Here is a 72,089-nt window from a genome sequence, read left to right on the forward strand (position 1 = left end):
CCTCTCTATCCTCTCCACTCTGGCCACATGCTATCCATCGCACCTGAAGATGTCTCTGAGGTGTACTATCACCTTGTGATAGTGGTGACTCTCTATCCAGGTCAAGTGCTAGACATCGCACCTGAATATGTGTCTAAGGTGGATTACTACCTTGCGATAGAGGTGCCTCTCTCTCCTCTCTATCCTGGTCACATGATAGCCGTTGCACCTGAAGATGTGTCGAAGGTGTATTACTACCTTGCGATAGAGGTGCTTCTCTATCCTAGTAACGTGCTAGCCATCGCATATGAAAATGTGTCTAAGGTGTATTACCACCTTGTGATAGAGGTGCTTCTCTGTCCTGGCCACGTGCTAGCCATTGCACCTGAAGATGTGCCTAAGGTGTATTACCACCTTGCGATAGAGAAGTCTCTCTATTCTCTCTAACCTGGCCACATGCTAGCAGTCACACCTGAAGCTTTGTCTAAGGTGTATTACCACCATGTGATAGAGGTGCCTTTCTATACTAGCCACGTGCTAGCCTACGCACTTGAAGAGGTGTCTAAGGTGTATTACCACCTTGCAATAGAGGTGCCTCTCTATCCTCTCCACTCTGGTCACATACTGAACATCACACCTGAAGATGTGCCGAAGGTGTATTACCACCTTGCGATAGAGGTTCTTCTCTATCCTGGTCACGTGCTAGCCATCGCATATGACAATGTGTCTAAGGTCTATTACCACTTTTCGATAGAGGTGCCTCTCTATCCTCTCTATCCTGGTCATGTGCAAGACATTGCACATGAAGCTGTGTCTAAGTTGGATTACCACCTTGCGATAGAGGTGCCTCTCCATCCTGGTCACATGATAGTCATTGCACCTGATGATGTGTCTAAGGTCTATTACCACTTTGCGATAGAGGTGCCTCTCTATCCTGGTCATGTGCAAGACATTGCACCTGAAGCTGTGTCTAAGCTGGATTACCACCACGCGATAGAGGTGGCTCTCTATCCTGGCCATGTGCTAGCCATCACATCTTTAGCTGTGTCTAAGGTGTATTACCAGCTTGCGATAGAGATGCCTCTCTATTCTCTACATCCTGGCCACATGCTAGCCGTTGCACCTGAAGCTGTATCTAAGGTGTATTATCACCCTGCGAAAGACCTGCCTCTTTACCCTGGCCATGTGCTAGTCATCGCACCTGAAGCTGTGTCTAAAGTGTATTACCACCTTGCGATAGAGGTGCCTCTCTATCCTGGCCACGTGCTAACCGTCACACCTGAAGTTGTGTTTAAGGTGTATCACCACCTTTGCGAAAGAGCTACCTCTCTATACTGGCCAATGCTAGCTGTTGCACCTGAAGCTGTGTCTAATATGTATTACCACCTTGCGATACAGGTGCCTATCTATCCTGGCCATGTGCTAGCCATCGCACCTGAAGCTGTGTCTTAGGTGTACTGTCACCTTGCGATAGAGGTGCCTCTCTGTCCTGGCCATGTGCTTGCCGTCGCATCTGAAGCTGTGTCTAAGGTCTATTACGACTTTGCGATAGAGTTGCCTCTGTATCCTGGCCACGTGCTAGCCATCACAACTGAATATGTATCTAAGGTGTATTACCACCTTGCGATAAAGGTGCCGCTCTGTCTTGGCCGCGTGCTAGCCGTCGCACCTGACGATGTATCTAAGGTGCATTACCACCTTGCGATAAAGGTGCCTCTCTATCCTCTCTATTCTGGCCGCGTGCTAGCCGTCGCACCTGAAGCTGTGCGTAAGGGGTATTGCCACCTTGCTAAAGAGGTGGCTCTCTATACTGGGCTCATGCTAGGCATCGCACCTGAATCTGTGTCTAAAATGTATTACCACCTTGCAATGGAGGTGTCTCTCTATCCTCTCCATCCTGTTCACATGTTAGCCATCACACCTGACGATGTATCTAAGGTGTACTACCACGTTGTGACAGAGGTGCCTCTCTACCCTGGTCACGTGCTAGCCATCGCACCTGAAGATGTGTCTAAGGTGTATTACCACCTTGCGATAAAGGTGCCTCTCTATCCTCTCTATCCTGCTCACGTGCTAGCCATTGCACCTGAAGATGTGTCTAAGATCTATTACCACCTTGCGATAGAGGTGCCTCTTCATCCTGGTCACATGATAGTCATTGCATCTGATGATGTGTCTAAGATGTATTACCACCTCGCGATAGAGGTGCCTTTCTATCCTGGCCACGTGCGAGCCATCACACCTTTAGCTGTATCTAAGGTGTATTACCAACTTGCGATAGAGATGCCTATCTATTCTCTATATCCTGGCCACATGCTAGCCATCGCACATGAAGCTGTGTCTAACTTGTATTATCACCCTACAAAAGACCTGCCTCTCTATCCTGGCCACGTGCTAGCCGTCTCACGTGAATCTGTGTTTCATATGTATTACCACCTTGCGATAGAGCTACCTCTCTACCCTGGCCCCATGCTAGCTGTTGCACCTGAAGCTGTATCTAAGGTGTATTATCACCCTGTGAAAGGCCTGCCTCTCTATCCTGGCCATGTGCTAGCCATCACACCTTTAGCTGTGTCTAAGGTGTCTTACCACCTTGCTATAGAGATGCCTCTGTAGCCTCTCTATCTTGGCCACATGCTAGCCGTTGCACCTGAAGCTGTATCTAAGGTGTATTATCACCCTGTGAAAGGCCTGCCTCTCTATCCTGGCCATGTGCTAGCCATCTCACGTGAAGCTGTGTCTAAGGTGCATTAACACCTTGTGACAGAGGTGGCTCTCTATCCTGGTCACGTGCTAGCCATCGCACCTGTAGCTGTGTCTAAGGTGTATTACCAGCTTGCGATAGAGTTGCCTCTGTATCCTGGCCACGTGCTAGCCATCACAACTGGATATGTGTCTAAGGTGTATTACCACCTTGCAAATGTGCTGTCTCTCTATTCTCTCTATCCTGGCTGCATACTAGCCGTCGCACTTGAAGCTGTGTGTAAGGTGTATTACCACCTTGCGATAGAAGTGACTCTCTATCATCTCTATCCTGGCCACGTACTAGCCATCGCATCTGAATAGGTGTCTAAGGTTTATTAACACCTTGCGATAGAGGTGCCTATCTATCCTCTCTATCCTGGACATGTGCTATCCTTCGCACCTGAAGATGTGTCTGAGGTGTAGTACCACCTTGTTATAGTGGTGCCTCTCTATCCTGGTCAAGTGCTAGCCATTGCACTTGAAGATGTGTTGAAGGTGTATTACCATCTTGCAATAGAGGTGCCTCTCTATCCTCTCCACTCTGGCCACATGGTATCCACCGCACCTGAAGATGTGTCTGAGGTGTACTACCACCTTGTGATAGCGGTGCTTCTCTATCCTGGTCACGTTCTAGCCATTGCACCTGAAGATGTGCTGAAGGTGTATTACCCTTGCGATAGAGGTGCTTCTCTAATCTTGTCATGTGCTAGCCATCGCACCTGACAATGGGCCTCATTACACGGTAAGAGGTAAGGGTTTACCGGTACAGGTAGGGGCACTGGTACCGGTAAACCCTTACCGCCTTAGGAGGTCCCTTTGCGGGACCCGACCTTAACGGCTGGTGTAGACCAGCCGTTAAAGTTGGGACCCGCAAAGGGACCGACCTTGGTGCTAATTACGGTACCGCAATTTGCGGTACCGTAATTAGCCCCTTCCCCATTCCCATTGAGCCCTATCGGGCAAAAATGGGAATGGGGAAGGGCCATGGAGAAAGGGGGAATTACCGCCCGCCAACCTTGGAATGGGGTGGTAATTCCCCTTTTCTCCATGGTGGTACCGGTATGGTACCAGCGGCAACCATGGTGTTCATAGCACCATGGTTTACTGCATTCCGTGTAATGATGCCCAATGTGTGTAAGGTGTATTACCACCTTGCGATAGAGATGCCTCTCTACTCTCTCTACCCTGCTACATGCTAGCAGTCCCACCTGAATCTTTGTCTAAGGTGTATTAACACCTTGTGATAGAGGTGCCTCTCTATCCTGGCCACATGCTAGCATTCACACCTGAAGCTGTGTCTAAGGTGTATTACCACCTTGCAATAGTGGTGCCTCTCTATCCTCTCCACTCTGGTCACATGCTAGTCATCGCACCTGAAGAGTTGTCTAAGGTGTACTACCACCTTGTGACAGTGGTGCCTCTCTATCCTGGTCAAGTGCTAGACATCGCACCTGAATATGTGTCTAAGGTGTATTACCACCTTGAGATAGAGGTGCCTCTCTATCCTCTCTATACTGGTCACGTGCTAGCCATCGCACCTGAAGCTGTGTCTATGGTGTATTACCACCTTGCTATATAGGTTTTCTCTATGCTGGTCACATGCTAGACATGGCACCGAAAACTGCTTCTAAGGTGTATGACCACCTTGCTATAGAGGTGCCTCTCCATCCTGGTCACATGCTACCCGTCGCACCTGAAGATGTGTCTAAGGTGTATTACCACCTTGCCATAGAGGTGCCTCTCTATCCTGCTCTAATTGATTAAGCAGCACAAAGAGCACCTCCGATCTCCCACCCTTTAAAGGAACTGTAGTTCTACATAAAGTCCTACTCAAAACTCACTCTTCAGCATATACCTCCTCAAACTCTGAATTAAACACAATCATACCTCTACAGCACAACAAACTGCATGCACTTCACAACAACAAAACAAACCACATATAGGGCCTCTTTACGAGGTGGGAGGTAAGGGATTGATTAGACTTGTGAGTTGTAGAAGTTACAAGCACTTCCATGGTGAGAGGTAAGTTCTCTTAGGCTGGTTTTACAGTACCTTAGTAAAGAAGAAAAGATGCAGCTGAAGACTTCTGTTCCTGTGCAGCTCTACACATCTCACTGCTCCTGGGCCTCAGTCGTGGGGACAAGTGGGAGGACGTCGGGGTGCTCCTGCACTGAACTGGCACCGTCAAAACTGGCAAACGGAAACCTTTACTTTCAGTGGCTGGTTTGCATTTGAGCTCCTTGCGGTACAGCAAACAGCAATAAGCGCGGTTCCTGGCTGTCAAGGTGGACTTTCCTCACATCTGAGGTCCCGCACTCGACTGAGGGGGTCATTCTTGATCAGTGCTGCTTTGTGGGAGTCCGGAGGATCTTCCAAAAGCTTTAGGCTTGCTTACAAGCAACACACACAACCTGGTGTCCCTCTCCCTGGCTCTACAGTTTCCTGCAGCAATTCTGAGGAAATTCAACCAGCTCCAAGATGGGTGTCCAGGTGGCTTACTTGGGAGTTGATTGGTCCCACCAGCTTGTGGAGAAGGAGCCAAGTACCCCCACTTCACCGGCCCCAACTACATTACCTGAAACGTATGAACCCAATTATGTGACGTATACTGCACCAATAAGAAAGCAAGAAGAAGAGCAACGACTCTGTGAAGTGCCCAGAAGAATACCTATACCTAAGTGAATATGGGAAGTGTAGTACCCATTGAGGAAACCATACCTACATCTAAGACAATATGATGGTTATTTGAACGCGATTCCTGATGAAACAAAGAAACTGAATGACCAGGATGAATGGTGACATCATACAAAGCTGAACCGACACCCAGATAAAAATATAATCAGACCAGAGAGGCAGACGATTAATAAAGAATGAAGAAGTACTAAGGATAAGAAACGTCTTGGGACTAAGATGAAGAGACTTATGCCATAGTATGATGAAGATACTTAGTTTAAACGTGTACAGATGCAATGAAACGCAAGCAGCAAAGCAATCATGAAGCTAGCCAAATGCTCATAGTAAATAGATTGTGGCAGGCGCCAACATATACATATATACCTCATAGATACATATGGATTAAATAAACAATGAATGTTCCACTACGTATAAAGCAGTCTTGAGCAACGAGGAAGGCCTCAATTCAGTGTCACAGTTACAACAGCAATTGAATTAAACAAAATATATTTCAGCTAAGGAGTTGGATGAGTCAAGAAAGCCAAGGTCTTATCAGAACTAGAATTGGCTGACATTGGATACAATTAACGTGAAAGAACAGAAGCTCCTGTTCAAGAAGGTCAAGTGAAAACAAAAGACGTCATAGGACTATTGGAGAATAAAATCAAATACACAAAAAGGCTCAAATCGTTGTGTCCAGTCACGTGATGGAAGAAAGTTGGAAGCATGAGAAGATCACACCTACGCACGGAAGCCAGACAGTACCCATACTCCTTAAAAATTCTCAGAGAACAGTACAGACTCATGGCCAACTTCAAAGTGCTAATTGACACTGAACCATTGAGATGATTATGGATTAGAGTTTTAATTGGTGGGAAGGTGGTATCAAGACAAGCTTACTCGCACCTGGTTGTTCTGTCTGTGTGCTGCTCAAGTAGGTGGAAAGTTATTGATGGGGGTTAGTAGCCAACCAATTGTAGAGGACCACATAGTTGGGGGTCCTATAGTTTGTGTAGCCAATGGGTGTCGTACATTTAGTGACGTTCATAGTGGCCATTTTGCAGGGAGGGCTTAGTTGCCCCACCTGATGTTAAATATCCAATTATTTCTCTCTGTTACTCTATACAGATATAACACCTATGCTTAGTTATTCATTTAGAACCAATCCCGCTTCCCGATAGGTTTTAGTAGTTTGCCACGTAGGATGACGTTGGTAATGATGCAGGTCAGCAAGTCAGCTATGACCAATTTTGGGTTTAAGAACACATCTTTTTATGAAATGTAGAGAGAGTTGAGTATCGAGCGATTGCTGATGTTCGTTGTACTCCCTGTTTTAATTACTTGCATTAAAACAGACAAACATTTGCCAAGCTATTTGTGTCGTCTCAATTATTGATGTTTGATTAAAATCTGCACCCCCATCCATCTCCAGGGTATTGCTACTCACCTTAAAGGGCTGGAAGCCTCCAGTTCAAACTCAAAAGGAGAAGTCATCCTTGCAGGGGCTTCTCTGTCGATGCGAACTTGGCGATTCAGACCTACAGCACGGCTTCACCGGGCAAACCAATGGTCCAGGAGTTGCAGCAGTTGTACTCTTCAAGCTCTTCTTTGGTTCCTTCATCCAGTGGTCAATTCTGCCTTCCAAGCCAAAAGACTCGCCTTTTATTCAGTTCTCTCCATTCATTCCAGCCTATCTGTCACTCATCCAGCAGGGTGGCTGTCCTTGCCGGACAGTCAGCCAGCCAATCACAACAGAGTGCATTTCGGTCTCCTAGAAGACTAAGCACAGGGCGTTTCGGGCACCTCTCTCACCTCTAGATACTCTGGAGCCAGAGGCAGGTCTCACTCCTGAAGCTCGCCAAACACGAATGAACAAAGAGACCAAACCAGGTGTGGCACGCAGAGAAAAACTCTAGAAGGACCTTTCCACAAAGACATGGTGAAAAAAAGAAGACTGGGCACCATTTTAACGAGGATGGCTGGAGGCCATTTTGGAAAAGATGGCTCACGCGGTTAACGTTATCAGGTGCACGAACGGTCGTGGTAAATGCAAACCTTGGCAGTTCAAAACAAAACCAATGCCCCCAGCCAGTCAATTGGGGAAAGGGAAACATAAAAAATGTTACATGAGCATTTAGACATAGGGGATACTAAGTAACTCCTCCAGCACTCTATTGTAAAATAGGGTTTGCAGGGTCTAGCAAGTACAATGCTAAGTAAAGTCAATTTCACTTTACTGCTCTGGGAAACAGAAGTTGATCCCAGAGAAGGTATTTAAACCTTGGGAACTCTAAAAGACCTCCCCTGTGCCACTGCACTGAATGTGCTGGGTGACACAATGTAAAAGATGACGCCTATGGAGTTTGTCAGACTCCATAACCAAAGGAAATAAACACAAAAAACAAATAGAATTAAAAGTACAAAGTTCCAAAGTTCAGCAAAAGAGCTGGGGGTCTCTAAGGTTGAGAGGAATTAGCACATGTTTGAGAATTCTCCCTAACAGCCCTACTAACCTATCTGCCTCCCTCCTTGCTTTACCAATCCGCCAGAATCTCAAGAGAACACGCAGGTGGCAACAGTGTGCGGTATAAGAACCTTTAGCATAGCATAACATAATTTGCAGGGTTTCAGAAGTTTGCATTAGATGTAATACTCGAGTCGACTGGCCTCTGATCTTATTTTGGTGTGTTTGGTTACTTGCGCAGAAGTCTTTCCACCATTACCTTTGCTTAAGTAGGCAGACCTTTTATTCTCTACATACTCTACCACTCCAGCGAAGCGCAGCAGAGTGCAGCAGAGTGTCCGGGTGTCACTGGTGCGAGTTACTGCAGCGGAAGTCTTTCTAGCATTACCTTTGCTTGAGTAGGCGGACCTTTCATTCTCTGCATACTCTACCACTCCAACGAAGCGCAGGGGAGTGTAGCAGAGTGGCCAGGTGTCACTGGTACGAGTTACTGGAGCGGACGTCTTTCCACCATTACCTTTGCTTGAGGAGGCAGACTTTTCATTCTCTACATACTCTACCACTCCAGCAAAAGTGCAGCAGAGTGTAGCAGAGTGGCCTGGTATCACTGGTGCGGGTTACTGGAGGGCAAGTCTTTCCACCATTACCTTTGCTTGAGGAGGCAGACCTTTCATTCTCTACATACTCTACCACTGCAGCGAAAGTGCAGCAGAGTGTAGCAGAGTGTCATGGTATCACTCCTGCGAGTTACTGGAGGGGAAGTCTTTTCACGATTAACTTTGCTGGAGGAGGCGATCGATTCGTTCTCTACATACTATACCACTCCAGCGAGACGCAGCAGAGTGTAGAAGAGTTTACTGGTGTTCCTCGTTCGAGTTACTGGAGTGGGAATCTTTCCACCATTACCTTTGCTTGAGGAGGCAAACCTTTCCTTCTCTACATACTCTGCCACTCCAGCGAAGCGCAGCAGAGTGTAGCAGAGTTTCCTGGTGTCCCTGGTGCGAGTTACTGGAGCGGAAGTCTTTCCACCATTACCTTTGCTTGAGGAGGCAAACCTTTCATTCTCTACATACTCTACCGCTCCAGAGAAGCGCAGCAGAGCGTAGCAGAGTGTCCTGGTGTCCAGGGGTCGAGGAGAGAGGAACAAGGACCTGTCGATATTCTTGGAGAAAGGGAAGGTCAATTCTCCCGTATGGACCGCTGGATACATGGTAGCAGTCCCGAAATGGTAAGTGCCTCTGCCTGTGTGTGTTACTTACTCTCTTTTTATCCTCTATTGGGCTCTGGAAAATCTCCCATAGCACTGAAAGGAGCCTGCCATTCCTCATACATGTCTTGCCTTCGACACTGCACAGGGCAGAACATGCCGAAGCGCCAGTCCCCAACGGCCATTACAGCACTCACGGTGAAGTACATCATCCTGGGTCAGAGGCGTTCGGGCTTTAATTTGCCAACAACCCCACTACAGTGACCCACAACGAAGGAAACATCCTACAATAAGGATGGAGCTGTGGTACCCCCGGAAACCAATTAGTCAGTGTCAATTGGGGCTAAAAAAAAAGAAGCTGGATCTAGGGGCGAGGGTGCCCTCAATGCATGGTAATCCTTGATGATACAGTGGGGACTGCATTAGCTGTTACAAAAATGATGGACTACTTCTCCCCCCTTGGACATGAGGACAAGGGGCCTCATTACACGGTAGGCAGAGGGCCAAGGTGCTAATAGCACCTTGGTCCATACCGGTAAAATACTGGCACCGCCTTGGAGGAAAGGGGAATTACTGCCCTATTCCAAGGTTGGCGGGCGGTAATTCCCCCTTCCCCCATTGCCCTTCCCCATTCCCATTTTTGCCCCATAAGGCAAATTGTGGTACCATAATTAGCACCCTGGTCCCTTTGAGGGTTGGTTTACAATGCCTGCTAAACAGCAGGCGTTAAAGTACCAACCCGCAAAGGACCTCGTAGTAAGGCGGTAAGGGTTTACCGGTACTGGTGCCCTTACCGGTACCGGTAAACCCTTACCGCCGTCCGTGTAATGAGGCCCAAGGACTTGCTAATTGATTTGGCTACTAATCTAACCCTGCTTGGGAACTAAAACCATTGAGACCATAGTGCAAGTTTAATTCCACCGCTCCCACCACTACCAATAGAATCATTCATCACCTCACCCACTTCGAACGAAGCTATGCTGCAGCCTTTGGTTCATCCAAATGAGTGACAGAAACCAATGAGGTAGAAATCAATGATGCTCTATGGATTACCGTGGATTGAGCTTCACACAACACTAATCCCCTGGACATGAGCACCCAAGAGGAACATACATTATGGACAGAGGTCAGTGTGTCTAGTCCCTGCTTCTGCCCTTTAATTCCTCGATCCACTCCATCCCAGAATTGTTTAGATCTATTACATCTGGGGCAGTGGGTGAGGCGGAGGACGATTTAAGTACACAAACCCTGGCCGATGTGAGTAACCACTCTGCAGATCTGGACGACAGTGATTTTCCTACTGCAATCTTCACCATACTGGAATCACTGTTGGGACAACTGCTGTCGAAAACGACAGCTGTTGAATCCAAACTTAACCTACTTGATGACAGGGTAGATAAAATAGCTCATCCGGTTAACAAGCTCTTGAAAACCTCTTATTTACATACAAGGAGCATGGATAAACTCTCCAAGAGTCTGATCACCATCTCTGAAGCCATAGCGACTATTCCCAACAATATCTAAGACAAATCGAGGGGCAAATAATCGACCCAGGATGGACATTGCCACCTCCCCTGACCCAAACACCTGCTACCAAAGGAAGAAGAAGTAGGTAGCAAAACAAGCTGTTATGTATGTGGATCTGTCCACAAAGAAATGGAGCATCGTAATATCTATTAAAACCAAAGCTTCTCTGGACAAAACCCTGGAATAAGGAAGAGTGGCAGAAGGTGACCAAAACCTTCCCCATGGTGCTAAATCATGAACTAACTGTGTGGTGTTCATTGACTTGGAGGTGGAAGACGAGGGGGAAACCGCAGCCATGAATTTGAAGACTTGTGTTAACATCAGATGCAAATCTAAAGATACCAAGATCTGCCACTGTCGTAACACCTAACATCGAGATGACAGGGCAGGCAAGCAGTGTCAGTGTGAATAAAGAGCCTGCCGCGAACACGCCAATTGGTAAACTACAACTGATCAGCACCAGCGAATCTCGTCCTATACCTCTCAAGGAAGTGGCGGGCTTGCCGGTACTAAAATCATCCACCAATACGAATAATGAGGCTGAAGAATGCCATCTTGAAGCTAGCCTACCAAACAACGAGGGGAGGTATGGTGACTCTGCAGCCCCGCAGACCCACGAGGATATGCAGATCCAAAGTTTACTTCACAAGACTCAGAACTCCTACATGAATCACTCCTGGTTACTGAAGTTGCTGTACACAATTATTCCACTCCGGTACATTAATGGTTGAGACATAAGGTTTGTGGACATTTACGAGCAAGCACAGCACGCGCCTTCTTATATTCATGTCTACTCGGAAGACACTCTCATTTTTGTCCTGGAACAGCAAGAAGCTATTTTCAAGCTGGATTATGGTTGCTCTGTGACTAACTTGTTTTCTTACAGAAATCATGACCAACTATCCTTGCCAGAAGGGGGTGAGCCCCTCCTTACAACAGGGAGAAGGGCTCTGGACCGCAAACATACAGCCCCTCTCCCAATTCATACGCACCTGTCCAAAATATTGGTAAATTCCTCTGAGTTGGGTACAGGGAAACAGGAAATGAGGTATGATGAGTCCCACTGGAAATGGCCGGCTAAGGTAGTGGAAAAGAGGGGGGCACAAGATTCCTAAACCTAATGGTGGTCACCCTGTGTTGTGCCGATGCTGGAATTCTAGGGGTTACACACCATTGTTTTTTAAAAGAAGGTCTTTTTGAATACTTGGATGGGCTGAGCATTGTCATTCTGCAGGAAACTTGGCTAACGGTCCCTCTGATTGTAGATGGTTGGATCTTTCTATCATGAGAAGCGGAGAAGGGCCATGGGAGCGACCTAAGGGAGGTCTTGCCTGTGACATATCACCTCCCCGGGCACCAGTGGTCCAGGGATGAATATCGGTTTGTAAAACTATCAATCAACCCCACACCTCGAGTACACCAAAAGCGATTTTAACAGATTGGAATACAAGTGAATTATAAGACCTCCTTGTCCAAAATTGGTAAAGTAGACGGACCCACAGACTTATTGTCGCAAGGTCGTGGATCATTGGTTAGTTGCAACACAGCAAAAATACAATTATTACCCAATGATAAAAGGGACTGTCCAGTCAAGGTTGTATAAACATATCTACTTTATTATTACTACAACAGACACTTCTATCACACTACAAATACAACCCACCCTGTAAAGGAACACAGAGGACAAACAGTTTCATGAAGGAAAGGGATGCACTCTGGATACTGACAGGAGGGTAGTTGGTAGATTAATCAGTCTTAGAGTTCAAGGTTATTCGGTTCCAGCACCAAGAGGGCAAAGGGTCTTAACTGTCTCTAGGGGCCTTTGCAGAAGGAACGGGGGGTGGAGGAGTGGAAGAAACACAATGTACCTGGTGCTGAAGAAGTTCTTGGTGCTGGACAGCGCTGAGACAGTTCCATGGCGCTTCACAGCCCTTGACACAGAGTTAGTGACGGGAGACAGCTGCGGGTACCATGCGGCTGGCATTTCCGCAAGCAAGGCTGAACGGACAGCTACAGGCTGTCTGGTGCGGTGGCTCAGGACCAAGGATCGTTGTTTCTGTGCTGGTTGCCGGATCTGGAATGCTGGTCAAGGCATCTCGGATGGCTCTTGTGACTGCGGCGTGACAACAGTCAGCGGAGCAGCCAGATGTGGTTCGAGGACTCGACTGTCTCGAAAATGTCCTTAAAAGATGGACGCTGGATGATGCTTGTGTGGCACTCCTCGTAGCTTCTACGCAGGATTTGTGTCCTTTCAAGGTGGACGACCCAAAGCTCAGGAGGGTGTTAGCAGGCAATGGCCTTCTCCTTTGTCAGAGACTCTCTGGCACTTCCCATCTAGGAAGCTTGCTGTCAGAACCTAGCAGGGCATGCTGTGTGCTGGCTGGGTACCGGTTCTGGAGCTGCTGGATGGGTCCTCTGGGTCTGGTATCTCCCTCTGTTCCCTGGGAGATGTTTAGGAGCGGGATATTGCTTCCCTCTTGGAACTCCTGGCCTTCCTTCACTGACGGAAGATGTAAGGTAGACTGTACCTTCAGCTCGGGTGCATGTGAGCCCTTCTTCTTACTCCTTGCAAAGTCTTCAGATGATCTCATCAGTGAGGGGCTCAGCCCTCTTTTAAAGCCAAACGGGCTCCAGTGATTGGTGGAGGCTAAGCTCACCTTAATGAACCAATCCAGCGTCCCCTCCAACAATCTTCAGTGATGCTTCAGGTCAGAACCAGAGTGCTTGGCAACAGACAGGGGAAGGATGACAACATATACGTCTAAGTCCCACCCATCTTTCTGTCTGCTGTACATCAAAGTGTCTCCCTAATTAACTGAGCCCTGTGCTGCACTTGGTCACAACATGGGCCTCCTTTGAAGTAGGGGGTTGCAGGCAGACTTTCGTGCCCTGCAATTCCCATACTTCCCTGCTCTGAAAGGAATGGTTCCAGACAGGACATTCACTGCCCTTTCATACCAAGGAGGGGTGTTAGTACCAAGTTGACACATTGCATTACAAAAAGGTGAAGGTCTCTGGTCCCCATTGTCACTTCCTGCACCCAGGCCTTCCCTGAGACCTGCTAATTAACATTCTTCAGTATTCACCACCACCAGCAAGGTGTAACAATGGAGAAGCAAATCCATGGGGCATTGAAATGCTAATCAGCTTGGCCACGGCCAGATGCTTTTGATGTACCCACATCTGTCAGGTGTCAGCTACATATGACAGGGGAGGGCGGCGCTGGTAAGCTGTGTCATCCCAGAGTACATGACTATTTTTCTGCTTTGCGGTGAGCATGGAAAATATGTGCAGGAATGGCCCACATATTTTCTGGAGGTTGATCTCCCATCATTCATTCTTTTAAATAAGCACAAAATCAAAAAGCCCAGGCGAGGGCACTCCCCCTGAGCGGATGGTTGAATTCTTCACATTGCCCTAGGGGTAAAGAACACAATGGGGCTGAAGGAATATAATTGTGCCTCGCCCAATATCCTGATGGGATGTATGACTAGCCACACTTCAGGAAGGGGTGGGGGTCCTCCAGAGGTATCAATCATTGTAATCTATGTTCCCCCATACGATGCAGATGTTACTAAGACACTTAGGGAAATAGAAAGCATCTTCAGTGGTCTAAAGACCACCCTGCCCATCCTTCTCTGTGGGGATTTTAATGCCACCATACCGCTTTATGATATCTCCCAGAGGGAGACTTCCAGAGAAGATGGAGGACAGCAGGTACAGAATCCAGGCTGAGAACGCACCGTTGGGGTTTAAGATGGGTCAGCCTGCTAGAAAGATATGGATTTGTGATGCTAAATGGAGGTCGCCCATCAGATAATCCAGCCAACTTCACGTGGATGGGTAATGGTTATAGTAGGATCCTAGACTACATGTCTCTAGCTAATAAGCCCTCACTTGTACTGAACATATGTATCCACTCATGCACAGGAAGTGACCATTATCCGATTATCGCACATCTTGACCTGCTGTTGAAGGGGCTGATTAAGGGATCCACAGGACAGCTAAACATCAATAAGGCCCAGAACCGCATTTCCAGGAAGGATGCAAATCTATCCAGGGCAACACCCATGGGACTCAAGCCTCTGAATGCGTTCATCAATGGGGAAGAAAATCATTCCCCAGTGCTGGTGGCTCTCTTTGAGAAAGCCATGAGGGAAATCCCGGGAGTGTTCCATAACCAAAACTAGAGACCTGGGGCGGGTGCGCTTAGGCAGGACACATTTTCACTCTCATAAGTTTGACAGTGCCATACAAGAAAGAAAGAGGAAGCAGCGAGAAGAATTGCGATTAATTGCAAAAACTGTAACCTCCTCGGCTTCTCATTGTGAAGAGAACAAAGCTGCAACAACAAGGTACTGAAAGTGGCTAATAAGCCACAAATACTCCAAAGAATGCCATCTATGGAGGGAATTAGTACTGTCCTCGCTAACAAACAAAAATGTTGGCAAATAGCAAACGCAAAAGAGCATAGTGAGCATAATGCTGTGCCAGAACAGGTCTGGACATGCCATGTTATGCAGGCACTGGGCAGAGAGCCGCCAGCTAATGAAGGGTGGAAATCACCAGCAGCCAATTGGTCGTTCAGCCTGGAATCTAATGACATCTTGGTGCTGATTGGGAACAGTAAGGCCCCTAGAGCGCCGGACACCCTGACGGGATATGCAGCTCCCTTGTAAAATCTGAACCGGCCCTATGGTCCCTGGCACTACACCGCCTGTCTAAATGCATAGAGTTGGTACAGATGGTACCCAGCTCGTGGCGGTACAGTATAATTGTGCCTATACTAAAAAAGGGAAGACATGAGGATCCCAATAATTATCGCCTGCTCGCAATGCTAGATGTGCCGGAAAAAATAGTTGTGCGGGTATTACTGAAAGAACTTGAGGCATGGACGAATGGGGCTAAAAACATACCACTAAATCAAAATGGGTTCCGAAAAAATGTGAGTACGAACATTAACATTCTTGCCTTAACCACCATAATCCAGCAGGCAGAAATCAGGAAACTCCCGGTTTATGTGGCGCTCATTGATTTTAACGCTGCATTCGTCACAGTGGACCGCATTAGGCTGTGGCGTAAACTGGAAAGTAACCACTTACTGCCAGGACTATTAAAAATGCTTACCCTATTATATTCACAAACTAGGGTTAAAATCAGGTTAGATAATCATAGTAGCACTACAGCATGGATACTCACATCCAAGGGCCTGAAACAGGGATGTACATTGGCACCTATGTGCTTCAATTTTTATCTGGCAGACCCGGGCGAGGCCTTGATGAACTCTTCCGATATCCCTCCCAAGCTAAAATCAGTTCCAATCCAGTGGTTCGGATATGCGGACAACCTGGTAATCTTAGATTTGACACCAGCTGGCCTACAAGCCACACTGAATAAATGAGCGGTTTATGCAGAGGAAAACTCCCAGGTGATAAACATCTCAAAAACGAAAATAATGATATTCGACTCTGGGAGAAGGAACAAAAAATGGTAAACCGCTGAAGGTTGTTTAATCCTATAAATATCTAGGAACGTACCTGAATAGTAAGCTAAGTAGCATTTCCCATTTTGAAGAAATCAGTCTTAGAATGAACGCCACCTTATGGGGTCTTCGCTCGTTAGCGCAGAAGGGTGGGGAGTACTCGATTGGCACACTGATTCAGCTGTATCAGTCTAAGATCACTTTGTTGGTACTATACGGTGCCAAAGTCTGGCGCCTTCCATGCTGGAAGATCTGGGCAAATTGGAAAGACGCCTGCTAAAAGATTCATTGTGGCTACCAAATCGTACAGCGATTGAGATGACCTACCTGGAATTTAACATCACCCCTTAGTATCTAGGGTAAAATGTGTTGTTTAACAACTTTGTCGAAACCCACAACGCACCGGCAGAGACCCTATTGGCTCTGATGGCTGATGCCTTTTCCTCACGTGCAACCTTTATGAAAACTAGCAAAATGGGAAGAATTCACAATCTGGCTGAGAAGTGTTTAAAATGGGCACCAAAGCATACATTAAATATGCCTCTACCATTATTTAAAAAGACCATGAAGATCATATTAGCAAGGCATGACCTGGCCAAGCCATGGTAAACCTGTACACAAAAAACACTGCCAAAGAATGTGTGATGTACATATCCATTAGAGGGGAAACACCCACTTGTGCAGAGCAATTCATCAGTAATTACTTAATATGCGATTACCTGCAACTAAAATTCAATACGGCTAAAGCTGGGGAAATTCAGGGTGCCTGGCATCAGTCCTCTAGGGCTAAAAGGGACTGTGGACTTTGTGGGACATACGAACACGGAATGGTCAGACACCTGCCATGTGAATGCAGTTCTCTGAAGGATCTAAGAGTGGAAGCGGGGCGTGCAGCTGGGATGGTGGAAGACATATTGGGAAATACATTGTGTAGTGAATTTATGAGTGGTAAAAACCAAGATTAGATCATTTATTTAACCTTGTTATGGTGAAAAGTAGAGAAGATTTTAAAATTTTAAATTGACAGTCACACTGTTTTTTGTGGAAATGTAAGTGGTCTTCCATTGTGTAAAGTTGAATAAAGTGTATCCCAAAAATAAAAAAAAAGAACAGAAATGTATTTACACGTGGACAAGAAGTGAAATCATCAGAGCTTTCGAATCATTAACAGTCTGTAAAGAAACTCTTACATCAACTAATATCAATTGCTAAAATAGACAAGTACAAAAATGAATTTACACCATTACTCATGGGGAAATATTAAAAAGAATTTAAACACACCACTAATTTACCCCTTCACGACAGGTTTAAAAATGTTTTCCTGAACACCCAACAAGTCCCTCTGAGGAGCAAATCCATTCCAGGTTTATGTAAACAGTTCTTCCCCTAATTTTAAATACATATCCTTCCCAAATACCATTAACGCACTAATCAAGGAGAGCTGCCCTCCATACATTAGTCTTACCCACAAAGCTTTAGCTGCAATAGAGTCAGCATTATGTACAAATCGTAAAAAGTACCTCTGTTGTATATTTTCCAAACCTTGACAATGCAAGATGACATGTCTTATTGGTTCCATCTAATTTTCTTGGTTGTCAATCCTGCAAGTTTGTTACCCTCTACCTATTTTCCTCCTTGACCAATCACATCCAAAGTTGCTAGTAACTTGAAACAAAAACTCATAAACCAGCTCCTATATCAGGGGCACAGCCAGCAAGTACATCATAGGAGAAGTCTAACATATAGTCTGACATTGTCTTATAGCTACCTAAAATTGTACAATTGTCAATGATATGCTGCTGCCATAATATTTTCTTAGTTAATGCCGGGCATTCACAAACCTGTACACAATCCATATTTAGATCAATGATGTATTTCTGACAAGTCCTCATGTCATTACTAACCACTGCAGCTTCATCCTCGACAAAAATTCTCTATATTACTTCGTACTTCGTACACGTGTGTTCGTCAGCATTTTGTGTCCTTGTGTAGAGGTTACATTCTGTTAATTTTACGTACAATTGTGAACCAGGCCTGCTGCCCTAATTCCAATCTAACGGCAGTAATTGGGAATGGCTGTGGTAGCCTTTAAATGGTTCTCCTTCTAAGACCTTCCAAAACTCTTAACCAATTCCAATTTTTACTTCCCAGGATCTGTATGCCATACAGAATGCTAGCGGTCACTTTGCTTTATGATATTCTCAACAACAGAACTTCAAATACATGTTCTTCATCTGTGCTATTAATGCTACAACTTCCAATTTCAGTTTGTTTTTATTGACATCAATTGATGTTTTTAATGACCAAAAATCACACGCATGTTATTTGAGTTACTTCCTCCAAAATACAGTTATTAATTCTCCACTTAAAAACTTTAAAATTCTGATCACATTTACAGTTTATTATTGTAGTCTTAGCGGAGTTCACCTGCAAATGATTACGCACTGCATATGTACCTACCTTATTTAAAAACATTTGATGTCCTCCTGGAGTTGAATCCATGATTATTATGTGGCCTGCATATGCAATTCAGCTAATATTCAGAGGCCCTAACTTGGGCAGGAAGGCATACGTACTAGTCAATTCTGTCTGGTGATCTGAAATATAGAGATTAAAAATACACGCCGCTACCGCAGAACCATGTTTTAGTCCTGTAAAGGTGTACATTTATGTTGAGGGTTCCAATTAAGTCAAGTAGAAACCTGCTATTTTGTATTTGAATGGAATATTGCTATAATCTTCAAAATACCTTTCCGGGATAGCCCATGTGGCACGGTGGGACCATAGAATTTCCCTGTTGACTCTGTCGAAAATGGCACTTAAATTGGGGTTCAAAAAGTGCAATCAGGTGGGCACCACCAGTTAATATTGATCCTAATAGCTAAATACTAATTCATTATTTTTCTAGAAATCTAATAGATTCAAAGGAGCGTCCCTGAGAAGAAAATCCCATGGTACGGAGATAAAAACATGCAATTTGAGATTGAGCGGTGCCACTCAGTTAACCGGGTGCTCTCGATTTGCCTTGGAATCCTGTTGCAATTGTTACTCTTTGTTCATAGTTCAATGTTATTCCATAATAGGTTCATTGTAATTTGGTATTGACAAAAATAATATAGTAATCCATTTAGTGCAGTGGCTATATTTTCCCTAAACCCTGCCTGGAAAGTACTCAATCTCCCGGTTGGGTTCACCCATGCCATTAGGTCCCTCTTGACAGAGGAAGCTAACATTTTACTACTCACATCTTTTGAAGATATGGCTAAATAATTATTTGAGGATTACCTATCCCCTTTTTTGAAAATAGGAGTTATTATTGCTTTGGACCATGAGGTAGGAAATCCAGCAAATTTGATTACTTTATTGTATAAAGTCATTGAGATATCCTTGCATCATCCAGTATCCAGTATAATCTATCAGAACCCGAGGGATTTTGGGGCTTCTGAAAACCTCCTTTGCTATTCTTAAATGTACATTGTAATTGTTAACTATTGCATATTTGAAAATGTTCTTTGTCATTCTAAAAAATGTCGTAGAAATGTGAGTAACTACTGTCAATTCTTCATGTTCATTTGATGAAGGAAATGCATAGGTGAACCATTTTTTTTATGATGTGGAAACATTTTTGTAAAAATGTTATTGTTTACTTTGGTATTGTCTTTTTGGATATTGTATTGTATTGTATTGTATAGTAGTTTTCATTTATATATCGCCTTTTACCATTAATGTAGTCTCAGTGCACTGGTGGTGGGAACGCCCTCGGGGACCGAAGTCCAGAGTGTTGGAGAAGGATTAGAATGTGTGTGCGCAGTTGGCCAAACAAGGGTTAGCAGGTCTGTACGCTGGCAGCATTGAAATATGAAAGTATACATCTTTCATGTCTAATGTTGCTGTGTAGTTTTAACAGAGGAATTACTCCCTACATCGTTGTCATCCTGAATTTGTTTGGCTTGGCATACGTGTCTACAGGGTGCAGGTCTAAAACAGGGCGCATTGTTAGATCTTTCTTTGGAACAAAGAAGAGCACTGAATAATACCTTGGATTTCTTCCAGAGGTTTGACTATCTCTATCACTCCATTTTGTAGTAGTGTTAAAACTTCTTGCAAAATCAAGTGATGTTCTGACAACATTCTTCTTGATCGAGGAGGATAGGGCGAGGTGCTTCTAGGAATTCTACTGATAACCTTTGCCCATCCATGGTTGTTACGTTATGATATGATATGATATGATATGGCATTTATAACGCGCCTATACACAAGTGTTTCAAGGCGCGACGAGGCAAGGGAGGAGGAACAGAGGGACGACAGACAATGATCCTACTAGGCCAGGTGTCATTCAGATAGCGCAAGTGCATGGGAAGGGGAAGGAGGCGAAGTGCAGGGGCAAAGGGGAGAGGACAGTGAAGTACATGGGATAAGACAATAAATAAACAATAAGTTAAAGTATGGCCAGCAGGTGGCAAGTGAGAGGGTAAGTGCAGACGTCCGGTGTCAAGTGCTGGAAGTGGGACCGTAGGGATACAGAAAACAGTCACCAAGTGCAGGGGTTGCCAGGAAGGCAGTGCAGGAGTGAGACTGACGGGGGAGTTGACCTGGGCCCGAGATCAGAGGGTGGCCAGATAACCTGTGCAGTTTCAGTGTCAGCCAGGAAATCAGCAAGGGAGAGGAGGAGAAAAATGGAGACGTAAAGAGAAAGGTTTTGAGGTGCTTACGGGACCGAAGATCAGTCTCCTCAAATTTCAGGGAGGTAGGGAGGCTGTTCCAGAGGGAGGCCCCAGCCGAAAAAAGAGATCTACCACCAACTAATTGCTTGGAGAAGTGACTGACCCTGAGGGAATTGGAGGCAGATGAGCGAAGAGCTCGAGAATGAAGGTATTTAGGAAGAGAGAGTTGAAGGTATTGAGGCCCCAGGCACCAGAAGGCCTTGTGGACGATGCAGAGGGTTTTGAACTTAATCCTCGGAGCCACTAGGAGCCAGTGCAGAGATTTCAGTCCTGGAGAGATACGATCCCTGGGCTTGAGGCCAAAGACAAGTCTCGCAGTCCTGTTAGCACCCAGCGATCCGATGTTATCCGCTCCCATGTCTGGGTGAAAGATGTTATGCAACCCCTAACTGCGAAGCATGGGGGGGTACCTGGAATGGAGTGTCATTTGCTGGAGGGGGCAGCTGAGTCTCCATAGGCTGCAATACTGCCCAAAGCTTTACTTCTTCTAAACCCTCTTTGTTGACTACTTTAAGAAGAGAGGAAAGGGCGGGGGTGACTCCTCATTCGGGGTGCACTGCTTTTGACATAATTTGAATAGGAAACAAATATTGAAAGCATATATAAGGTTTAAAATACTTTTGCAATAGATAATATTCAGACAGAATGTCAAGACCACAAAAACATTTTTTACAAAAACATTATTTATAGTAGATTGTAAACAGGTCTGCCGACACGTGTTTCGACCCAACACCAGTTCCTTTTCAAGGCAAAACTGTGTATTAGTTGATCAAAAGTCCATACAACATAACATTAAAGGGAAACAAAAACAGGGATGGAAAACAAATCATGTATACCTGTGACGTTCTGATGTAACTTTTATAGAAGCTTATACCGAGTTGTGTTGATTTTGAGAACCAGGAAGTCCCTACTGTATGGCCTTTTCTCTAATGCCTGAAAATCTTTCTGGTTGGTCGCCTAGGAGACGAGAGAACGGGAGGACGAGAGCGAGACGGACGGTTTATCCTGGGCGTACTGAAGAGCGGGGAGGAGAAACCTGAACAGCGGAGTCGGAAGCGGGCCTGTGGGTGTGGGTGTGAGAAAGCCCAAGAGTGTGAAGCTGGTCGAAGCGAGATATCTCCATTTGATTCCGGAGCGCTGTACCCCGACAACCAAGGCCATATGACTACGAGAAAAAAAGGAAACTGACAAGGTGAACATTCAGCCGAAGCTGATGCGAAGTCAGTTGCGGCCGTCAGCTGTGTAACCAAGTCTGACTGAAACTACGCAGTCGGAGGTGAGTGAGCGAGTGAGAGAGAGAGAGAGAGAGGAAACTCTATCGCTTTACTCGCATGCAGTTTGAGTACAGAAAAGGTGACCGTTGTCGCTCGAAAGACCATAAGGAAGTTAGCGCCGTTGCGCTTTTGCTAGAGACATTAGTACGATCAACCAAGTTGAAAGGATTATATAAGTTTAAACACGCGCCGTTGCGCAATCAACGTTTGGGAACTGTTAGGAAAAGAAAACGTTTAAGAGTATACCAGTGTGTGAAAAATTAGCATCCAGGCACTAGAGTGTTTACTAGAAGAGTATACATTTAATATAAAGTGATTCGTTATGAAAGGGGGAAAGAACACTCCCATCTGAGAACAGCTGTATAACAAAAGGAAGCTGAATCTCATTACAGTCAAAGGCGACATCAGAACTCATTAACAAGAAGACACGTATGCAAATAAAAGAGCTGAGCAAGTGAGAGAAAAGGAAAGATAAATAGTTAGAAACCAAGACAGAGAAAGGAGAGAAAAAAACAACTCAAAGGGGGAGATCATAAAGAGAAAGAAGAAAAGGGAAGCCTTAAGAAGGAGAATTATATGCTTGTGACTAAAGTTTGAAACTTTATAAAGAAGAAAACTATAGACTCTTACCTGATCGGTTGACAAAAACCCCGTCCACATGAAGCTGCAAGTCACCAAGAGAAGTTGTATCCTTTTCAGTACCTAGAAAAAAAAAGAAAAAAAAAGAAAGAAAGTAAATATTAAATTAATAAAAGAATTGGATTCTCGTTGTAATCCAAACAACCTACGTATTGGCTCTGAGTATCATTCATGTATTAAAGGCCATTCTCACAATTGGTGTCAGAAGTGGGATCGGAGAACGCTATGGAGGACCTTATTAAAACCCTAAGTGAGGGACAACAATTATTACAACAGGCATTACAATTACAGACTCAGCAGGCCCAAGCAGACAGACTAGCATTTCAACAAGCCTTACAAATGCAGCAAGCACAACTGCTTGAGGTTACCACTGCCAGGAACAACGCTCCAGTACCTACCTCTGTGTTACAAAAATACTCAACAGGAGAAGATCCTGCACATTTTTTTGTGAATTTTGAAAGAGTTGCTCGAAATGCACAGTGGCCAGCCGAGAGATGGTGCCATTACATTGCACCATTGATGACCGGGGAAATGCAGGCAGCTTATCAAACAGCCAACCCAACAGGAGACACCTCGTATGGAGATATGAAGAAAGTAGTGTTAGAGAGGATGGGACACGATGAAGAAACGTATCGCATCAAATTCAGAGACATCAAGTTGGGTGGAGAGGAAACTCCTAGACAGTTGTACTACCGAGTTAAAGAACTGGCAGAGAAATGGTTACAGCCCACTGTGTCCTCTCCAAATGAAATAACGGAGAAAGTGATATTAGAACAATTCATTGAGGCTCTTCCCGGACCTGTTCAGAGATGGGTTAAACAACATCATAGACTATCTTTAAGGGAAGCAGTAGATGTGGCTTCGGCCTATCAAAAAGCTGGACAGGGTCGGATATTGACATATCCAACAGCTAACAAGTTACAACACCCTGTGAATAAAGCTGTGCCTCAATCTAGATGGCCACATTCTATGTTGAAGAAACCTGAAGGAGAAGTTTTACGTGCCCGACCAAACAGTGAGGGCCCTAGCAATTATCGTCCTTTTACATCCACAGTTCGAGAGCCTCAATGTTTTGATTGCGGTGAATGGGGTCACCTTGCTAGGTTCTGTCCAAAGAAAACAAAAACGGAACCAATGGATGTCGGTGCCTTCGACTCCTTGAAGGAAAGTGAATATGTGGAACATCTACCTGGAAAACAACCTCAATACCTGTATACTTGTGAGGCAGAAGTGGATGGAAAGCTGACAACTGCATTGATCGACTCCGGGAGTCTACAGACCGCTATAACACAAGAGTTGGTAGGTGAAGCTTATAGTTCTTCTGGAGAAATTCCAATACGCTGTGTACATGGGGATGTAAAATCTTACCCGTCAAAGAATATCCAGATTAAGCTAGGCGGGGAGACCATGGGGGTGAAAGCAGCTGTTCTCCCCAATCTACCAAAGCCATTATTAGTCGGGTCCGACATACCTGAATTACCTAAATTAATACATGAAATTGAGAAGAGCTGGTGGGAAAGTGCCCCTTTCTTTGAAGAAGAAATCGACCCACCAACCAATAAAGCATTTAAGAGTAAGAAGTTAAAGAAACTTCAGAAAGAAGAATGGAAGAGTAAGAATGTACTGGCCATAGCAGTGGACTGGAAGATAGAGGAAGATGGTGACAGTTTCAGGACTGCTCAAGAGCTAGACCCCTTACTTCAGTATGCCAGGGAACGAGCTTTGGAAGATCACAAGGGTCAAGGTCCACATTTCATCACAGAGAAAGGGTTGTTATACCGAGTGAGTAAATCCCGGACTGGGGATGAGTTGAAGCAACTTGTAGTTCCTCAGAAGTATTATCCAACCGTACTAGAAGTCGCTCATGTACAAGTTGGGGAGGGACACCTCGGAACAGAGAAAACTACTAAGAAAATTTTGGACAGATTTTACTGGCCAGGGGTTTACCAACAAGTATTTAGATTTTGTCAAGCCTGTGAGGACTGTCAGAAGAAGAATAGAGCCAACGTAAAGAAAGCTCCACTACAACCAATGCCCCTAGTACAAGAACCATTCAGCAGAATTGGTATCGATATTGTCGGACCTATTGATCCCACGAGAAGAGGTCATAAATACATCCTCGTTGTGGTAGACTATGCCACTCGCTACCCAGAAGCTTTCCCCTTAAAGGCCACTAATATACAACAGATATGTGACGTATTAATTCCTTTTATAGGTCGAGTAGGGATTCCCCGAGAAATTGTTACAGACCGAGGAACCAACTTTATGTCCAATGTGATGAAACAAGTCTGCAATACATTAAAGATAGAACATCTGAAGACAGCAGTATACCATCCCCAAACGGATGGATTAGTAGAACGCTATAACCAGACTATCAAACAGATGATTCGTAAAACAACCTCACCAGAAGACAAAGACTGGGACCGAATATTACCGTGGATACTAATGACCCTCAGAAATACTCCACAATCTTCCACAGGCTTCTCACCCTTCGAATTATTGTTTGGAAGACCCGTGAGGAGTTTGTTAGACGTGTTGAAAGAGAATTGGGAGGAACAACCAGAACAGGAGTTGTCCCTAACTGAATATGCCTCACAGCTGCAGGAACGAATAGAAAAACTACGGGTTGTAGCAAGAGACAATCTTCTCCAAGCTCAGTTGAACCAAGAGAAATATTACAACCAGAAAGCCCAACTTCGTACCTTTAAGAAAGGAGATCAGGTTCTAATCTTAATGCCCACATCAGACAACAAGATGTTAGCCAGTTGGAAGGGACCTTTCGAGATCCAAGAAGTTTTGGGACCATTAACATATAAAGTGAAGCAACCCGGTAGTAGACTACTGTGTCAGACGTATCACGTGAATTTGCTTAAGAAGTGGATTCCACCAATACGGAACGTTGCTATGATCACTAACGATGTACCGTTAGAAGGAAATTTTCCCCAGATAAAAGAGAAAATAGGTGTTGAAGGGTTAAATATCAACATGGAGTTAACTAAGCTGCAGAAATCTGAGCTGTCTCATCTTTTACAAGATTTTGATGACATATTCTCTTCCCTTCCAGGAAGAACTAGTCTAACCTGCCATCGTATAGAAACTAAACCGGGGTCTATAGTGAGACTCAGACCTTATCGGATACCTGAGTCAAAAGTAAAAGCCATCAACCAGGAAGTACAAGAAATGCTAGATTTAGGGATCATCGAACCATCATTTCGCGACTGGAGTTCCCCAGTAGTCCTGGTCCCGAAGCCAGATGGTAGTGTAAGATTCTGTATGGACTTTCGGAAATTGAATGAAATTTCTAAATTTGACGCTTATCCGATGCCACGCATCGACGATCTTTTGAATAATCTAGGGAAGGCCAAGTTCTTGACTACCATCGATCTGACCAAGGGCTATTGGCAGGTACCGTTATCAGCGGCCGACAAAGAGAAAACAGCCTTTGCTACTCCGACCGGACTTTACCAGTTTACGGTATTACCCTTTGGCCTACATGGCGCACCAGCAACCTTTCAAAGGTTGATGAATCATTTGATAAAAGGACATGAAGGATATGTTGGTGCATATCTGGACGACATCATTATATATAGTAACACCTGGCAAGAACATATGATTCATCTAAGAAAGATGCTCGGAACACTAAAAGGTGCTGGTTTACATATAAACCCTAAGAAAACACATATGGCTGAGTTCCATACGAAGTATTTAGGGTATTATGTTGGACAAGGGATAATTAAACACCAAGAGGAGAAAGTAAAGGCCATCAAAGAGCTGAAGTTCCCGGAAAATCTAAAACAAATACGGGCCTTCCTTGGTTTTGTGGGGTATTACAGAAGATTTATTCCACACTTTTCTACTTTGGCTACTCCACTAACAAATCTGTTGAGAAAACCCTCCTTACCAAAGAAGGAGTGGCAGAGTACTGAAGCTATGGAAGCCTTTAATGCTTTAAAGGAAGCTCTTACCAGTAAGGCAATGTTACAATGTCCTGATTTTGAATCCCCGTTTGTTCTTCAGACAGATGCTTCAGGAACGGGACTTGGGGCAGTCCTTCTCCAGGATCAAGGGAACGGCGAAAGACCTGTGCTGTTCATCAGTCGTAAATTATTACCTCACGAACGTAACTACCCAACAATAGAAAAGGAATGTTTGGCTGTTAAGTGGGCCATTGATGCTCTTAGATACTATCTGCTGGGATGTGAATTTACTCTAATAACGGATCATGCACCGTTGGTATGGTTAGCACGTAACAATGACTCAAATCAAAGAGTACTAAGGTGGTTCCTTTCCCTCCAGCCCTTCTCTTTTAAAACTGTTCACAATCCTGGGAAGCTGCTGTCACAAGCCGATTATTTATCCAGGGCACAAACCCTTCCCGAACGTAAGGGTTTAGTAGAGGGGGTGTGACGTTCTGATGTAGCTTTTATAGAAGCTTATACCGAGTTGTGTTGATTTTGAGAACCAGGAAGTCCCTACTGTATGGCCTTTTCTCTAATGCCTGAAAATCTTTCTGGTTGGTCGCCTAGGAGACGAGAGAACGGGAGGACGAGAGCGAGACGGACAGTTTATCCTGGGTGTACTAAAGAGCGGGGAGGAGAAACCTGAACAGCGGAGTCGGAAGCGGGCCTGTGGGTGTGGGTGTGAGAAAGCCCAAGAGTGTGAAGCTGGTCGAAGCGAGATATCTCCATTTGATTCCGGAGCGCTGTACCCCGACAACCAAGGCCATATGACTACGAGAAAAAAAGGAAACTGACAAGGTGAACATTCAGCCGAAGCTGATGCGAAGTCAGTTGCGGCCGTCAGCTGTGTAACCAAGTCTGACTGAAACTACGCAGTCGGAGGTGAGTGAGAGAGAGAGAGAGAGAGAGAGAGAAAGGAAACTCTACCGCTTTACTCGCATGCAGTTTGATAACAGAAAAGGTGACCGTTGTCGCTCGAAAGACCATAAGGAAGTTAGCGCCGTTGCGCTTTTGCTAGAGACATTAGTATGATCAACCAAGTTGAAAGGATTATATAAGTTTAAACACACGCCGTTGCGCAATCAACGTTTGGGAACTGTTAGGAAAAGAAAACGTTTAAGAGTATACCAGTGTGTGAAAAATTAGCATCCAGGCACTAGAGTGTTTACTAGAAGAGTATACATTTAATATAAAGTGATTCGTTATGAAAGGGGGAAAGAACACTCCCATCTGAGAACAGCTGTATAACAAAAGGAAGCTGAATCCCATTACAGTCAAAGGCGACATCAGAACTCATTAACAAGAAGACACGTATGCAAATAAAAGAGCTGAGCAAGTGAGAGAAAAGGAAAGATAAATAGTTAGAAACCAAGACAGAGAAAGGAGAGAAAAAAACAACTCAAAGGGGGAGATCATAAAGAGAAAGAAGAAAAGGGAAGCCTTAAGAAGGAGAATTATATGCTTGTGACTAAAGTTTGAAACTTTACAAAGAAGAAAACTATAGACTCTTACCTGATCGGTTGACAAAAACCCCGTCCACATGAAGCTGCAAGTCACCAAGAGAAGTTGTATCCTTTTCAGTACCTAGAAAAAAAAAAAAAAAAAAGAAAGAAAGTAAATATTAAATTAATAAAAGAATTGGATTCTCGTTGTAATCCAAACAACCTACGTATTGGCTCTGAGTATCATTCATGTATTAAAGGCCATTCTCATAATACCCCATAAGTTAGGTTAGGTACAAGTGCAGTCCACCAAAAAATGGGAATGGAAAAACACATGTTTACATCACACGCAGATATGGATAAAGGGCCAAGTGCAACAGAAAGAAACACAGAAGAACGAAAAATTGTAATTTAAAACAAATATAACAATGCATTACCAATGTAGATGATGAATATCGTCATATCTGGAACAGGATATTGTGGAACCAAGCGACCCAAAAAATGGGAGGGGGGAATGGTGGGGAAAAAGAGAGGGTCCTGATTAGCAGTCATGAAGACTCGGTATCACATAGTGTTGTGGTTCAATTGATAACCACCACAAAAACCCGTAATTGAGTTCTCTATTTATTAACCGATCAGTGTCACACACAGTGAGTTATATTTCAAAAGAAGGAATGAGATTGAGTAGCATGCCAGACCCATTTGGGTAGGTGTACTAATGCCAAAAGATTGAATAGGTGTCCAACTCCTACTTCCTGTCCAAATAAGTATGCAAAAATATAAATACAATTAAAATTAAAATTAAAACCAACCCACGGTGAACATAAAAGAAATAAAAGAAGATGAAGGTGATCCATGAAGTAACCAGACCCGTTGTGACCGCTTTATGTCATGCATGATAAGAAAATAGGAATGCCCTTGTATGGGTTACCGTAAATACGGTAGAGATGATAACTTCAAGACCTCCAAATGGTCTAAGAAGGATTAGTTGTAAGTGTTCGCAATAGTGGGCGAACAGGCCTGTGGGCATAAACAGGGATAATGTGCTGAACACTGGGGTCAGAGCAAAAGCGTCTATATTATGTAAAGTATAACAAAGCTCTTAGTGGAAATTACCTGAAAAACTGTATGTTGCCAAAACCCAATGGTTATAGTAGAGCTGTAAGTTTCTTCCAGAACAAATAAAGTGCAAGCATCCAAATTATGACCTCATTTTGGAGCCTCAAAAAAGGGTAACCAAAAATACATGCGTGTAAGTCAAGCTAAGGGGAAAGGAAACTCGCTTGGATGCAAAATTTCATACGCAAGAGAGATCAAACCACTTTACAGTCCCCTGATGTAACTTTGTCTCGGGGTTAGATCCCCATAGTAGATTGAACCAACAGTGTGTGTGTGCGCTAGTCTCTAATGCCAAACGGCATCCGTCCGGAAGAAATAAATACTTCCTGGTGTTGCGTATAGTTACGCGATCACGTGAAACGTACCCATCACGTGATATAGTGAAACAAAATACGAGAGAATCTCACATGGATAAAACAGTACCATATAAAAATGATACGATCCGCAGTAAGAAAACCAATTAATTAACCATAATTGTGTTAATATTCAATGCAATAAGTTAATATGTGCTAAGAGTAATAATATTGATTGAAGCAAACCAAAGGCCAATCATTGCTGCAAAATATGTGTGGGAGTTACTGTTGGTGTTGGAAAAATGTAAATATAACCAGATATTTGGAATTGCACCATAATGTGAGTGAAAAAAATGTGTTCTCTTGCATGATAATGGATATGAATAGAAGTAGGCAAATTACCAGGTGGGTGAAGATAGTGAAAAGATAGTGAAAAGATAGTGAAAAGACATGATGAAGGGAGTGGACCAAATTGGATGGGGTGCACACTCGTTTGGAACCGAGATAGAAAAATAACAATGCTTGTAAATATTACGATCATAAGAGAAAGTGTAGTCACAGAATACACAAGGATAACAGTGATGAAAGAAATAAAGGTTTGGGCAGGAAAAGAGCGGACACCCTAAATTAATTTAGATTGTGTAATATGGTATCACGTAATCACAAAACCTTGTGCCAAGCAACAGAAAAGGGGAATGGGGGGTAGAAAAAGTAAAATGATGAGTGCCAACAAGGGGAGACTGTACCAACATTGATACATTGCAATCATTGTAATTAAAGAAAGACATTCAGTTCAGCATCTTTGTTTAATCCCAGTCTGATACATCTGAGTTTGGCAATGGTCCATGCCTCAAGTTGTTGGAGTAGTAATTGCTGATCACCCCCTCTTGGGTTGGCATGAGCTTGAAGCAATCCAATGAACCATAGATCTTTAATGGAGTCCAATTGGTGACATGTTTGCCAGTGGATTACAAGAGGCAATTTCGGGTGTTGACTTTTGAGGTGAGCGAAATGTTCACGGATGCAAACCCGTAATTCTCTGATTGTCAAACCTACATATACCTTTTGACATACACATAAAATAGCATAGACTATATACTTTGATTTTCAATTGATAAAGTCACAAATCTGAATTTTCAGACCGTTATGACATGTGAACACATTCGTGCTGAGTGTAAATTGGCAAAAATTGCACATTCCACATTTGAAAAAACCCATCGGCTTAGCCTTCAGCCATGTGATGTGCTGTCGATGAGAATGCTTTGGTTCAAGGAACGAGTGACAAAGATGATTTCTAAGAGTTGTATTTCTAGTAATAACCAATTTCGGTTGTTTTGAAATGTAAGCATGTAGGTCAGGATCAAGACATAATAGATGTCAGTGGCCCTCATTACAACTCAGGCGTTAAGGGTTTAACGGCGCCGTCGGCGCCGTTAACCCTTAACGCCTGATTCACATTTTAACGCCTGCTTTTTGCAGGCATTAAAATGCAAGGCGCTAAGCCACCTTAGTGCTAATTACGGCACCGTAATTTACGGTGTCGTAATTAGCGCCTTCCCCGCTCCCATTATGCCCTATGGGGCAAAAATGGGAATGGGGAAGGGGCCATTGGTGAATGGGGAATTACCGCCCCACTCACCTTGCAATGGGGCGGTAATTCCGCCATCCACCATGGCGGAATCGTAACCTTAGCGGCATGGACCATGGTGCTAATAGCACCATGGTCCTCCGCCAAGGTTGTAATGAGGGCCAGTGTCTGTTAAGTAATTGGTACATGTTACCACTATCCTGAGCATATTTGGTAATGAACTGAACTTCAGTAAGATTTGGAGTGTCCTTTGGTTTGTAATTAGTCAGAATCGAATCTCTCGTGATCACGTTAGTGCGTTCAAAGCATTTATTGATACATTGGGTTGGATAGCCTCATTCTGAGAACCTCTGCCTGATTAATAAACACTCCTGTTCATATGCAGTCTGGGAGCTGCAATTATGAGGGACACAATGAAATTCTCTGAATGGAATGTTGTTTATAACAGAACGTCTGTGGCAGCTCGAGGCATTTAAGATGACGTTGACAGCAGTTGTTTTTCTAAAGGTTTGTTTGTGTATAGCCCCATTGATGATTTCAATCTTTAAGTCTAAAAACTCCAACATGTTGGGACTCACATGTCCAGAGAATTCAATACCAATTGTATTCTGATTCAAATAGTCTGAGAAAGCTTCAAACCATTCAAGCATGCCATTCCAAATTAACAAAACGTCGTCGATGTACCTCTTCCAGACATCTATATTCGAGTTGAATTCATGAACACCAAAAATATAGTTATACTCAAAAAACCCCATAAAGAGGTTGGCCAGAGATGGAGCGTACTTTGCACCCATGGCCACTCCTTTTGTCTGCACATAATGTTGTTGATTAAATAAGAACTGGTTGTGTTCTAAGGTGAATGCCAGAAAATCTTTAATCATTTGAACATGCTGCATGTATGAAGCCAAATGGTTACGAAACGTCAAGTCAATAGTATCAAGTGCCAAATTGTGTTGAATGGATGTGTAGAGTGCTTTAACATCAAAACTTGCCAAGAAATAATGAGAACGCCACTCCACTGTTTGCAATATCAGGAGTGTTTGTGTGGAATCACAGAGAAAGCCAGGAAGTGTTGGTACAATGTCCTTGATGGCAGTGTCAATATATTGGGAGAGACCCTCAGTGGCCTATCCAAGGCCACTCATAATCGGTCTGACCTAAGGTAATGTAGAAAAATCTTTATGAACTTTTGGAAGAAAGTACATGGTTGGAATAACCGGAAATGGCCGGTACAGAAAATGCCTTTTGTCATCAGTAAGCATGCCACGTGAGTGCCATTCCTGAATAAGGGATTTGTGATTCAAAACTGTTTGCTGGGTAGGACTACCTGGTAGTAATTTGTAGCAGCCCAGGGTAGTAAGATGATCATTAGCCAATAAGAGGATTGGCTTTGGGGATTGTACCAAGAAGACGAGGAGGCTCCAGAGCCAGATTGCTAGGCCCTTGAGAAACCAGGACTCCAAAATGCATGCTGAGTATTGAAGGTGCCTCGATGGATAAAATGTTTATTAGAAATTTGCACTAGTGTTTTTAGGGTGTCATGCGCCTTTTTAGTGCTCTTTAACTGTTCTTCTAGTGCCTTGACAAAGAGTACAGTATCTTCAATAGGCATATTTATTCAAGTTGCCTGAGTCTCGTGTTTGAATCCTGAACCCTGAAGTCATGAGTTGCGTTTGAGCAAGGTGCCCTCAGCTACCACTCTACCAGAAGTGTTTGCTGAATCAAGAGTCTTTTTCTTTTTTAGTAGACACTGGGGCTACTCATTCATGTATATGAGAGGGAAAATATCCAATGTCGGGAATTGCCATGAATGCTCAAGGGTTCCTTTTACTGATGAATTGGCAGTCTCTGTAGGAGAGTGTGACAGGTATGTTCCATTGTTGTATTCACGACAGACACCAGTTAACATTTTGGGAAGAGAGTTGATGACAAAGCTTAACATGATGATTTCATTGACTGATGAAGGTATAGTGTGTTCCACTCCTGGAATACACTATTTAAACATGGGTGGGTTTATACTAGCATTCATAGGGCAAGTGGCTCTGCGAGGTGTACCAATGGAGCCAGACGTTTTCCTTTATGGAGTGAGCATTTTATTGACATGGCTACCTGGCTTAGTGGGAAAAACATTGAGGATACCTGACCAATTCTTGTTTAGACCATGGATACCTATGGACGAAGAGGGGGCACTGACCATCCCTCTAGAGTTAGAAGCTGCCATAGTACAAAGGGAAATGGCGATGCTCGAAGGAATGGATGATATGCGTAGATTATGGAGGACAGTGATAGCTCTCGAAGAAGGTGCAGGCTGACTGACATTACTGATGACAACATGTTTAGAGAAGACCCAACAGATGATGAAGTAGTGCTCTTTATGAGCATTACATGCAGGAAAAGAATAGAGGAAAGGGAAATCCCACAGCGAATGGTGATAATGCTGCAGCGTCCAGCATTTTTTGATTGAAGACATGGGAAAGGTGCCCAGTGTCCTACGGACTACAGGCCCTTATGATGTAGGATTATTAAAAGGAATTGGGGAAGTCAAAATAAATCTGAACCCAGGGGCGATTTTATCTTGAGCAAGACGGTGTCCTATGTCTCGATAGGTCGTTGATGGTATATTCAAGACCATTTCAGCACTGATGAAACAAGGTTTTCTGGTGCCATCAGAATCATCATGCAATACCACCGTCTATCCTATCAAAAAATCAAAGGGTGGGTCGTGGAGATTCATGCAGGACATGAGATAGATTAACCAGATTGTAGATGCAGAGTTCCCTTCAGTTCCTAACCCGGTGATGATACTATGTAGTATCCCAGTGGAAGCACAATATTTCACAGTGATATATTTGAAATATTTGTTTTTCTCAATCCTGTTGCACAAGGACTCACAAGACTTGACTTAATTTACGTTCCGGCAGACTCATCTGAAACATACTAGGCTGCCTCAAGGGTACTGTGAGTCCCCATCGATTTCTACTTAGGAAATATTGATTTGAAAAGTGTGGTGTACCAGTACGTAGATGACATTTTAATTTGCAGCACCACAGAAGATAAGTGCCGACAAGACTCGATTCAGTTGATGACTATTCTGGCAGAGAAGGGATACAAGGTAGACAAAGAGAAGCTACAGTATTGTTGAGGAGATGTTATACATAGGACAGTTGATCGCACATGAGGGCAAAAAGGTAACACCTGAAAGAGCTGAGGCAATTATGAAAACTGCAAAACCGCACACAGTGAAACAGATGCAACACTTTTTGGGGCTATGCAATTATGTTAGAGCATGGGTGTTTGACTATAGTTCATACACAAAACCTATCTTGCAGGCTTTAAAGGAAGCACAAGTGAAGAAGGAAAAAATAGAATGGACTGAGGAAATGGAGCAAGGGTTTGAGGAGTTGAAAAAAAAAATTTGCACAGCTCCGTTTTGAGAATCCCCAATTATGCTGAGGAGTTTTTCTTATTCTCGCACACAAAGGGGACAGTCATGACAGTAGTACTTACACAGAGGATTACATTGGGGTACAAACCTCTAGTGTATTACAGTGGGATCTTAGACCGAGGCATGAAAGGACACTTTCCTTGTGAACAGTCATTGGCAGCCACTGTGTTTGCAATTGAGAAGTCTACAAATATTGTAATGGGCTGCTCTATGATGCTTTTTGTGGAACATGCTTTGTTTACCATTTTTATTTTAGAGAAACCCAAAGGTACATTGACATCCCAGAGAGCTTCTGCTTATGAAATAATGATTTTGAATCTAAAAATCCAAATCGTCAGATGTAAAATAGTGAATCTTGCCACATTTGTGGCTGAGCCAGTGGGAGAGGGAGATCATTTGCATGACTGCAAATTATGTTGAGTTTTATGATGATATACCGCGTGTGAAAGAAAATGCTTTGTCAGGGGGCGGGGAATTCTTTTCATTGATGGCTCTTCGAGAATCGATCAAACAAGATGAACAAAAAAGCCATCTCCACAGCTAAAGCGGCCACATACAACGCCAGAATAGAGAAAGCTAACTCACAATCCAAAGAGCTATTCGCCATATACAATGAGCTTACAATCCCCCCCACCTCAGCACAACCTACTGAGGAAAATGCAACCTGGTGTAACAATATCCAACACGCCATGTTAGACAAAATCAAAACACTTAAAAACAAAATCAAAACCCAATTCAACAAACTGCCTAAAACTAGTTCACCACCACCTCAGCCCTCCACCAACACGCCAGAGGGAAACGCTAATCATAGCAAAATTCCACCCAAACCCTTCAGATTTAGGGAAGTAACAATCCCCTAAGTCCTTCATATCATGAAACATACTAAACCATCGATATTCAAAGGTGACATCTGCCCAGCTAACTTAATCAAAGACTGCACCACAGCTCTTGACCCCTTTGTCATCACCTTCATCAATGCCTCCTTCACCAACAGCATCGTCCCACCCACCCTTAATTTAGCCTGGGTTCGGCCCTTACTAAAAAAACCTACCCTCGACCCTGACTCCTCAAACAACTATCAGCCTATTACCACCGTGCCATTCCGGATGAAAATTCTAGACAAGGCTGCATACCTACAGATTCAGTCATACCTAGAAAAACACAACATAGTAGGAAAAAGGCAATCGGGGTTCCACCCCCGCCATGGCACAGAGTCAGCTCTACTTGACCTCAAGAACCAACTACTTGAGGCTATGGACAAAGGCAAAACATCACTCCTCCTACTCCTAGACCTCTCAGCGGCCTTTGATCTGGTTGATCACAAAATCCTCTGTAGAAATATGACTGACTAAGCCTACTTCTCCCAAGAAGCAACCACCTGGATCACCTCCTTCTTGGACGGTCGAACGATGAGAGTCTTCTCTGACCAAGCATCTGCCATCCCATCACCCATCAATTGTGGAGTCCCACAAGGCTCGTGTACCTCCCCTACACTCTACAATCTCTTCACCCTCCCCCTCTTCAGTGACCTAGAAGCATTCGGCATAGCCTTTACAAACTATGCCGATGACACACAAATTCTAGTCCCACTAACAGGCAACTATGAGCAAGACCTCAACAAGACATATATGCCCGCATCCAGGCCTGGATGGCGGCAAATGGCCTATGCCTAAAAGTAGAAAAAACCTAAATACTGTTGGTACGCCCCAAAGAAGCACAAAAAAGATGAGATGACTCATATACCTCCTTCATCATCGAAGACACAGTTATCACCACTTCACCAGCAGTAATAACCCTAGGGGTCTACCTGAATTCCACACTATCCATGAATAGGCAAGTCAGCGCTATCTCATCCTCACCAAAGAACTGCCTAAACATTGCTAGAGCCACAATTGGAGCAAAACTGGATTACTGTAACATTCTACTCCTTGGCACGTCCACGAACAATGCCCTTAGAGCAGCACTCAGCATCCCTAAGAGAGAACATATCTCCCAGGCAAGAAAAGATGCCCACTGGCTCCTGGTCAAAGAGCGCATAACTTTCAAAGCTCTCACAATCACACACAGATGCCTTGCCCAGACAGCACCAGCCTATCTAATAGAGAGAATACACCAAGCGCCAACCCACAGACCTAAACGCAACAATACTCAAACCAACTTTCAATCCCAACATTCAACAGAGCCAAAGCTGGTGGATCCAGCTTTGAAGTCCTAGCCCCTAAAGCCTGGAACTCACTCCCGCCCAGTCTAAGAAACGAAGAATTCCTCCTCACATTCAGAAAAGCACTAAAAACAAAGCTGTTCAACTAAAACTAAACTGTGTACCATTCTGTACTGCCTCCTACACTGTTCCACTGTAACCACAGAACACATTTGTTATTGTACTAATACACATGTTTTTGCCTGTAACCAATGTTAATAACATGCACCAAGCTGAATATTCTGTAACAGCGCCATGATGCCTCCGGGCCATTGGGTGCTTAATAAATCCAAATAAATAAATAAATAAGTGGTGAAAGCCATCTGGCGCCGCTGTAGTAAGGCGTAGATTAAATGGGGTGTTTGAGGTGTTATTTATTTATTTATTTTAATTCTTAATAACAAACTTTACTGGGGAGACCCCCGGCTGGCCCATAGAGTCGGGGTTTGCTCCAGAGTACTTTAAGACAAGATAGCTGCACCTTGAGATGGATAGGGGTGCAGGTTTTCTTACATCAATACCAATCAATAAGGACAACTCAATGATTTGGCAAAGGGGAGTTAGTTTAATGACAAGTACAAAAAACAGGGAAACATGGAAATCAACAGTGATGCGATAGTCCGTCTCGCTTGAACTCCCTCGAACTTCATACAAACAGTAACATTTATACCCAAAATTGACGTGTAACACTCAAATGTTAACATGCAATTCTATTGGTTATGAAAAGGTAACTTTACTATAGGTACTATATCTGTATATGGTAACTGAGTAAGAGGATTGGATGAACACTATCAGGTGGGCATCTAAGCCCTTCCTTCTATCATTACTCTAGTAGATGTCACTATGAGTATGATGTCCCATTGGTTCTACTATTTATAGAATCCTAGATTATTTGGTCCATTGAGATTGGGTTGGCTTCAACCCCATGCATAAATCTCCACTTTACTTAGCAGCACGCAAAATGGTCAGCTAGGTGCAAGGTGCCCTAAGATTCACCCTGCCTTCCCTCAATCCATCATTACTTTAGTGGCTACGTATCAATTAGTTGGCTGTGTCGGCCTCGAAACTGTATCTTCTTGTCAGAAAAAGTTATGATATCTCTGTCTGGGCAACAGCCAGGCATAGGTGTGAACCCGTGCTTCTTCTTGCTCGGATGGTCACGTGCTGCTCACACTGTGAATTTGCCTAGTTTCCTTCAATTTGTGCATTTAATTCTTATTCGGCTTGCCACCTGCCTGCGCCTAATTATCTCGACCTTCCTAAGATAGGCTATTCTGTTCTTAAGTTTCAATTCCGCGAAGCTACTGTTCGCTCCTTCTATTGGTCTGACCTTGGCTCTTCCTGGCTCACGTTGCCTCTGCTAAATTTCGATTCAGCCATCTCTTCTCGTTTTAGCTGGAATACGAATCCTGTCCTGTTTGACCTCTAGTAACCTGAGTTAATTCTGCTTTTGTGTAAAGTGGACTTGCACTTATATGACATGCTTCGTTTTGAGGTAGATTGTGTATAATGGTGCTTGCCGCTCTATTCTTCTACTTAGCACAGCAAACCGCACTGTTTTCTTAGGTTTCTTGTGGTTACAAGCATATGTACAGGCGTTAGCGGGTTGAATATCTTCGTCCTGCTTACAGTTTAAGCTCCTTTGTCTTTCATCGACGTTCTCTTCTTTCAGTTTCGTGATATCTTTACGCATGGCATTCCGTCTCTTCGTGTCATCCTTCGGTCGTCCTATCTTCTATGGGTGTGTTAGTCCAGACACTCTTGACATCACCATTCGTCTTCCATTAAGGACATTTTGGTTTCTTCCGGGACAGTACTTAAGCAATCTTCGTTTCATTTCATATGCTGGTAGGGTTTTCTAAATGGGTACCTTACTGTCCATGGTGGTCTGGTTATTGGTACTTCAATAGGTAATGTTCTTCTGAGAGGTACTGGGCAGAGCCCTACTGGGGCTCTCTGCTGGTATATTTGCTCATCATACATCACGTATTGCGGTATGAATCTTCCTGTTACTTCAAAATTGGCGGCTGGAATGCAGGCTTTATTTGGGACCTCCTCTACACTCCCCCCTCTGGGCGATTCATCGACCACTTTCACTTCCTCCTTTGGATTCATCTCACTTGGTTCCTCTGTATTTATCTTCCCTTCATCTTCTGGGTTCATTCCTTCTTCATCTTCAGGGTTTGTACATGATGGTTTGAAGAAGTGTCTCTTTGGAGTCCATATTTGTATCACTCCTTTCAGGCTTTCTGCTGTCCTTACATGTTCATCTTTGTTTCATGTCATCAGCTGACATTGTTCATTTGGGCTGCAGTAAATCCATGTTCCTTCATAATGTCTACGTTTTCTGGGATAAAGAAACTTTGTACCTTCTGGTGCGTGCTTGCTGGCCTTCACAAAGTCTCTTATTTCTTCATCAGTCAGATCTCTGGGCTTCCATCCTGGTTTGACATCAATCATGATCTTCATCCCTATGGCTTTCTTCACAGTTTTCTGGCATTGCGAGAGTATTATCTTGATAACACAAACTCCCAGCAATATCATCACTAGCAGGGCTCCCAAGAATTTGAATGCATCCGCCATCCATTGTGGAACCCATGAAAACAGTGATCCAACCCAGCTGTCATCATCAACTTCGTCGGTTTCACTGATCATCTGGTTCTGCAGGGTTGTCAGCATACTTATAGCTTCTGTTAAAGTTCCATTTTCCTTGTCGTGAGAAGGTATAAACGTGCAACACGATTCTCCTATTTTTGCACAAACTCCTCAATCCATAGCTGTGATCATGTCAAGTACATATCTGTTCTGGAGAGTCATCAGTCGGATGGCTCTTAAGTCTTCCTTGATTGCACTGAATCCTTTTATTGTCGTGTTGATGGTTTGCAGTAACTCCCATCTGGTTATCTGCAACCATTTAGTATTTACTCCAACTTGGATTCGTGGCATGAAAATCGTTGTGAACACTGATGAGGTGAGGCTGAACAGCCTGTGTTCATATGGGATTGCATGAAATGCTTCTTCTGATTCAGCAGAGAAGTAGTTTTCTCTCTTCATTCGAGTTATCAGTTCCACAGATCTCCTCTTCCTCAGGTGAGCATCTGCTTTCGGGAAACTGTCAATGTTCAGGTCACTTTTCAGGATTACTAATGCTGGAACGTGGACATTCACTATTGTGCATTTGCCTCCCCAGTTTTTCAGCAGCCTGATGTATGCTTTGGGTCCACATGCCCAATAATGATCCATGATCACTGCAGTCCCATGAGTCATTCCTGGGGCCTCAAAAATTCGACCGCAGTTTTGATTCTCCCCCATTTTTCTTGTGCCATTGTTCCTGAAGCACAATTTCGGACTTTCTAGTGGCACTATCTGCAGGGGTTCTCCTCTGTCTTCGACCCATGTCAGTAGTCTTGCAAGTTTAGGCCATAGTGGTTTGCACAGTCTTTGTGAGTTTTCAATGGCTTCCCTGCAGGCTCCGAGGACCATCCATGCTCGGCAGATCACCACTCCTTGCTCCTATCCGTTTGGTGAAAGTACTGTTCCCCAAATCTGCATTTGGCCTCTGTTTTTCCAAATTTGAGCCTCTTCTGGAGTTTTCCCTTGGACGTTCAGTCTCGGGTTTACTTCCCATCTTATTCCTGTGCCTTCAACTCCAGGCTTCTCGTACCTGATCACATGATTCCTAGTATGGGCTCTATTTTTCATCTTAATGTCCTGGACATAGTCATCTTCATCGGGATAAGATGTTTCAGTTGCCCATATCAATGAGGCATCACTTCCCATGAACTGGCCTCTGGTATTGCACATTGCTATGTGTGAGAGACAGTGTGCTGTTGGGACATCAATTTCTACAGCCGCGAAGATCTTGGACTTTCCCATGCTGTACGGTAGGAGTGCGCAAACGAAGCATTCCCCTTCGGATTTTTGTCTTCCAACTTCCTTCATGTGCTGGTACCAAATGTTCTTACCTAAGTGTGCTGTGCTGTCCAGGTAATCGTTCAGTTTGGTGTCGTCTTCATGCATGCTTCTCTTGATTCTTAAAGTTTTCATGTAGTTTGCTATTACTACATCTCTGAGTGCATCTGTATGGCTCATTCTTGCTGGAGGGTTCTCTGGTATCCTGGTCCATGGTGCAGGTCTCTTCATTTGCGCCATTTGAGAGGACAGGAGTCTGGCAGCTCTTTCCTGGTCCTCATGCATCTTTTCTCTGCTGCGTGCAAATGCCCATGCCAACCAGCCTGACACTGGTCCGGTATATGGCTGTATTGTGGAACTAGTACTTGTCCCTTGTGTTGGAACATATATGCTGGGTAATGCAGTCTGTGTGGTTTTATTTTTCAGTTTCTCATGCAGTTTCCTCGCTCTGGCTATGTGCCGGAATAGCAAGTCTACTAACATTTGTGTCCTTGCGGAGAGGCCGCTTCTGTTTTCTTAAGGGTTTATGATACGACTGCTTCTGTTGGTCTTTCTCTTAATTCTTCTTGTTTTCTCCCACTGTCTTCTGTGAAGGTTTTTATGGCAGGCAGTCTCATCTTCTCTGTTGTTTTAGTTTGTGGTTCTGCGGTCATTGACACTAGGCCTGTTTCGTATGCATTCAGTGTGTGTGGGCGTGTAGTTGTCAATGTTTTTTCTTCATTCATTTCATGCCGACCCTGTCTCCGGCTTTCCCTCTCATTTGTTACCATAAGTGTGTGTATATTACTGTTAATCACGTTCATTTCAAGTTCAATTACTCTACCATTTGATTTTCTAGGGACTGGAATGACTATATAAGGTCTGGGTGCTTTTGTGGGTTTCAAGCGTGTATCATCGGGTGGGTGCACTGAAATTGGAATGCTTTGGGCACCAATAAAGAATGCGGGTCTGATCATTAATGACAGTAAAATAATGATAAATACAATGCATAAGTACATTATGGTTCGATATGTAAGGCGACAGCATTTCCTTCCAGAGAAGCGGGGGTGCCTTGTTGCTTGTGGGAGGACCAGGTTGCTGCTCTGGGCCCCCATCTCGATCATTCACCAAATGTCAATGTTATTATTTCCTTAACCAATATAGTCTTTCAAACACTGCGTTTGCGAGTGTTAGATGGTTAACAAGTGTCCCCCCTCTTGTGGGCGACGGATTGTCTCTTATTTCAGGATACAGTTCCTCTGTTAGACTATGGGAAAAACAGATACTATAACACTTCAGTGAGCTCTTTTACTATGCATATTCAAAGTAGGTCAGCTCCCAGTCCACCCCTCGAATCTGCTTCAGTCCTGAGGACATGTTGGACACTGGTCAGTAATAGAAAAGAAATAGGTGAAGAAATAGGGAAAAATTAACAATCAAATATAACACATGAAGTTCTCGACTCCCCTCCCTCGATCTGTCCCTCAGCGGAAAGTTTCACAATCTTCTCCTAAGGATTCAATGGAGTTTGGACATTTTGATTTGAGCTATAATACCGTGCAGGGGCATGTTTAGCTGAGTACACTTTACTGGATCTCCGAGAAATGTAAGTACGTCAACATTGATTGGTCTTCCCACTAGCTCTAGAAAGTCTTCAATAAGGTAAAAGAAGATGTTGTATGCCTATCTGCTGACTTCTGGTGACAAGGACATCTGTTCTGTCTTTGTTAAGATTCAGGATTATATGTTTTTTCTTTGATATAAACAATGTCTGCACTGTCCGGTCACATGGAGTGCGACCAAAATAATTATCTTATTCAAGAGATGGCTCAAATGTTCATTGTTTGCTGGATCTCGAAGAAATGTGAGTGTGTCTGTTGTTCTCCCAATGAGAGTTGGACAATCTTTGATTATGCGAAAGAACAGTGTGTTGATGAGCTCATCTATTTCCGGCTGTGTTGGGATCATTTGATGCTTCCCTACTGTAGTCAAGGAGTATAATAAATTGTTTGGCAATGACTGTAAGCAGTTGTCTTATTATTTTTTCATTTTCAGGGTCTTGGAGAAAGTCTGCGACACTTGTGAGTCTTGCTACCAATGACGGGTATGATCTTAGCACTAGGTTGAAATAGGTGACCACGTCCTTTGTGATGTCTCTACTGTGGGACACCATAAGTAATTTCAAATAAAGTCTTGGTGCTGAATGAATCAGGATACTGTATTTGTTTCCAACGTAAATGTTCTTGGTCAAAATTTGGCATAGTCTTTTTCTCATCAAGGCTTCAGCGTGCCTCCATCCAAAGTTCAAAGTCAACAGACTATGTTGTGGCTTACACGTGCAATTTTCTTCTTCACCCTGCAACTAGAATGCACAGAGTGTCTGTTTTTATGTCCTTATCCACTTTTTTGCTTAGGGAAATGTCCAAAAAGAAGCCACAACCTTTTGCACAAAAGTTATTTGTCTTTGTCTAGCTGGTCATACGTCCTTCTTCCTTGTCATGGATCTCGTCTGCACATGCTGTGGTTCTTCCCCGTTGCTCGTCGATTCCTCTCATTGGGGTGCAGGCAGGTGACCTTCTCCGATGTAGGGTTTGATATCACAGAGAAAAATCCATGCTCTCCTGCCCTGTAGCTTCACAGCGGACAGAGAGCAGTCCTCTATGATAAAAAGAACATTGAATCCTGGCTCGTCCCACCTTTTCCTTGTATGGTTTTTCCCCAAGATGGCGTCTCCAGGGAAGATGAGTGGAACACGTAGACCTTGAACTGAGTCTGATGTAGTGTCTCCTTCTGTGTTCTGTGACCTTTTTCCTCGTCACTGCAGCTGGTCTGAAATTACAGTAAGACAAGATGTCATACAGTTCAGATAGTTTTGCATTTCAGATCCTAAAACCTCTCCTGTTGACTTGACATCACATCTGGCTCTATCTCGGGCTGTTAGGGGAGTTATCATTCTTCTTCCTGTGGCTATCTCGTGTGGCGTAAGATGATGGTGGGAGCCAGGTTGGTTATGAAGAGCCTACAATGCCAGTGGAAGGCAGTGCAACCATCCCTTCCTTAGGGTAAGCTTCAACTTGGCTATCCTTTCCTTTAACAAGCCATTGAGCTTCTCACAGATCCATTACCTTGTGGATGATACGCTGAAGAGAATTTGTGCTTTATACCGAGCAGCAAGTTAATCTGTTCGAACACTGCATTGACAAAGTGAGGGCCATTATCTGATCTCATGACTTTGCACACCCCCCACCTGGGAAAAACTCTGCTCACTAAAATTATGGCCACACAGGTAGAGCTTGGGTGTGTACAATGACCTGCCTCTATATATCTAGAGAATGGACACACCACAACAATTAAGTATCTGTACCCGTTACATACTTGAATCATGGCAACGTAATCGACATGCAAGTGCTGAAAAGGCCCATTTGGCCTGGGGATGACTCCTCTCATTACTTTTAGTGTGTGCCCAGCGGTGAATTGCTGGCAGATTATGCAGTTCACCATATATAATACAACATGCTCAGCTAAATTCGGTATGAACCAGTCTTCCGCGAGCGTTGTTGCTAGATTCTCCTTTGTGATATGCGCCGGGTAATATTACTGCTCCAGCGCTATTTTTAATAGGACTACAGGCATTACTGGTTTACCAGTGATGTCTTGTCACCACAAGCTGTCAGAGGGTTTTAAAGAACACCCTTGACGTTTCCACAGGTTCTTCTCATCCTGCACCGCCTCCCCTTGGAGTTCTATTAGCTGTGTTTGCCCCAAATTGTTGTAACCTTCAGCTGCGGTTCGTGTAGCATCATTAGTCCATTGGCATGGATAGCTTCCACTTCCATAATCGTCTCCCTTTTGGATGCCATACGCTTGGTCTCTGTGTCTGCAGCATGATTTCCACGTGAGATAAAATCTGTCCCTTTGGTGTGGGCAGCGCATTTCATGACCGCTATGCCCACTAGGAGCTGTAGTGCCTTAATCAGCCTGTCCAATAAGGCTGTGTGCTGCACTGGCGTGCCGTCCGATCGGAGGTAGCCCGTCCTGTTCCAGTGCGCTAAGTCTGCGTGCACTGTTGACATCCATAGGTGGAGTCACTGTACACCGTTGCTTCCTGGTCTGCGTGATTCTCAATGGCGAGTATCAACGCCAATAATTCTGCAGCCTGTGCTGAATAATGAGATGGTATTCGAGCACTAAGAAGCACTTAACATTCTCCATCTGCTGTATGCTTTATCACAGCAACACCTGTATATCTTTGCCCCTCATTTTGATCGATTCTCGAAGACCCGTCAATGAAGACGATCTCTCCTCCTGCAAAGGCATTTTCTTTCAGCTGGGGATTTCATCATAAAACTCTTCATAATTTGCGCAATCATGTATCGGCTCTCCCTCAGTGACTGGCTCTCCGATGAACATAGCTGGGTTTACTATCTTACATCGGATTATTTTAATCAATGGGTTTGATATGATCACTTCATAAGCAGAAGCTCTCTGGGATGTCAATGTGCCCTTTGGTTTCTCTAAAATGGCAAATAATGAGTGCTCGACGTACAACGTCATGGAGCATCCCATTACAATGGTTGTCACCTTTTCTATGGCGAACGCTGCGGCAGCTAAACTTTCTCATTACTGGGTCCATATTCCTACTGTAGTATACCAGGGGCTTGTACCCCAACAAGGTTCTTTGAGCGAGCACTGCTGTCATGACGCTGACATTTGTGTGTGAAAACAGGTACAATTGCTCTGCATAATTGGGAATTTCTGAGAACTGAAGCTGTACAAATCGCTCTTTTGATTTCAGCAAACCCTTTCTCCATGGCCTCAGACCATTCAATCTTTCTTTCGTCACTTGGGCCTTCTTTAGGGCTTGAAGTAAAGGCTTAGTATAAGAGCTGTAATCGAAAACCCATGCCCTATCATAGTTGCACAGGCCTAGAAAGCTTTGCATTTGCTTTATTGTGTGCGGCTTAGCTGTGTTCATTAATGCGTCAGCCCTTTCTGGGGTCACTTTCTTTCCTTCATGTGAGATCAGCTGGCCTATGTACAGCACTTCCTGTTAACAATATTGTAACTTTTCCTTGTCAACCTTATATCCTTTCTCAGCCAGTATACTCAGTAGCTGAACAGAATCATGCCTGCATTGCTCTTCTGTTGTGCTGCAGATTAGGATGTCATCCACATATTGTAAGTGCAATATTGCTCAAGTCCATCTGCAGGATTCTGTTGAAAATAGACAGGTACTCACAGTATCCCAGTGGCCGCCTCATGCTTTTCAGACGCATTTGTCTGAACGTGAATGACGTCAGATCTTGTGAGTCACGGTGCAACGGGATTGAGAAAAATGCATTTTTCAAGTCATCACTGTGAAATAGTTTTCCTCAACAGGTATATTACATAGAATTGTAGCAGTTTAGGAACTAAAGGGAACTCAGCCTCATCAATATCATTTATTGGGTATAAATCCTGAATTAAATGCCAAGACCCTCCCTTTGACAGGATACACTGACGTATTACATGGTGACTCTGACGTCACTAAAATGCCCTGGTCCATCATGGCTGAAATTGTCTTAAAAATCCCCTCATCTGCCTCTCTGGACATGGGATATTGTCAGGCTCTTGGTATGATTGTTCCTGGTTTCAGTTTAATCCTTACTTCTCCAACCCCCTTCAAGAGACCCACGTCATAGGGTCCGGTGGTCCGCACTGAGACAGGCACTTTAGCTATATCGTCATCAAAATATTGAGGACGTTTAAGTGCCAACATCATTTTCTGAGGTACTTCTCTATTAATCATCTTTACCCAAAAGGTGAGACTCACTTCCACCATTGTCTCTCCCATTTCTGTTTGTTCTTCAAGCAGATCGTCATCGGCGACGTCATTCACTCGGTATCCTTCTTCAATGGCAATTATTGCACACCATTGTCTGCCTTTATCATCGTGACCATCAACCAAAACCACTTTCCCTCGCACTGCAGCTGTGTGTATCATCAAGGTACATATTTGTCCCTCCTTCTCATGCATTGGTATTCTTAGTCTGAATAGGAACTCATCAGGGGTTCTCATGCCATAAGCACACGCGTGCCATATGTGAACATTTCTGGCTCTAATGGTATGGCCCTCATGGCTATGTGTCCTGAGTAAGCTCTAATCATTTCACATACATTTGAGTAGTGCATTCCTGGAGTGGAGCATACTATGCCCTCCTCCGTGAACGAAATTGACATGTTCAACTATGTCATTAAATCTCGACCTAAATTATTTACTGGGGTCTGACGTGAATATAATAAAGGTACATTCATTTTGCACTCTCCTATGGAGACTAGGAGTGCGCTTGTAAAGGGAACTCGACTGTGAGCTCCTGTAAAACTCTGAGTATCTATGGCCTTGCCAGACAAGGAAACCTTGCCTTCACGTATGCACGAGCATGTCGCACCTGTATCAGCTAGGAAGAAATATTCTTTACCCCCTATAACGACAGGATAGAGCACATCAGGTTTCCCAGTGAGCTGTCCAAGTTCATATACACGTTTGGCCTACTGTGCACCTGTGGACTTTCCCCATTCCCACTGTTACTTCCCCTTCCAGGGTTCATGGCCTGTGATAGTTGCAGCGGTGCCTGTTGGGATTGTCCTTATGGAAAATTCCCTTTGCTTTGTGGTTGCGCCCCTTGTTGCGCTCCTGGCACTTGTTGCTGTACTGTGTGATTCTGTCAAACGCCCTGTTGTAAAACTGCAGGTGGATTCGCCATGCCTGCTCCTGTTCCTTGGCCGTTCTGCATCATGCCTTGACTTCTGCCTGTGCGTGCTAAATGCCCTGTCATTCCACACAGCCAACATACTGGCAGTGGTCGGATCATTTGCCCATTTGACATATCTTGGTTACCATTTCGCATATTTTGAATGCCTCCTTGATTATTTTGGAAACCTCCCTGATTACTCTGCCATCCTCTTCCTCTAAATCCTCTTCCCTGTGGGTAAAACCCTATGTTACCTTGATTATTTTGTTGTGGACTAGCCACCTACTGCATGCTTGATTCAGCTGCGCTAGTTAGCATGGCTCCTTCAAGGACATACTTTGATAATTTCTTCTGCACCAATTTAGCTTCCTCACCCTTTCGAGTTGCCTCCTTTTTGCAATTCTTTTCCTGCAGCAGTCTGCAATAATGTGCGATAGTCAACTGTATTTCAGCCCAAGGTTTAGCCTCAACTCCTACCAATTTCTTGAGTTGTTTCTGCACCGATTCTGGCAACCCTTGGCACAATATATGGTAAAACACAGGTATTGATTTCGTCCAAGATTCATGCGTTTCGAGCACCCATGCGTCTTGGAATTTCTGAATATAAATTAGCGGATCCTCAGAATCCTTCATTTTTTGAGTGATTATAGCTCCCATATCGGAAGTATCTGGGGAAAGTACTTGTAGCACTTTGCATACTGCTGCTGCTCTACAATTGTTAAATGGCATCCGGTCATGCACGGTATTCATTGTGGTTATGCCAGGGTAGCCTGCTCGTGCCCACACATCATCTGCTCTCTCACCAAGTATGCCATTAGGAGGCCCTTAATGTCCCCTATAGCTAACGTATTTCCTCCTGTCTTTTTTCTAACTCATGTATCCACTTTCCGACTCCCGATGTCAGCATTGGAAGCTTGTTTTTCAAGTTTTCTCAATACATGTGTAACCATGGAATTTATTGTGGTCTTATTCCCCCCTTCTCTAGTAACAGAAATTGGAATGCGCAGCCCTCTTCCTCTTTTCTCATTGTCCTCCTGTCTATTGCAGAAGTAATATTCCTGCATCGCCGTCTACCTGGTAATGTCCTTAGTCCGTCTATATAAGGCAGTGAAGACACCCCCCTCTGACCATGAGGTACTCCTTCATGTCGGTCAAAATGTTTGGCTGACTCTGATGCCCTCGGTGCAGACTTGCTAGTGTCTGACCATCGTATCCCTGTTTCCCTTGGGAGTCGCCTTTCGCTCCACCTCCCTTCTCCATTTTTTTCACGCTCCTCCCTTTTGGAGTCGTACATTGTTTGTCTCCAATTCACGCAACTTCTTGTGTCTTCATTGTTTCTACTGATTTCTAATCTGTCCAGGGATAGTTCCCTATTTCCACTACTTTGGGTGACATCTTCAGTGTCATACAGCTGAGTGCTTTCCAAGCGCTCGGCTTCCCCCTCTCCTTGGGGTATTTGTTTTAGCCCCATTTCATCATATATTTTATCAATCGTTTCTCCGATGCTTCTGGTGTCGGGCCTGTTACTGAATCGTACGCAGGAAAGAATTCTTCGATGTCTTCCCAGTCTACAATTGGATCTGGTTTTTTAACCTCCTTCTCCAAATACTCAAGATCGCGTGCTCTCTGTCTTCGCTTACGTTTGGTATCATCATCAAATTTTTTGCGCTTCCTCGCCTCTTCTCTGACCCCATCTTCTTCCTTTCTCTTTTAATTTCTATGTTCATCTGCCCTTCCAATTTCCTCATCTCTTCGTCTTCTTATTCTTTTCTCACGTATCCTTTGCTCTTCTTCTAAACTTTGCTGTTTCTGTCTGTCTTGATCATAGGCTGCTCTTCGGTTGCGATCAAGCTGTTTTTCTTTCTCTTCGCGATATAGCTGTTCTCGCCTTTGTCTGTCTTTCCTTCTTATCCTTTCGTCTCTTAACTCCTTTTCTTTCCCTCTGTGTCTCATGTAACATCTCCTTTTGCCTTGCGTCTTCAATGCCTCTCCCATCGAGTTTCAATAGAATTAGTCCTCCCATCCATTTGTCTTTTGCAAATGCTATCTCATCAGTTCTGTCTTCGCTCCCTTTCCATCTTTTCCCTTCTCTCTCCTTGTCGAGACATGCACGTGTCTGTGCCTGTTACTTCCTTTCATCATCGCGTCTCCCCTTGTCCCTTGGGAATGCGGAAGTAATATTCTTGTCCTTATCTCTCCCTTGATTCTCGTCACTACTATGTGTAGGTGACTCATATGTGGGGTTGCTGTACCCGTGGCTGCTTTAAGTTCCCTTAACGGGTATAATCCCTCGTCCTTACTCTCTTCGATTTTCATTTTGGGCAGGCCAGGTGGCGTCACACCCCCCTCTGTGAATACATTAAGTATCCAATCTGTTGGCGGCTCTTCCTCCTTTACCTGTTCGTACATTTTCCACAACTCGAGAACAGCAAGGCATTTTTCTAACTTCTTGCCTGTATATGTGATGTGCTAATATGTTGTCATATGTTGTAGGACGGCTTTAGATAAAGACCCATTTCGTGGCCACGGCATAAACATCTTGTGGGCGGTACCTTTAACCCACTCGGTGCTATATTTCTTTAGCTTGTTGGCAATTGCTTGCATAAGTGTGCTAATGGAGTTATTTCTTCCATGCTTAAATCAGTTCCCTTTGCTCTTATATAACACTTGTCAATGCTTTTGTGTGGTTTAAACGGATACAGTGACTCTGCCTATGTGACGTCAACCGTACACGCAGGGCCAGCACGTTGGAAAAGGAGGGGCTACCTACGAGCAAACAGCACTCCAGTGCAGCAAGCATCTTTATGCGATAGGCTTATAAAGGCACTACAGCTCTCAGCAGCTATAGCAATAGTTAAATGCGCAGCTCATACTAAGTGAACAGATTTTATCGCTTGCCGGAACGAAGCCACAGACGTAGAAGCCAAAACGTTTTCACGTTCTTCAGATATTTTGAGTTTTGATACTCCAAGTATAAGAGAGGGAGTAGCCACGACCATGTTAATGTGGGAAAGGTTCAATCATTTGCCATGAATCCAATTAATGGAGATTCAAGGAGGTGCAGGTCTTTCTGGGCATGCAGTGATTTCCGGAGCGGAACCGGCCAAGATATGCCCAGCCAGGTGAGGAGATTTTGGTTGCTGCTGTGATTGCCGTGAGTAACCTGTTTAACGTTGTCCCTTTTTCTCTCCTCCCCAGGTGCTTCGTTCCGGTGCGAGCGCGATGTCCTAAAGATGCTGCCAATGGGATGGAAGACCGCGAGCAGCTGGGATCGAAGGATGGAAGACTGCAGTTAAGCTGGAACTGCTAATTATGTTCTTTTGTCTCCTCTGCAGGTCTGCGATTCCAGGAACGCCGGGTGCTGGTCTCTGAACACGGTGAGCGGTACGCTGCTGGCTGCAGAATAACGCGAAGCATGTTCTTTAGCTTGGGTGTGGTTTATATAGCCTACCCTGTAAAGTAGTCCAGGTAAAGTAGTCTGGGCTACCACACCCTAAAACACTGCACCGCACAGTCTGGTTCTTAGGGACTAGACTGTGTGGGTCCCTCCATGTTGGCTGCAGGCCTCCTCATAAAAAGTAGTCCCTTCAAGTCCCATTCCAAATATGAGCCTGGCGCCAAAGGTGCCAGGACTGACTCCAGGAGAGTCCCCGGTGAAAATGCAAGGCCCTTGGGGCCCCAAATAAACTCCGAGCCCTAACCCTACCTGGCATGTGACCATGCCAGTGGGGTTCTGGGTCACGGGTCGTGACAGTGTGTGTGAAGTGCTGAGATCCGATAATGGGCTACATTTTGTCATTGAAGGATTTGAACAGATAGGATTATTAATGAGTATTAAACACAAGTTTTCTTCTACTTATCACCTGCAAGCAAACAGGATATGTGAGAGATTCAACAGCCTCCTTAAAGAAAGCATTGCCAAACTCAAACTAATGTTAAAAAAGGGATGGCTAAATTGCCTGCCCTTAGCTTTATATGCCCTACGGAATCAGCCTGGGCCAGACCACCACCTCACCCCCCATGAACTAGTAACAGGGAGGTGAAAGAGAATGCCTCTTACACCTCCATCGAGGAGTAGAAGTGATGCCCAGGGTACTGCTAAACTGTTAGGTGATGAGCTTCATAAATATTTGACATGTATGATCTCTAGAATCTCTCTCATTTCAGATCAACTCAAGCATCAGGGGGGGTCGGTCTCAGAACACAGATGAAGACCATTCAGCAACCGGATCTCCTGAACTATTTTCGACACCTAAACTATTTGTTGTGACACTGTGCTAATCAAAAATATCACCAGGAAGTGGCACGAGCCATGATTTAATGGCCCCTTTTGTGTTGAAAATATAACACACTCAGCAGTAAAAGTCCAAGGCAGACAAGCTTAGCTTCACTTGAACGATGTGAAATTGTACACCGGCGAGACAGAACCTCCCACAGTTGCCATTCCAGAAGCAATCCAAGAAGAAGAATGTCAACGTGTGCAGACTCGATCAAAAACAAGGAAGAAGGAGGAGAAAGAGACACGTTAATAAATGCAGATTTTCAATATAGACTGTGACTCATTCGGACACTCCTTATAGATAGGAAAGAACAAATTGGCAGAAAAAGTCACGATCCACAGCACTTGTAAGTATAAATTAGACAAAGAGCGCCAAGGCTGCAGGTATCTGGGTAGTGTGGATATACTGCCAGTATGATTCCACTGAGCTAAGTACAAATGCAATACAAACAAGTCCCAGTTTCACTGCGCCAAGTATAGCAAAATAAAAATCGGGAGTCCAAGTGATTTGTATGAAAGAACAGCCTATAAAGTCCAAGGTTTAGTACAAGCAACAGCCTAACACGTGTTTCGAGCCTTCCACGGCTCTTCATCTGAGGCTTAATAGGGATGGAGCCTGAAATTTAAGCTGAAGGGACAATGCCCAAAAAGTACTCTGAAGGCTTCGCAATTGCGGTTAAAGCTGGTCGGCTGTTTAGACAGACTGAAAAAAATCAATCAGCCTTCACGAGAGCAATATCCAGATTTGTTTCTAACTGGGTATCTGTTTGGTTGAAACTATGGTGCTCACAGATGGATGTATCCTTCAATCTTATCCTGCTCTTGTCAGAAGAGATCTTGATATTCACACTTTTTTACAGGATCCTAAAAATGGCTCTGTAATCAGGAGACTGCTCCTGGCAATAACAGAAGAGATGTTACAGTTGCAGGAGTAAAGGTGTTCTTTCCTTAAACAATTGTAATAAACATGAGGAATGTTGAAGCTAGTAAACATTTAGGGAATGAGCAAGCCCGACCAATCGTAGTGCGGAGAGAGAAGTGGATGTCCATAGTATTGGGCGTATTGTACGTCTGTACAATTGCATTCCTTGTCTTTATAGCTTTCTTCATTTCCAGTCTTTATTATACAGGGGCTTACACTCAGGCAGAGGCCACCATGATTTCCCCTACTACAAGAACTGCTTTTGATTTACTCACTTCCACAGAGGTAGAATCTCCTGTAGGTCTCCCCACAAAGATAACTCTTTTTGATTTACTTCATGACTACTATGCAAGCACTGACTGAGTAGTGATGAGACATAAGAGAAATGTAGAGGAATATAATGAAGGGATAAACACATATCTAGAAAATACAGCACATCTGAGTAATAACATGTGGTATCAGCACATGAGAAAGGTGGAAGAGAAAACATCTAAGGAGAGTTACTATGGGTGTTCCATAATAATTTATGCTTTAGGAACCTCTAATATATTTGTAGCCACAGAAGTAGCAGTGAAAAAAGCCAATTGCCTGATGCATCTTCCACTTTGCCTGACAAGAGGACAGTTCCAAGGCAGAACAGCATCCATATTGTGTGGTTGAATAAAGTGACAACTCAAAGAGAAGACAATTATGTGCAAGAATTGAAGACAAGAGAGAAGCCAGAAAGAAAGCACCAAATAATTAAATAAGAACAGCCTGGAATAAATGGAGCAGAAATTGAGATTGAAGAAAACAAGATTCTGCAATGCAAAGATAAGAATGGGAAGGAAATACGAGAATTCTGGGAGAGAGGCCAACTACAAATCAAAGGAACAGTGCTTACTCATGGAGCATGGGTTAATGGACTAGTTGTGTGCAAAGCAGCAGCATTAACCAGACAGTGGGAAGCAGTTGTGGCAAATGCAGAAAAATAATGCAAGGATCAATGGCTGAGGATTGCAAGATTGATGACATGGGTCTACGATAAGGGCGGACCATTACGGCACTATCCCTGAAGAATGCGTTTTTATGTTTTAAGAAATAATGATACAAGGAAAGTTAGAGAGAATCGCCAGTGTGGTATACCAGGCATGAAGGAAGGGGCAGCCGTCTTGATGGATCATTATTGGGCTTGGGGGTCCAGAGCCTACATGAAGATGCCCAAGGATTGGGAAGGGATGTGTTCCTTGGTGGTCATCCATGTTCCAGCGTTAGTGATTCCTCAGAGTGACTTGAACATCAGAGAATTTCCAAAAGCAGATGCCCATTTGAGAAGGAGAAGATCACTCAAATTTCGCAATCGAACAAAGAGGGAGAACTATTATTCAGAAAAAAAAATAGAAGCCTTTGATGCTATTCCATATAAGCACAGGTTGTTTAACCAGACTGCTGCAATGTTCACGATTACCTTTATGCCAGGGATCCAGACGATGGCCAATGCCAAATGGTTGCAGATTACAAGAGGGGAGCTTCTGCCGACCATCAACACCACTATAAAGGGATTCAATGCTATCAAAGAAGAATTGAGGGCGACACGAATAATGACCCTACATAATAGATATGTCCTTGATATGATCACAGTGATGGATGGAGGAGTTTGCGCCAAAATCGGGCCCTAATGATGCACGTTCATACCTTCTCACGATGACGAGAATGGGACCTTGACAGAGGCCACAACTTTTCTGACGAAACTGCACAATCCGATGGAAGACGAGACAGAGGACATTGCAGATGACGGTTGGTTTCCGTTCATTTTCTCATGGGTTCCACAATGAATGGCAAAAGTTTTCAAGTTTCTTGGAGCTGTATTAGTGATGGTGATGGTTGGATTCTGTGTGATTAGGATAATAATTACACAGAGTAAGAAGACAACAAAGAAGGCAGCAGGAATGAAGATCATGATCGATGTTGAATCAGGGTTTGGTCCCAAGGAGTTGACAGATGATGATATCAAAAAATATATAGAGGCCAGCCTCTTAGCACCTGAGGGAACGAAGTCCCTGCATCCGAAAAATCACAAGACGTATGTGGGACGATGGGTCTATTGTAATTCAAATCGACAGTGCAGTTCCCTGACCTGTAGTGTAGATGAACATGTAAAATCAGCAGGATCTCTGAAGGGAGTAGTGAAGATCTGGACCCCGAAGAGGCACTTCTTCAAGAGAATAAATAAAAATGTGAAGATTGGTAAACGTGTGATCGATGAATCAACCAGAGGGGGGAGTGTAGAGGATCAGCCAAGTGCCCCTGCAGGAAGTCCCACCCCCTTCATGCTTGTATGCTGGAAGCCAGAGATCGTGTCATGCTTGACACCAGTGACTATGACTATTCTGCGGAGAGTCTTCGAGAAAAGGTATCCACTAAGAAAACCCTATCTGATGTATGAGATGACAATCTCTTGGAAGAGGACCCCGAAGGAGTATGAAGAATGAAAGAAAGAGAGGTTGGTGACATTACAAGACACGAGGGTGGTGCACTAAGAAGACTGGGTGAAGAAAAGAATGTATTGACCTTATAGAATCTGCTGACTAAGTAAAGAGACGAGTAAACTTTTATATGCGAAAATAAGAATTGCACGTGTAAATAGCACTGCAGAAAATGCAAGCCGTTCAATAACTTTACAGGCACAGTAACGCAAGTAGATTAAGTGATCATAGAAGCTAGCTATATGTAGTGAATAGACTGCGGACAAAGCCGCCATTATATAGAAGCTGGACATCAGTGTCACAACTTTAGTAAGCTCAAATCCATGAATAATGGCTGAAGGGTGTGTCACAGCAAAAGCAGCTGGGACCGTGAAAGAACCAAGAAGGGCTGTCTGGCCTGGTGTCAAAGGCTGGAGCAGCCAAGAAGTGGTTATCTATCCTTGAAGGACAGTGAATGTGAGAAGCTGAGTCATCCCTTGTTAAGGTGCAAAGAAAGAACACCATGAGTGCCAAGTTGTATTCATTTAATATAATTAAATGCTAGAAAATGAGCCGAATTGCAGTCTCCTGTCACGTGAGCTATGGATGGAAATAGAAGTTGGGCATGCGGCTCTAGAACTAAGATAGCATGTGCTCATACTCCCTTGTATTCCCAGAGATGAGAATACACTACAAGGCCAAGTTCAAAGACAGTCTGTGTAGCAGAAGGCATGGCTGATGAGAGATGATGGGCTAATTGGGTTGGGAGGTAACCTCATGTCCACCGCCTGGCACCTGGGTTAAAGCTTACGTGCTGCTAGTGAGCCTAATGTTCCAACCGAGCGTGCCAACCAACTGTAGAGGGCCATATAACAAAGGTCTTTATAGTTTGAGAGCCAATGATATACTGTGTATCTAATAAATGTCGAAGATGACTTGCACTAGGGGTGGGCATAAATTGTCCACCCAACTGTAGAGACCCAATCACAAACCAACCCCTTAAAGAAAATATACTTAGATGTTCCCCTTAAGCTAACTACAACCCCCCCCGTAGGTTTTTCTTATTTGCATCATAGTATGATGACAAGTATGTTGAATTTTCATTATAAACGTATGTTTTTTATGAAATGCTCCGAGAGAATGCTGTGCAACGTCCATTGATGTCTGTTGTAACTCCCTGTTTTAGTCAATTGATATTAAAACCGTCAAATAGACTTTGCCATCTTCCTGAGTTGGTTTGATTATTTGGTTTAAGAGTTACTCTGCATCCCATCTGCTGCATGACATGCTACATGTTAAGGGCCCTAAGCTCAAGATGTATTTTTATTGGTTGCTAGACTGACTGAATGTACGAGTGTGAATGAGAGAGTATGCCTTTTGGAATGATGTTATGAAATTCTAAAACATTGGGCCTCATTCCGAGTATGGCGGTAGGGGGTTAACGGCACCGGTAAGGATGCCGGTGCCGATAACCCCCTACCGCCACATTCTGAGGTCCCTAAGCGGGTCCCACCTGGAACGGCTGGTCTGACCAGCCGTCCTTAGCGGGATCCGTTAAGGTACCATGGAGCTAATAACGGGCCCGCAATTTGCGGGCCCGTTATTAGCTCCTTCCCCATTCCCATTGAGCCCTATGAGGGCTCAAATGGGAATGGGGAATGGTTTTCTGAATGGGGACTTACCGGGTCCTCCATTCAAAGACACCGGACCCGGTTCTGTAGGCAGCCATGGTGCTAACAGCACCATGGCTGCCTCCAAACTCGGAATGACCCCCCTTGTATCTATATATGGTGGTCATATTTGATATAGTTATATGATCTTTGTCTTTTGACATATTTATTTTAAAAAACTGAACAAATAAATATTGTTGTAATTTAACATGGAATTGTCTTCACTGACATTTAAGTGGGCTCAATCCAATATGGCAGAAGAGATTTCATATTTGTGGTGATATGGGCATATAGGGCTGACGGGCTTGCTCTATTAGCTCTCTTGAAGACTGGGAAAATGATTACGAATGTCCAGGATGCCGGTATTTTGCCTGTCTTCAAGATGGTGTTAAACGTAACAATAAGCAAGGGATCCCAAACTTCAATCAGGTCTTGAAAAGGGTCCCAGGGAAGTGATGGTGGGCCTGACTACAAATGGCCATAGGTGTGAACTAACATTGATAGTACAGGGGGGATGGATGGGCATGAGGCAAGCTCAAAAGACCTGCAACAATGTTCAAGGGACACAAATTTATGTTGATTGCAGGGGCGGGGCCTTGAAGAGGGGAGCCTGGAAACACAGAGTCTGGGGAGGCCACATGAACAATGGTGAACGTGCGGAAAATTCCTTTGAATGGTACATGGTGTTTGACAACTTGAGTGGTCACACCCACCCCACCCCCTTGGGAGCACACGGTCATAATTGCGAAATGCCATTGATGCTGGAACGGTGGGTGGATGGGCATGAAACGAGCGCGAAGAGGCCGGAACAATGCTGAAGGGACACAAACATTTGTTGACTGCAAGGTCTGGGCTTTGAAGGGGGGAGCCTGGAGACACAGGGTCTGGGGAGGCCATGTGGACAATAGTGAACGTGCAGAAGATACCTTTGAAGTGTACATGGTGTTTGACAACTTGAGTGGTCACACCCACCCCGCCCCCTTGGGAGCGCACTGTCATAGGTGCGAAATGCCATTGATACTGGAAGGCGGATGGATGGGGACAAAGTGAGCGCAATAGTGCATCAACCGGGGCTGGTCTGGGCTACTGGGTACTGTGGAGATTTCCCTGTGTGCCACTATGTGCCTATTTTGTATTTTATTTTCACATTATATCATGGCGCTAGATCAAAATGTGTAATATGGGACCCCTTTGCATATTATTTTCAGTGCCTCCATTCGTTCACAGTCCATCCGGGCAACAACCATTCTAGCATGACACTCATAGACAATTGCGTGTGTTCTTGACTCACTGAAAATATCCTTATTTACTCAGTTGTATTTTATTTAATTGGGTGATGTTGATGGCCCAACAAACTATAAATAGTGTACTTGAGGTTGAAGTACAGTATGAGAAAATCTCCTGTATGCTCCGCTGTCACTGGGGAATTTGTCACGAATGGCTCGAACGACGCAGGCGGGTATTACTCGTCGAGTGCGTTATCCAAGCCTCCCATAAAGCCACCATGTAAACGAACGATAGGCCACCAGGCTGTACCTCCTGAGAAAGAGAAACATACATATTTTAATTGAATGAACCTGATAAGTGTAGCAGCCAACTTCAAAAAGTGCATCCAAAATTCGATATGATATGATATGATATGATATGGTATTTGTAACGCGCCTATACACAAGTGTTTCAAGGCGCGACGAGGCGGGGGGGGGGGAAACAAGGGAAAGACAGACAAACGATCCTACTAGGCCAGGTGTCATTCAGATCGCGCAAGTGCCGAGGTAAGGGGAAAAAGGAGAAAGTGCAAGGGGAGGAGGTGGGGGGGAAAGTGCAGTACAAGGTAAGTAGCGTAAAATAAATAATGAATAAAAAGGGCCAGCTGGTGGCAAGTGCAAGGTAAGTGCAGAGCAAGTGCTGGGAAGGGGGCTGTAGGGATACAGTGACAGTCCCACGGTGCAGGGGGAGCCAAGGGAGGCAGTGCAAGTGGAGAGTGGCTGGGCCCTGGACCGAGGTCGCTGAGAGTGGCCCAGATGCAGGTTAAGTGCAGAATTCAGTGGGGAGTTAAGCAGGTTTAGCAGGGGAGAGGGAGAGAGAAGGCAGAAGCGAAGAGGAAGGTTTTGAGGTGCTTCCGGAACCGGAGATGGTTCTCCTCAAGTTTCAGGGAGGCAGGAAGGCTGTTCCAGAGGGAGGCCCCTGCTGCGGAGAGAGATCTACCCCCAGCTCGTTGCTTCGAGAAGCGGCTGACCATGAGGAAGTTGGAGACGGATGAGCGAAGGGCTCGTGAAGGAAGATATTTAGGAAGAGAGAGTTGAAGGTATTTAGGCCCCAGGCCCCAGAAGGCCTTGTGGACAATGCAGAGGGTTTTGAACTTAATCCTCGCAGCCACTGGGAGCCAGTGAAGAGATTTCAGTCCAGGAGAGATACGGTCCCTGGGCTTGAGGCCAAGGACAAGTCTCGCAGTTCTGTTCTGGATAAGTTGCTGGCATAGTTGCCCTTAAAAAAATGAAGGCGGGAACTCTTACAGCACAAGACCCCAGTTTATGCTAAAAGAAATAATTGTTACACACCGCAGAGGTTTGATCTACCATCTGCCTTGCTTGTATCCTAGTGATATAGGTGGAGATCTGTTGCTTTTGGCAGAATATACTGATGCACGGCATTAGTGCTCTGGTGGGTGTTCTGGAATGGTCAGTACAAGGGGGTCAGATGAGTATCAGCATGAAAGCAACTGGGAGGTTGGGGCTGGTGGGACGCTGGACTGGAAGGGTTGGGGTTGAGAGGGCACAAGCAGTTTAATGGAGATGAACGTACACTTGGGATATGGCTTGACACTGTCTCACGCTCTCCGCAGAGCACATTCTTTCGGTAATGATACTACAGAATTGTAACAACGGCATGGCAGGACCTTCATAAGAACAGTGCTCGTGCGGAGCTCACAGGGGGAGGCGATGGTATGTGTGGGCTTGCTGTGCGAGGCACTGGGAAAGATAGAGCTGCATTTCTACAGAGAGATGGATCACAATTCTGAGAAAATAGGAGAAAAACATGAAATTCAAATGGTCTAGGAAGTAAAAATGACATCACCGCTAGAGTATCCTTACTCGTTACTTGTATTGCACGCGGAACTGTTCTGCGAAGTTTGTGCATAAGCACCATCATAATCCTCAACACGGACCTTGTGAGGCAGGCTGCCCTGAAGTCATGTACCACTGTAACGCAAAGTGGTGGTGTGTCTTCTTCGGCTATGTAGGCCGAGCACCAGAGTTTTCTCGGCTGCAGCAGTTCTCCACCTCAATTGACATGACCTTGCAACGGTTGCAGGTACACCACGATGAAACTTCTCCCATGCGACTCGGCTGTGGCTCATGCTAGGGTGATTGATCTTGCAAACAATTGTCTGATTCCCCATCATTTCGCCAGCCTTCTCGTTCCATTAGTTCCTCCTCTGAATACTCAGGCTCGTACTGATAGTGCTGTATTGTTGACATTGTACGACAAAGATTTAACCAAAACGCAAGTAACAAGTGAAATCAGTTCTGCTACTGTAAGTAACGGGTCGCAGGGGCTTCGTACTAGTAAGATAGCTCAACCAAGCAGAAACGAGCCACGGGGGATCTAAACTAAATACAGTGAAACTGTTGACTAAGAAACTAGAGTGTCGCCTGATCAGAAAGGGTCTGTTTATACTTCTTGAGGAAAGTGGCGTCCTGCCATTTCCATGGAGACACGTCAATAACTTGCGGACAGAGAACGTTGAAACGAGACTTGCATTGGCATTGAGGAATGGGCCAAAAGTGTCTTGTGATGTCAGCTTCAGGGGCGGGTGTTTTTATTTATTGCCGCGAGCACACCTGAACTTAGGGCGATCAATCCACGGAAAAGATTAGCACAAGATAGCCACACCCAACACGTTGTTTTTGCATGTGTAAAAGTGAGGAAAACTAATGTAAGATGTACCGGAAACATTTTTACGATCGATCACTGTATGCTTAGAGTGACTTGCCCAAAGTATCGGGACAATAACATTTTTGAGCGTACTATTCCTTTAAACCAACTATGTGGTTGCAGGTTAATAGGCACTGTATAATCTTTTGGGGGGAAATACCTTGGATCTTTGCCAAGATTACGTTCAATGAGGATAAGATAGCGTACGGATTTTACTCACCATGAAAAATCATCAGGAAGGGAGCATGGTTTGGTGCTATCATGTCCGATGATTCTGGGTTTTGTCAATTTTTGCCCATTTAAGTGTTCTTTTACTAGAGATGTTAATTGCAACACCCTCTAAATGTGCTATCAAGCTGGGGAGTAATCGACTGGATTGCCATTTGATAAGAAGAAACACGGGGTAGTGATCGCTGTAGGGGTCTTTTACTATCCTAAATTCCTAAATAATGTCCACTTAAATGTTTACTTCTCAATGTATACCCCATCCATCCCTCCTCTGAATTGTTTCTCACGGGTCAAGCTTCCACCACCCCGCTGGAGAGTGGGGGATTTAAGGACGCTGCTGCAGCACTTATCACCGCTGTTGTTGTGCTTTAGGACCGAACGGTTGTTACAACTGGAGATTTAACCACCAACCAGTGAACCTAACTCTAACTGTCTTCACAAGGCCTTCTGGGGCCTGGGGCCTCAATACCTTCGGCTCTCTCTTCCTAAATACCTTCCTTCTCAAGCTCTTCACTCATCTGCCTCAAACTCCCTCAGGGTCAGTCGCTTCTCCAAGCAACGAGTTGGTGGTAGATCTCTTTCTTCGGCAGGGGCCTCCCTCTGGAACAGCCTTCCTGCCTCACTGAAACTTGAGGAGAACCATCTTAGGTTCCGGAAGCGCCTCAAAACCTTTCTCTTTGCTTCTGCTTTTTCTCCTCCTCTCCCTTGCTGACTTCCTGGCTGACACTGACTTTTCACTGGTTGCCTGGCCGCCCTCTGATCTCGGGCGCAGGTCCCCTCCCCCACCAGTCGCACTCCTGCACTGCCCTCCTGGCAACCCCGCACTTGGGGACTGTTTCCTTTATACCTAGAGTCCCACTACCATTACTTGACACCTGTTGTCTGCACTTACCCTTGCACTTGCCACCTGCTGGCCGTACTTTACCTATTGTTATTTATTTTCTTATCCCATGTACTGCACTGTCCTCTCCCCCTTCCCACCACGCACTTCTCTCCGCTCCCCTTCCCATGCACTTGCGTGATCTGAATGACACCTGGCCTAGTAGGATTGTTGTCGGTCTTCCCTCTGTTCCCCTCCCTTGCCTCGTTGCGCCTTGTAACACCTGTGTATAGGCGCGTTATAAATGCCATATCATATCATATCATAACTGCACTCACGCTGGACTTCGCACCTGGTGGAGTATTTACGTCCTCACTGGTGACTTCCTGGTTTCCTTAAAGGGCAGGCAGCATATTTCTCACTCGGTAATTCAAAAGGGTTGCACTGGTCCAATGCTGCCCTATGTCGCTCCGCTCTGCTCCAGCAGCTGTGGAAACACCCACAATCCTTTACTCCAGCAAGATAAAAGAAAAGAGTATGTGGTCCACTGTGCCTCCAACTGCACTCACGCCGCACTTCACTTCTTAGTTAGATAGCTGGTCTACTATTTGTCTCTCTGTCTCAGAGATCAATAGACAGGCAGACATGCATACAGAGATGCATACAGAGATAGATGGATACAAAGAAAGATGCAGGGAGAGAGATACAGAGATGGATATATGGAGCCATGGATACAGAGATAAATGGATACAGAGGTGGACAAAGAGAGGTGGTTACAGAGGTGGAAGCAGGGCGAGATGGATACAGACAGAGATGGATACAGGGAGAGCTGGATATAAAGTGAGAAGGATACAGGAAGAGATGGATACAGAAATAAATGGATACAGAGAGAGATGAATGCAGGGAGAGCTGCATAAAAAGTGAGATGGATGCAGGGAGGGATGGATACAGAATTAAATGGATACAAAGATGGATACAGAGAGAGATCGATATAGAGAGAGATGCAGACATAGATGAATACAAAAGGAGATGGATACAGAGAGATATGGATACAGAGCGAGATGGATACAAGTAGAGGTGGATACAGAGAAAGATGGATGCAGGGATGGATGGATACAGAGATAGATGGTTTCAGAGATAGACAGAGAGAGAAGTGGAGAGAGAGGCTAATTCAAATATGGTTACCGAGAGAGCTGGATACAGAAAGAAGTAGGCACAGGGAAAATGGATATATTGAGAAATGGATACAGAGGTGAATACAGAGGGATATGGACAAAGAGGGAAATGGATACAGAGAGGGGGAGGGGGTATGTATGATACAGAGCCAGGCAGAAACAGAGATGGATATAGAGCTAGGCAGATAAATAGATGGATACAAATAAAGATGGATACAGAAGATTATGGACACTGAGATGCAGGGATGGATACAGAAAGAAATGGATATCGAGAGAGATCAATACAGAGGTGAATACGGGTGAGAAAAATAAAATTTAGATTAATCCAAAAGAGGAATACAGAGAGAAATGGCTATGGGAGGGATGGAGACAGATATAGATGGATAAAGAGATGAATACAGAGAGACGGATACTTAGAGAGGAGGATACAGACGTTGATACAGCGAGAGATGACTGCAGTGGGATAGAGATGGATATAGAGGTAGATATGGAGCTAGGTGGATACAGAGATGGATACAGAGAAAGATGGATACAGAGGGATATGTATACCGAGATGGATGGATGCATGGGTGGATGCAGAGAGGGATGGCTATCAAGAGAAATTAATGCAAAGATTGATACAGAGGAAGATGGATATAGGGGAAGATCGATACAGAGGGAGGTGGATACCGAGGTGGATACTGAGGTGGCTACAGAGAGAGATGGATACAGGGATGAATGGACACAGATATGGATGGATGCATAAAGAAATATGGATACAAAGATGGATATGGAGAGAGATGGATACAGATATAGATGCAGAGATGGATACAGCAAGAGATGGATACAGAGGTGGATACAAAGGTGGATACACAGATGGATAGAAAGAGATATGGATATAGAGCAAAATGGATCCAGGAAGGGATGATTACAGAGAGAGAGGGATACAAAGCTAGGTACATATAGGGAAGGATATTCAGAGAGATGGATAAAGGGAAGGGGGAAACAACGATGCATAAAGAGATGGATACAGAGATGGAAACAGAGAAAGATGGATACAGAGGGATATGGATACTGAGATGGATGGATACATGGATGGATGCAAAGAGAGATGGATATCGAAAGAGATTAATGCAAAGATGGATACAGGGGAAGATGGATACAGAGGGAGATGGCTACAGAGGTGGATCTTGATGTGCTCACCCTCACGGAGATCTGGTTCAGGGAGAGCCCTGTCACAAGCTCTGTCATACTCCTCCCTGACAAAATCGTCTTCCTGCCTCGGTCTAAGAAGACAGGTGGGGGAGTGGAGCTTATCTTCCCAGAATGGATACCTGTATCCATCATCCCTACTCAGGCCTACTCCTCGTTCGGGTGTCTAGTTTGCAGACTCTCACTCTCCCCTAAATCTTCTCTCACTATGGCCACCTTCTATTGGCCCCCAGGACAGTCCACTCTCTTCCTCTCAGAATGATCCGACCTGGCTTCCTCTCTACTATCCTCCTCCTCTCAACTCCTCCTGATGGGTGATCTCAACATCCATCTGAACTCTCCTTTCCCCAACCTATGCAACTCTCTCTCCCTATCTAACCTATCCTCTGGCTCCACGCACACCACAGGCCACACCTTGGATGTTCTCATCTCGACTGACATCCCTCTCTCTACCTCTCTCTCTTGGACTGACCACTCTCTTCTCTCAACATACCTGACACACTCCTCCCCTCTTGCAGCAACACACCCGGCACTACCAATCGGTTCAAGGTCACCAGACCCATGAAAAAAGTGACAGTGGCTGTCTTTGTCTCCACCTACTCTACTCCTCCCATTCCTATGGCTGACGCCCGCCCTGCCGCAGCCCTCGCTAACCTCATCCTCTCTATCTCCAACACTCTTGACACTCTTGCCCCTGCTATGAGGGTCTGAATGAAGCCTTCCAAAAAGTGCAACTCTTGGTACAACTCTGATCTGGCTTCTCTTAAACGCAAATGTAGAGCAGCTGAGGGGAAATGGAACTCATTGTGCGGACCATCTGACAAACTGGCCTGCAGCCTTCTTCAACATCGACTCTGCATCCTCTCCAAGAAAAGAGTCTATACTCAAGTCCACATCTCTGCGGCATCAGACAACACAGCCAAGCTTTTCAAAGTATGCAAGGAACTGGCCAATCCTGCAGCAGCCTCTTCTTCTGTCACACCCACCCAGGACCTTTGCTCAGCCCTGGCTGCACACTTCATCACAAAAACCCAAGACATCCTGTCCTCCCTCTCTTCCAACCCACAGCAAACACTAACACCAGAACCTCCCTTGCCCCCCCCATCTAACCCTCTCCGCTCTCTCACCCATCACACCTGATGAGGTCACCAGACAAGTCCGGTCTATGAAGGCCTCATCCAAACAGGTGGACCCCTGCCCCTCTAAAACCATTAGGGGCAATATTGACACCCTCACCCCAGCCTTGGCTGATCTCTGCAATCTCTCTGTTTCCACTGGAGTTTTCCCAACTGCCCTTAAGCACTCCCTTGTGCTTGTGAACCTAAACCCCACTGCCGACCCCTCCATTCCGGCAAACTACCACCCTATTTCCATCACTCCCTTCCTTGGCAATTCCTGAGAAGTTGGCTATCACTCAGCTGACCCTCCACACTGGATCTATTGACTGCTTCCATGACCATCAGTCTCGCTTTAGAGCATCCAGAGGCACGGAAACTGATCTTCTTAACACCTGTGAAGGCCTGCTCTCAAATCTTGACACTAACACTCCCTCTGTCCTCATTCTCCTTGACCTCTTCTCTGCCTTTGGCACAGTTAACCAGAACATCCTGATCGCACGTCTCTGTGACACCCTGGAAATTACAGGTCAATCTCATTTCTCTCCGACTGCCCATCCCAGGTGGAACTCGAAGCCTTTCTCTCGACTATTGCTCTCTCAACATGTGGTGTTTCCAAGGGATCTAACCTCTCCCCTTGGTTTTTCAACGTCTATATGGCTGCCTTGGCACGTGTGATTGCCACTTTCACCTCTAACTTCCAGTATTACGCGGATGACACGCAACTATCCTTCAGGCTACCTTCAACCGCCTCCTCCTCCACTCTCATATCTGACTGTCTGCTATTCAGTCATGGAGTGCTGCAAACGACCTCTGCCTCAACGCCAGTAAGACTGATTGGGAGCCCTGTTTCCACTTTCCCACTTCCTCTCTGTCCGGCCTCCCTTGGCACTGCGCCCGCACCCACCTGCAAGGCAAAAAACCTTGGGGTCATCTTCGACTCCACTCTCTCCTTCTCTTCTCACATTTCTGACATTTCTAAAAAGTCAGCTACACCTCCTCAGAGGAACTCTACCTTTTCTCGCCTTTCCCCAGCGGCTCACTGTCTCCAGAGCCTTGGTTCTCTCTAGGTTGGACTATTGCAATAGCCTCTTCCTCAACCTCCCTGCTTCTGCCCTGCGCCCTCTGCAACTCATCCAGAACTGAACCGCAAAACTTATCCTTGGCCTCAAGCCCAGGGACTGCATCTCTCTGGTGCTGAAATCTCTGCACTGGCTCCCCGTGGCTGCTAAGATCAAGTTCAAGACCCTCTGCATTGTCCACAAGGCTTTCTGGGGCCTGTGACCTACCTACCTGCAATGCTGCCTACCTAAATACTCTACGTCATGAACCCTCCCGTCATCTACCTCCAACCTTCTGCGAGTGAGTTGGTGCTCCAAGCAGAGATTTGGAGGGAGATCCTTATCCTCAGCAGGTGCCTCCCTCTGGAATAGCCACCCTGCCCCCCTCTGGCTTGGGCCTGACCTTCTCAAGTTCTGGAAACTCCTCAAGACCACCCTCTTCTCCTCTTCCTTCGCTCTTCCTCTACCGTGCTAACCTAGCCCTCTGCTCTCTCCATCTCTCTCTCCTCTTCCTTTCAGCTTGCTGACTGGCCGCCTGGTGTACCTCAGAGTCTCACTGGTCCCGGGCACCCCGCCAGTCCTCTCTCGCACTTGCCTCAGGACCCTACTCCCACCCACTTTCACTGCACTTAGAATAACCTACCCCTGTCTCCTCTTACTGGGTGCACTTGGACCTCCCCGTCCCTGTGACCTTTTATGCATTTGCACGACCCTAATGCAACGTGCCGGATGATCGTCAGTCTGTCCTCCCTTGTCTTCTCCCCTTAATTGCACTGGTTAAACTGCAGCATCGCTGTCAGGCCTATTTGCTGTGTCTTAACTGTTAAATGTATTTTACGCAGTTACTCAGCCTGTGCAGACTATTATCGTCTCCGAAATTCAAGGACTCTGAGCGACTGCTGTTTTTCCCCTTGTTCCCACCCTCCTTGAGCGCTTTGAAACACGTTCATGTGTATAAGCGCTATATAAATAAACAATACAATACAATACAAAGAAAGATTAACACAGGGAGGAATGGATACAGAGATAGATGGATCCATAAAGAGAGATAGATACAAAGATGGATTTGGAGAGAGATGGATACAGAAATAGATGCAGGGATGGATACAGCAAGAGATGGATACAGAGGTGGATACAGGTATGGATAGAGAGAGATATGGATATAGAGCAAAATGGATCCAGGGAGGGATGATTACAGAGAGAGATGGATACAAAGCTAGGTGGATACAGGGATGGATATTGAGAGAGATGGATACAGGGAAGGGGAAAACAACGGTGCAAAAAGAGATAGATGGATACAGAGATAAAGATGGATACTAAGATGGATATGCAGATAAATTGATATAGAGGTGGCTACAGTGCTAGGTGAACACATAGATGGTTACAAAGAGAGAAAAATAAAGAGGAGGATACAGAGATGTATACGGAGCTAGATGGATACAGAGAGAGATGGAGAGGGATATAGAGAGAGATGAATATAAAGAGAGATGGATATAGAGAGGGGAATACAGAGGGAGTTGGATACAGAGAAATATGGATATTGGGGTGGATACAGAGAGATGTATACAGAGTTTGATACATGGAGGGAGATGGATGTGGAGGGATATGAATATGGAGAGAGATGTATACAGAGACAGATGGATACAGAGATGAGTGGATGCGGAGAGGGATACAGAGAGAGATGGATACACAGATGAATACATTGAGAGATGAATACAGAGGTGGATACAGAGAGAGAGAGAGATGGAAAAAGAGAAGTGGTTATGGGGTGGATACAGCAATGGATGGAGAGAGAGATGCAGAGCTAGACGAATACAGAGATGGATACAAATAAGATGGATACGGGGTTATGGACACTGAGATGGAGGGTTAGATCAGTGGATGGATGCAGAGAATGATGGGTTCATAGAGAGATTAATACAGAAGTGAATACAGAGAAGATAGATACATAAAGAGAGATGAATACAGAAAAGGAATACAGAGAGAGGTGGATACAGGAGGGATGGAGACAAGATGGATGGAGAGGGAGACATATACAAAGAGAGATGGATACAGAGAAAGATGGATACAGCGAGAGATGGATGCAGAGGTGGATATAGAGGTGGACATAGACTGAGGTGGATACAGGTAGGGACGGGTACACAGATAGATAGATACAGAGACTGATACGGGGAGTGGGCTAATACATAAACAGATACAGAGATAAGTACATGCAATAAGAGAGATGGATACAGGGATTGATAGAGAGAGATATGGATACAGAGAGAAATGAAAACAGGGATTGATGATTACAGAGAGAGATGGTTATATAGAGGGATGGCTACAGAGAGAGATGGATACTCATGTGGATACAAAGTTAAGTGGATACAGTGATGGATATTGAGAGAGATGGATACAGAAAATGATACAGGGATGGGTAGATACAAATATGTGTAAAGAGATAGATGGATATTGAGAGCAAGATGGATACAAAGATGGACAGACAGAGAAATTGATATAGAGGTAGATACAAAGAGAGATGGATAAAGAGGCATATGGATACGGAGATGGGTCCAGAGAGAGTTGATAAAAAGAGAACGATGGATATAGAGAGAGATAGCAAAAAAGGTGGATACATAGATGGATACAGAGAGAGATAAATATATATAGAGGGATAGATGGATATAGAGAGATAGATGGATATATAGAGATATGGATATAGAGATGGATACAGAGACGGGTTGATGCAAAGGATGATACAGCGATAGACCCCTGATCCCATCCCCTGGCCGACCACACCTCACCCCTAATTACTGATACTGTTGTTTTACTGTAATGCAAAACAGCCTTTCTGTAACTTGGCCCCATTACCTGTATTCTTATTACCCACCGTTGCAAAGCACTGCACTGCTTCTTGAAGGTAGGTCCATGCTCAATAAATAAATAAATACCAGAATCCAGTTCCTTCATCCAACCATGGTCCTGAAGAAGATGGCCTAAACTGTACTGCCATCGAAACCAGTCGACCACACAGACCACGAGGGCTCTCGTGATCCTGTAGATGTCCTGAAAAACGATACACAGACACCACACAGATTTCATTTCGTTTATACTCACGCAGAGTGAGCTTTTAACATGATGGACTATAATGCCCATTTATTACTAATTGATTTTTTGGGCCACACTGATCGTACCTGGTGATTGCAATACCCAAGTGTGGATTAAAAATCACAATCCTCCAGGTTACGATAGCTGATGCAGCACCAAATCGAGCTGTTTTCTGACAGAATCTAATATCCAGTTCTGCCAGGACATTAACAGCCGATCAGCTGTGGTCTTGCCTAGCGGTAAAATGTTCTTTGAAATGCATCGAATGCCACAATTGTTAGCGTTGAGGGAAAGACCTTCTTAAGCCATCCCTATTAGATAGGCGTTCCACCACACGCTACCTAGGGCCAGGCCCTCCTGTCAGGGATAGGGTGTTCTTCCCTTAGGGACAGCTAGTACCCTGCTTTACCATCAACTGAGTGTTTATGTATGAGTGATATGCGCACTGTAATAAACTGTTCTCACGAAGAACCGTTGTTCTTGTGTTCAGACTGCGTATCATCCATCAGGATCCATGCTTATCTGTACTCTTGGCGATTCACTTTTTGAGTTCTGTATTGCCCATACTAGGCCATATTGGCTGATAAACGCACATCACTCCTGGGCAGTGAAAAGTAATCTGCACCACTGCAATCTGTAACAGCGCTGCGATGCCCCCGGGCCGTTGTGCGCTTTATAAATTCATATAAATAAATAAAATAAAGGAGCACCAGAGTTCATAGACTGGACCTCCCCAGCTAACAAGCTCTGAGCTGTACCTACTATTCCCCAAAGTTACTCCCCTGCCCATTGCACCTTTAAACATCCTGGAGGTGCTATTAAGGGCTATACAAGATGCCTATATATGGATCCTCTGCACCCCATGAGCATGTTCTCTACTTTCTCTACTAAATCTGCATCATACTATGCACAAATATTATACCTTGTGTGATGAATGCAAGGATATCATCACTCGTATCCCTGGGGTAGCCTCCCTCCAGGTGGCCAGAGGACAGCAGCTACTACCTGATCCTAACCCTGGGGGTGGCTATATGAGGGAGGACCTCCAGGGAGGGGTGACTCTCAGGAAGACTTGATGACATCCTTGGAGGCAACCACATGCTCTCCTTTCCCTTTCAGGGATGTCTCCTCAGACCCTTGTGCCTTAATGGCATACTTTCGAACGTATCCCTAACCTCTATATGAAGCTAGAGTGTTTAAACCCCAAATGCCCATTAGATAAGCCATAATGCTGACGGGGATGAGGAAGAGGTCGAGAGTAATGAAGATCCCTCCCCGGGAAGCTCAGTATCCACTTCCCCCAAGTCATTCAGAAATCGATTGTAAAACTACTGACACGAAGAAGAGTGACCGAGTAATGATGATTACCAGGACCGAGCAGAAAGCGCTGCAGTCCAGTTGCTAGTAAATGGGTAAGCAGACTGGGGAGTTTAAATATGGGCTGGTCGCAGCTGACAGCTGGGAGGAGAGGAAAGCTGCAGATGCCACATCACCTCGCGTCCCGTAAACTGGCTGAGCACCACGTTGAAGGCAGGAATACCGTGGCAGAGGTCGGAAAGGCATACCCGACGAAGGAATGGAGAAGCGAAAGCCATGGAGACCTCGCATCACAAAAACTGACACCACGGGACTGCAGCGCTGGAGGATGCCCATGCAAGAGCAGTGCGGCAAGACGCAGAGGAACGAAGAGGTACAACAGACATCCGGTAAGCCCTAGGAAGAAAGTAGGGTTACCGGGTTGTCTGTGAATAAAGTTTGCTGCGTAGCAACAACTTAAATAGCCAGTGAACCTAAAAGAGACGGATGGGTTACCGAGTTGTTGAATAAAGGGAAACGCTTCATAAGAACGCTATGAACAGAAAGTAGTCAGAGAATTTGGTATGCAAGTTGTTAATGGATTAATAAACGCTTATTGGGGGGGAGGAAAGAATAACCCATATGATAAAAACCTGGCAAACATCTATACTAAATGAAGGTTGTGACAAAGTCCTGGAAAGTAGATACACCAGGTGAAGTTAAGTATTTGAATAATGCACTGTTTATGTAATAAAGTCCTGGCACAAAAATGCACCAGGTGAAGATAAAGATGTCAAATGTTAAATGTTAAAGGTATTTGTAGAGCGCACCGTCACCAACGGAGTTGGTCCCCAGGCGGATCTGTAAACGAGAAGGCGGGGTGGGTTAGTAAGGTGAAGAGGGAGTAGGATAGTGAGAGAAGTGGTGTCCTGTTGGCGGCTTCAGTTCGGTATACACTGTGCGATGAGCTTTGGTGCGAGTATCGGATTAATGTCAGGCCTCATGTGCTGTTGGTGCGGCTTATGTGTTGTTTGTTTGTTGTTGCTGTGTGGTGAAGTGCATGTGGCTTGCTGTGGGGGAGGTGGTTGTGTAGGTTTTTATATGAGTTAGGAATGCAGAATTGTTTTGCTTTTTTGCTTAGTGGGTTATATGTCTCGCTGCTGACCTTTGCAGTTTGGCTAAATGCCTAGGGTTAAGAATCATGTGTGGTGAGGCAGAGGCCCAGGTCTCACAATACACTACGTGTCACCATACAATAGACAAAGATTGAGGCTATACCTAGAATTGAGAGTCCCCTACAGTGGGCAAAGGCGCCAGTTTCACAGTAAGTGGGTTTCTGCATATGATAGACAGAGGTGGAGGCTAGACCTGGATTCGAGGATTCTGTAGAGTGGGGGGAGAGGCCCAGGTTTCATAATACATTACACCATACAATAGACATCGATGGGTGATATACCTGAATTGAGTGTCCTGTGTAGCGGGG

The sequence above is a fragment of the Ambystoma mexicanum genome, chromosome 11 (assembly GCF_040938575.1).
Source record: "Ambystoma mexicanum isolate Mex_15411 chromosome 11, UKY_AmexF1_1, whole genome shotgun sequence".
In the NCBI taxonomy this organism is placed as follows: Eukaryota; Metazoa; Chordata; class Amphibia; order Caudata; family Ambystomatidae; genus Ambystoma; species Ambystoma mexicanum.